The sequence below is a fragment of the Callospermophilus lateralis genome, chromosome 9 (genome assembly GCF_048772815.1).
Source record: "Callospermophilus lateralis isolate mCalLat2 chromosome 9, mCalLat2.hap1, whole genome shotgun sequence".
NCBI lineage: Eukaryota > Metazoa > Chordata > Mammalia > Rodentia > Sciuridae > Callospermophilus > Callospermophilus lateralis.
In genome coordinates, this window is record NC_135313.1 from 42,954,573 (window position 1) to 43,026,661 (window position 72,089).

Here is a 72,089-nt window from a genome sequence, read left to right on the forward strand (position 1 = left end):
ATAAAACAACTATCATGCTTAAAGTCTTGGGAAACAGGATCCTTCTCTCTCCTCAATTTTGAATATTACAATATATTAAAATTCTTCCTTAAAACAAAACAAAAAAATTAATTATAAAAACCCTAAAATTGGGGGCTGGGGTTGTGGCTTAATGGTAGAGAACCTGCCTAGCATGTGAGGCCCTGGTTTGATTCTCAGCACCACATATAAATAAAAATAAAGGTCCATGACAACTAAGAGAAATATTTAAAAAATAAATAAAATTGTTCTTTTTGAGTAAACTGGGTAGCCTCCAATTATAATACCTTCAATGTTAACTTAAGTGGAAATTACTTCTTAATATACCCTTAATATATAAGAAATGGAATTAAGGACTTAGCTGTGTGATATCCCTTTCTATCTCATATACAAGCTATCAGGTTACCTTCTTATATATAAAAATTAGAAATTGTCCAATTTGAGTTAGCTGATGTATACAAGAGAAATTCACAAAATACATGGATGTGTTTTGATGATAGAAACATTGGCTGAATTCAGAAAGTTAAAGGGTATCTAGTCCATCTTAACTGTTCATAGAAAAATCTCCTTATGTTGTCAGGGACCTGAAGATGAAATGTGTGTTTTGAGGGTTGGCATAACTAAAATCATGAGACTGAGAGTCTACAGTATCAGAGTATGCTACCAAAGAAATCCCTTTGTGTTCTGGGAAAGATAACAGCAGGGTATGGTGTGAGACCACAGATGTTTGGTTTAACAATTCATAGCTGAGGATAGTAGGTAGTCTCAAAAATGCCTCTGCTGAGCCAGTTACCAGTAAGATTCCACCTACGTATGTACTACTTAAATATGTTCCTACATACTCAAGCCTAAATGACCTGCCAATATAGGATATCTGTGACAGTTATGAGAGAATGGCCTTGCTTGCTTAGGATTGTGTGTAGGTGTTGAACATGACACTTTAAACATAAATTTATGAGGTGCAAACTTTTAATGCAAAGATGACTCATAAGGTTTCAGAATGTGTAAATATGAACACAATCTAATTTGTACCATCACTGGTGCTCACCCACAGCAAAACTAGCCTGGGTTGATTACCAAATTGTTTGGACTACCTGGAAACTCACAAAATTTACCATTCTTAATAAGGCAATTATAAAGTAAAAATAGAGAAATACAGAAAATTCTGAAACTTAGAAGTATACGTCCTCATGTTTTCTCAATGTATATCAATGTAGAACTGTTTGGTGTAGGAGCTGAAGTCTTTAAGTTGTAACTAAATGAGATTGCCAGTTTCCTTCATTTATTTAAATTTAAAGAAACTGATCAAAGTGTATTAAGTGTAAAAACTAAAATTAGATCGCAATTTCTTACTGAAGTGTCTTATTGACTATGGTAATCTGTATACAGTGTGTGTGTGTGTGTGTGTGTGTGTATGTATATTATATGTATACATAAAATCACATACTTGATTATAAATTTTTTGTTTTAGGTGGACACAATCTTTATTTTATTTTTATGTGGTGCTGAGGATCAAACCCAGTGCCTCATGCATGCTAGGCGAGCACTATACCACTGAGCCACAACCCCAGTCTCAGCCACAACCCCAGCCCCATTGATTGTAATTTCTATGTCAATTAAATATTGCAAAATTTTAAAAGAATGAAAGAATAATGGTAACTGTGCAGTTCACGTGGCTGATGAAATGAAAACTTCTTTCGTGATGTTTTTTCCTGGTGTTCCTTACCTGATGGTCTCATCTAGTTGTCACAAAAATGTAAGAACTTCCCTTGGTTGAAGATGGTAAAAATTAGACCTTCAACATTATATTAGAGTGATTTTTTGAAAATTGCTCACTTAGCTTTCAGAATATCCACCTTGTAAATTGTGTCTAAAGAGTCACACATACTCAGAAGACCCAGGGTTCAAGAGGATATGGTTTTAATACTTAAGAACTGTGTGGCCTTAAGAACTGTGTGGCCTTAACAGATGAGAAGAACATGAAAGAATAATTCAGGAGCTTAACAAACCAATTTTATAATGGAAGCCATTATTATCATAGTTCTTTTTAAAATGATTGTTAAAATTTGCTAAACTTACAAAGATTTCTAGGCTGAACTTAAAACTATACACACAGAAAGTTTTGGGATTCTAACTTTAATAAGTTAACTAGAAGCTTTTAAAAAACAAATTTCTGATTAGCATTTTTGCACAAAAAGCAAAAACACCTTTGAGGTAATTTTTTTCTTCTTCTATTTCCATAAGTTGGTAGAAAGCAAAGCTAAAGAAATTTTAAATATTTAACCATTGCATACTTGGAAAGGAAGAAAAATCCTACCTCTAACATAACTTCTATGGGAAATAAGAATCATCTCAGTCATTAATAGTTAAGCATCAAGGCTTTTTGAGATTAAGAGCATAAGGTGGTTTTCAGTTAAATATCAGCTATCATATTTGGACATATCCTTTAAGTTGATACAAACACAAAATGTTTACTCAATTCTAACTTCAGCTACTTAGTATTTGAATTCATTACCTAAGAGACAGACCTCCTGGTTTTATTATGTTAATACCTAGGCAGATTTTCTTTTGAAAATTTTCTTTTTTTTTTTTTAATTTTTATTGTTGGTTGTTCAAAACATTACATAGTTCTTGATATATCATATTTCACACTTTGATTCAAGTGGGATATGAACTCCCATTTTTACCCCGTATACAGATTGCAGAATCACACTGGTTACACATCCATTGATTTACCTATTGCCATACTAGTGTCTGTTGTATTCTGCTGCCTTTCCTATCCTCTACTATCCCCCCTCCCCTCCAGTCAAGTCATAAGAAAATGGGTGTTGTTAATAATACTTAACCTCTTGAGTAGCCGAGTGGAGCATGTTAACTAAAGTTCCCATCCAGCTATTTAGGTTTTAATCTTTAATACTGTCAATTATAATTATAAAAGGACATAGGAGCTAGGGACCTCATAGTCACCAAATGGTAAAGCTTTTCCCCAAGTAATTTTATTAAGGACAGGAGGAAAAGAGCATGTTTCGTTTTATTTTTTATTTTTTAACAACAACAAAGAGAGCCTCCAAATGAAACATATTACCACTGTGACTTTGTATCAAATCTCACCTCTTAACATTAACCGTTTTAGTCCTGGCTGGTCTCTTCTACATCTCATTCATTAAATATTTTCTCCTATAAAATGTGTACTACCTTAATGACTACATAACACAAAATGCACTTAGATGTCAGCTCCTTATTCCCAATTTTGTAACACTAAAATTTGTAGTTTTTATGAGTGGTGTTAGTTTCCATCCAACTAGGTTATGAGTTCACAAAGGGCAAGGATTGAATCTTATATTTATTTTGAGGTCTTCATCCCTATCCTAATACCTGGCATAGTGCTTGTCACCTTGAAGCGCTTCGCTGAAGATTCATCCTCAAAACTTGTCAATTAAAACTTCTTTACTACAGGTTAGTACAATTTCACATACTTAGCCTGTAACACTGAGGTCAAATCATATTAACATTTACAAACATATATTCTAAATGTCAAATCCTAATGTTTCTCCTATTTATTAGTTTAGTTGGTTCAAAATGGTGAAGACTATTAAAAATGTCTTTATAAGCTTCTCATGAGTGAGAACAATATAAACTAACATCTCTCTCTGACAGACCAGAATCAACCTATAACCATTTCCCAAATAATCTTTTAGAAATGAAGGAAACTGGCCATCTCATTTAGTTACAACTTAAAGACTTAAGCTCCTGTCCTGTGACACTCAAGCCCAGCCCAAATAAACAGATAAGGGAGGTACAGCAGGCTAACAGTACCCACTGTGGCAAGTGCTATGCACAAAGTGCTATGGACATAAATGTGAGGCAAACAAAATCTTTATTGCCACAGGAAACAAGTGCACTCATCCCACCTCACCAACAGCTTTAAGAGTCACAAAAATGCAGACTTCACACAATAAAATATAACACAGACTCAGGGGAAAAATGGTCCCTTGGACTATATTGGCTGTAATACTGAGGTAACCAATTGACCTTGTTCAGTGAAAATACCTCTAACACAATGAAAAAAAAAATCAACTAGTTATAACATCCAATTCATATATACAATTCAAATAAAAATATATATTATTTGCTTTAATGTATAGCAAGTTTAATACATTAGTGTTTACAAAATAAAAACTGTTTTCTACTGAAATTTTTGTGCTTCCTCATCACTAAGCTTGAAAGAGCAGAAAAGTATGATTAAGGAATCTTACTTATGGATTTAAAGATGCAGTTTGTGAGTTCATGAAAGATGGATAAATACTAGTTGGAAGATTATTGCATCTTTAAAAACTGTTGCTTATTAAAATCTATGAACTTGAACTGTAAGACACAATTAAAAAAAAAACCACAAAATTTCTCAAAATAGATTAGAATACAGGAAACGTTTCATGAAACTACTGAGATACTAACCAGTGCTATGGCTAATATTAAAAACTGAACATTCTATTTAAATTGTACTCATACTAGTTCTACACACAGTGAACAATAGAACCACAATAATCAACCTCAAGCTAGCAACAAAGTTGCAAGGTCCATTAAAAGCTTCTTCAGTGGGCAAAATACTAGGGTACATTTCAAACATTTGGGGAAAAAGCCTTTTAATAGTATAAAAGTTGTTTACTGGTGTTTTCTACCATAAAGCTCTTCTACAAATCAAAATGAAAAAAGCAATTATATATGTGACAGTGATCAGAGACTACAGTGCAGACATTTCATCTAACATTTGGCTGACAAATTTTAGTATAACAGATCATGACAATATTTGTTACACAGTTATGATTTAAAGCAGAACTAAAAACAGACATATACTCCATGTCCATATACTCTTCTCAGCAATATCTGGGTTTAGATGAATCTGTAGGAAGTAGGTAAACTGTCAAACATTTTCTCTTCAATCAGCAGAAAAAAAAATGGATATTGGCAGAGTTGGATTTTCTTTCTTTCTTTTTTTTTTTTAATACCCACTATGGATTCAAATATGAAATTCTTATAAGTATGCCAATGCACTATTAATATTTAATAGTATGTATGAACATACGGTCTACTAATTAAATAGGGGAAATTATAAGTATACTTTCAAGTTAAAATGAATTTTACAAAAAAAAGCATTCAAAAATCTGAAAGGTATACAAAAATGAAATTGTAAAATAAATAATAAACCTGTCAACTGAACTTCCATAGAAATATGCCTGCAAATATGGATCAGTGACTCCACACTTGTGATGGATGGGTGGGAAGGCAAACCCAGCGAGAGCCACCTAGTCTGACTCCTATACTTGGAGAAGAATTTCTGAATATAAAATCTAACAATCATTATAGCCTTTGTTAAGTCAACATCTTTATCACATTTAGGGTTAATGTACTACATCTTAATCTATTTAATAACACATTCTGAAATACCAATGTTTAAATCAAGGATTTTACACATTAGTCCACTTGTTTCAAGTTCTGTCCAAGGAATAGCTTCCTATTCATTTGTTATGTAAATTCATTTGTTATGTAAATAGCAATTATGTAATCCATCTGGGTCAACTAGGTAAGAGAAATTTTTCTGAGTGCTCATCTTTTTAACTTTTAGTTTGTGCTCCTAGTAGTACAAGTGCTCATCTTTTTAACTTTTCTCTAATTAATTGTGTAAATGTGCAAAAAGATTACTGAATAAATGCTATACATTTCCTGGTAAACAAAATCAGTTTCATCAAATATTAAATACACAATATTTTCCTTGGCTTAAATTGAGAATTTGCTTTTCATTTTTCTACAGTCATTGCAACCTTGCCAATAACTATATTACTTAAGCTTTCTTTTTTATGACTGCAAAGATTCTAAACTCTGATAATAATATTTATGCTAAATACACTTAAAGTAGACAATAAAATTTCAAGTAAAATAAACTGTATCCACATCTATTAGACCAAACGGGTCTCAACATCTAGATTTTACTTTATAAATTACACAAATACATTGTACATTCTGAAATAATGAATGCTTACAATATTAACTTGTAAGCCTTTCCACATAAAATGACTTACACAGGAATGTGAATGGATCAAATGTTTCTGATATAAATTGCAACTCTCTCTTGATTTTTCTCTTTTGCGGCTGTTGTTGTTTCTTCCCAGTTTCCACAGACTGCTGCAGGAGTTCTTATGCTTTGGCTATGAAATCTGTTTGAGCTGAATGAGGCAACATTGGTTATTAAGGCTTATTTCTATGATGGAGCATTAATCCTTAAATCTGATGCCATTTCCAGAGAACAGTAGGAGAATCACAGCTATCTTGAATCTTCAGGTTCTGTTTTGATGACTTTCTTTTCCAAAGTAAAAGCTGAGTGAGGGTAGTCTTTTAAAATCCCAAGGCTCTCTGCATAAAAATGAAAACACATAGATAGTGTGTTGATATTTCAAACTGATGGGACTACAAAGTCAAACAGTTATAAAACAAGACCACAAACTTCATGGCAAATAGTATTCATGATTCTGCAATTCCATGTAACATTTTGTTCATAGAGGTGTGGTTAAAAGCTTGGATTATGCGAGCTGGGATTGTGGCTCAGCAGCAGAGCACTCGCCTAGCATGTGCGCGCTCTGGGTTCGATCCTCAGCACCACATAAAAATAAATAAAGGTATTGTGTCCAACTACAACTAAAAAATAAATATTAAAAAAAGCTTGGATTATGGATTTAAATTATGACTATGCCAATTACTAGTTTTATACAGTTCTAAAAGCAAGTTATACACCTTTCTAAGCTTTAGTGTCTTAATCTATAAGATGAGGATGGTATTTACAGTGTAAAGTGGCATGAGAGTTAAATCACGAACTGTTCATACAACACTGAGCATATACAGAACGTTAAATTTTTAAAAATGCTTAGTCCAACAAATAAAATAAAACTGATCACTTATTTTGGTTAGAATATTTACTATCGAAGAAATGACAGAAAACATCTTCACTGTTTAAATATGAAACTAGTTTTAAAATTTCCTCTTGCCATGATATATTAAGGTAGGGAAAACAGAGATAAAAGAATAATGACTCTATTTTCATAAGAAATCACAATGTCTAATATACGGGCAGATACATACACATATACAAATAAATGTATGTTAACACGCAAGCATGTACACATACCTTTCAGCTAATAGACTTATCTGAAATTAGGTACCTCAATTTAAGAATCCACCTTCTCTATACAGAAAGGAATTTTAAATTGTGCATGAGAGAAATAAAAACACTAGCTACCATTTACTGAATTCTTGTCAGCCATACAATTCATATATACCATCTTATTTAATTCTCACAACTACCCTATGAGGTAAAAATGATTTCCATTTTACAGATGAAGCAACTGAGGGATAGGGTAAGTCAAGAGTTATTCAGTCAAGTATAATGCTAACATCTGGAGTCAGGTTTACACTATATATAACCCATATTACTTATACTCAATTAAAAAAGAAGGAAAAAGGCTTTTTAAGGCACTCCTTTATTCTATTCCACATAAAATCCAAGCTCAACTATATCTCTATGTAATAGAAATACAAAAAGTACATAATCATGGTAAGATACAATAAATTTAACTGGAGTATTTCTTTCATAGAGTGTCTTCAAAGGAATAAAAATTAGTAGAAAGTGTTTTAGCTTTGTTTTGTTTTAAGAAAGTTAAAGAGCAGATCATTTTTTCATGTTGTGAAAAACGAGACTCACATGTGTTACCAGTTTAGAACAATTTCTTAACTTCTTTGACAGTCTTAAAAGCATCTAAAATCAAGTATGAAATAGTCACAGCACAGAATATTATTTAGGACTTTGACCTTTTTAGCATGTACTACTAGGAGCATAAACTAAAAATAAGAGACAAAGACTCTCTTGATAACTTTTTTTCCTAGAAAATATATAACTTAAGCTATCAGGTATAAAGTCATATTTAATTCTAATGTTTGTAACACTACTTTTCCCACTGGCTCAGAACATAAATTTAGAATCAATTATTTTGTCTGGCCTCAGCTTCCTCATCTATAAAATCAGTGGCTTTGATTAAGTGACTCTCAAAGATACTCTTAACTTTAAAAATTAATGATAACTAGATCCTTTCAAATGGTGATCTCTTATAATTCAACTGTGTCTAACTCTCTTTACTTAAGTAAAAGTATGTAAATACCTAACTGAAAGCTGCTTATCCTCTTATGGAGGTCAGTTTACTTCTGAAATATATTATCCACAAAATATATCTGCATAAAAAAATTACATTCTGATACATTAGCTTTCTTAGTATGAGGACAAATATACATACCACCCAAAAATTTCATATTATGTTACTGACAAAAAAAGAACCAGCCAAACTCATATCAGCTATTTATTATTCAAATTTTTGTATAAAAGATACCATTCAGCTGGGCACAGTGGTGTACACTTGTAATCCCAGTGGTTCAGCAGGCTGAGCCAGAAGGATAGAAAGTTGAAAGCCAGCCTCAGCAATTTAGTAAGGCCCTAAGGCCCTAACTTAGCAAGATCCTGTCTCAAAAAAAAAAAAAAAAGAGACCATTCATGTAACAGCTAATCAAAAATAATCTCAATCTTTACAAGTTTTCCCTATCATTCTTTGAAATACTATAGTCTCAAAAATAAAACTACAGAATCCATAATTTCAAAGGGGAGGAAAAACTGACCACTAATATTTTTGTTGGGGAGGGGAGAGGGACAGTTGTGGAGTAGACAAACAAAATTTAAAGATGCTTTGTTCAAGTTTTACTCTTTGATTGTATAAGACATACTCACCTGAGGAGTGGGACTTTGCCTCATTTGAGTAAAGTCTACTCAGCTCCCCATCCACCACAAAATGATGGGGCTGTCTGTTCTGCAAATTAGGCATTCGGAGATTCAAAGGTCTCTCTCCTAATAAAAATAAAAATACATATATAGATAATATTTTAAAAATATCATAGTTTTTCTTAAAAACAAGCTTTCACAAATTGCCTTGAACACTCCATAGGAAGAGAGGAAAGTCAACAGGCATTGAAGAATGTCAATGATTGTGGAAAAAGTTTTTAAATAATTGAGGAGGAAAATGGCAAGTTATTTCAAGCTAGCCCCAAGGTATATATAATTCTATGAAGACATCTTTCATAATTGCTTTTACTTGTTAACTCTTAAGAATGATTGGAGAAGTTAAATAAGACCACATATTAAAAGTTTCTGATATATTTTAAGAAGGAAGAACTTTTTTCTCCTCCAGTATTTGGAACTGATGACAGAGGTAATATTTCATTCGACTGGTTAAGAATGCTTATTAAGAAGGTACTCTTACTTGGAAGGAAGTCTTATTTTTTGACAACAGTGATCACTCTCTGGAAAGGTATAAAAATAATATGTAAAAATGATGACACTAAAAAATTATTGTTTTACTTCAAATACTTATTACTATTTAAACTGGAAGATATGCTTACATCCTTATATACCTGTACATCTCCCTCCACAAGAGTGTAAGTGAATAGGGACTTGAATTGATCACTGTTGTATCCTCAGTGCCTAGAAGCATGCTGGGCATGTAAGAAATGCTTCAAAAATAAAAATTCATTGAATGAGTGAATAATAATGACTTGGAATTATCTTCATGTGAGGACTTGAAAAAAAATACTATTCAGTCAGAATGGTAAAAATATTCATGAATCAGTTTTCTAAATTTAAGAGTTAGACTTTGTCATAGTACTTCAGTAGCAACTACCATATTCTCTTAAGAAATAAAGGTTATAAAATTTCAGACTAATCTAGTTTTGAAATCTAAAAAAATATAAAAGTTTTGAGCTTTTCAAACAAGGTAAGGGCTGATGATATAGCTCAGTGGTATAGTGCTTGCTTAGTATGCACAAAGCCATGGGTTTGAGCCCCAGCAATGCAAGAAAAGAAAAAAACAACAAATAGAGGCACACACAAACATCTTTAAGGGAATTTGTTTCTTGGGGAAAATGATCTGCACACTATTCGCATCTCCCTTCCTTACTTACACTTTAGAAAATAAACACCAATCAGATGTGCCAGCTATGGTATAAGAATGATAAAATTTTTAAAAATTACAAATTAAAATCTCCAGAAGAAATTCTTTTTTTAAAAAGGGGACAACTTAAAAATTAAAACTCATAGAAAAATCTATAAAATAATCTCTATACAACATCAAGATATAAAAATCAGCAATTTTTTTCAGCTTCTCTTTGAAGTATGCATAGTAGGGCTCTAAAGGCAAAGGCCATTCTGAAGATGTACCTTGTCCATCTGAGTTATCAGAAGGCAAGCCATTAGGGCTGTGCTCTTCTGAGCTCTGCCTGTAAAGCCCTGTAGACAGTCTTCTCTCAGCATGCTGCAGTCTCTCATAGCCAGCTTGGGCACAGAGGAGTTCCATCTGCTTTGCCATCACCTTTTCAGGCTGCTAGTAAGTAGAGCAAAAAATAAAATCAGTAATTCAAACATTCTAGATTTTTTAATGGTTTAAAGATGCCAATTTCAGACTGCAGTAAATATATTTAGTATTCATTAAAATTAGTTCACTCTTTATGTGGTATGCTCGGTTCCATAAATATGAATAAATGTATCATGTGAAAACATAAAATACTGGATTTCATACAAAAGAAAAAAGGGTTCTTCTCAACCATATAAAGAAAGTTCCATCCCAGTTCAAAAGCAACATAACCCTAGCTTTATTTTCTAAGGTGTAGCAAGTTCATTAAAGTACTTTTTAAACAAGGAACCCAAGAGCAACAGCAATATTTGCTATCAACTGCTTCTAACACACAGGGTGAAATGTTGGCATTTTTATTTTAGGATTTGGCACTATAATACTGACTATCAGTATTCTGATATGGTGACAGTATGTTTGAGGGATAAAAGGTGTAAAACGGCTGTCTAGAAGAACAAGACAAACATACCTCCCTCTAAAAATCAAATAATGCAAATTATGCAAAAAAAAAAATCAATGCTAGTGAGGATCTTCACCTTCATCAGAGAATGAAACTGCAGCATTTCCCAACCAATCATAAAGAGACATGTTTTGAAATGTGAAATTAGTGAGCTGACATATAAATTTATCTCTGCCTGTGTTTTATAAGTTCCTTCTCTATGCTTTGTTTAAATTATTTGTATGTGATATTCAAAGCAGTATGTCATATCTATGATATTTTCCAAGGAGATAATGGTCAAAATGTACTTTTATGGGGGGCTGTGGCTCAGCCATAGCACACTTGCCTGGAACACTGCATATAAATATATTATTTCATGAAACATATTATTTCATATTTCTGAATTTAAAAAAAAGCAAATTAGTTATTATTTAGGGGATAAATTTTGGTAGATGAAATATAAGTAAATAAAGGTCTATCAACAACTAAAAAGATATTTAAAAATATGTACAGATATGCTCATTACCATGTTAGTTACATAAGAAAGCAAGCAAGCTGCTATATAAAATGGTTATAAGTCATGATTCAAAATATTAAAAAACAATAGGTGGAATGTGTTAATTCATCAAATAAATAGGATAAACACTCAGACTTTTCTAAATGCAAATAAATCAGACCAAAAGTAATCATAACTTCATCTCATTTAAACTTATCAATTAATAACATTCAGCAAACATTTCTGAGAGGGAAATGTATTTTTCATCCTCTTACCATGAAAATATAAAATTTGGCAGTACTAAATTTGAATAAAAACAAGTCACTAGGGAAAAGCTCAAAAAGTTATCACTTATAGTATTTTCTAAAAGATGTCTGCAGAAGTAATATTTTTAATGTTCATTTCAGTGAACATACATAAATGATAGCAAAAGCACATGATGGTACATAGTAACATTTCTTCTTCTTGAATTTAAATGAGTTATAACAATAATTATTATACTGACTACCAATATTTTATTGAGAACTAATGCTATTTTATTTCAGAGTTATATTATATGGAGCCATGATCAACATGACTGATTTTCTGATACTAAATTTATTCTTTTGAATTTTCTTGAGTAGAGACTCTTGTCTAACTTCCTACAAACCACAAAGAATAAATAAGTAGTCCCACATCAGATTCTGTTAATGAAGCAAATCAAGTTGTTATTGCTATCCTGTGGCTACAGCTATGGATCAAATGACATTTTAAAAACAACCAGAAATAAATTTCGTCCTCAGAAACCTAAAACTGAAAGTAGGTGAAGCAGCCATTTATTTTTTAACCTACAGATATTATGATGATATGATAACTGGTAGTTTATTTACCTGTGAACTAAGGGCTGCGAGTTCTTCACTCTTGGCTCTAGCCTGCTGAAAGAGTGTTTGCATAGAATCCTGGAAATCTGGAAACCCATCCTGTGGGTAAAGAATATATCCTTTATATTTATGTTTGTAAAAAACAAAATAATATCAAAAACTCAGATAATAAAGCAAATGAAACCACCTTAAACTCAATACTTGAATAATCACAGTTAAGGTTTTAATGAATAGTATTTCATTTTTAATTTTTTATGGTACCTTATATTCTACAACTGTAATATCAGTAAAAACACAAATAAAAATGAAGAAGAATATAATCATCACTATTTTTTTCCCATCAGAAAGCAAACCTTAGGGCTGGGGTTATGGCTCAGAGATAGAGCACTCGCCTACCACACATGAGGCACTGGGTTCGATCCTTAGCACCACATAAAAATAAAATAAAGATATTGTGTCCATGTATAACTAAAAAATAAATATTTTTTTTAAAAAAGAAAGCAAACTTTATTATCATTATGATGGTTCCATAAAACTTCAACTAGTTGTTCAATTACACTATCCTCATATTGGACATTTTAGATTCTTTTCTTAGTTTCTAGTATTAAAAACACTGCAAAGCCAGGCATGGTGGCATACCCCTGTAATCCCAGCAGCTCAGGAGGCTGAGGTAGGATCTTGAGTTCAAAGCCAGATGTAGCAACTTAGTGAGGTCCTAAGCAACTCGGCAACATCCTGCCACTAATAAAATATAAAAGAGGGCCGGGGATATGGCTCAGTGGGTCCAACGCCCCTGGGTTCAATCTCCAGAATTGCCCCCCACCCCCCAAAAAAAACACTGCAAAAAATATTTTCATGGACACAGCATTTTCTAGTTGAGATTAGCCACTATAAAAAGTTTTGAGAAGTAGAATTACTACAAGCAGATGCCATTTTTTTATGTCTTCTTACACACTATGCAGAAAGGCCTTAACTGGGTTATAATATAAGCAATATGTGACATTTTGTCTTGGTACCGTTAGGTTTTTTTAAAAAAATTGCAAATTTATTTTTATTTTGATACTCAAAAATTTTTTGTAATTTACATACTATAGTTGTATGAACTTCTGTTTTATTTTGTGATTTCTTCTATTGCTATAGAATTCTGAAAGGAAGGCATTCTACTTTGTACTCAAATCTACTTTTTTTTTTAGGTTTTATTTTATTTTATTCTTTAATTTTTATTGTTGGTTGTTCAAAATATTACATAGTTCTTGACATATCATATTTCACACTTTGATTCAAGTGGGTTATGAACTCCCATTTTTACCCCGTATACAGATTGCAGCATCACATCGGTTACACATCCACTGTTTTACATATTGCCATACTAGTGTCTGTTGTATTCTGCTGCCTTTCCTATCCTCTACTATCCCCCATCCCCTCCCTTCCCATCTTCTCTTTCTACCCCATCTACTGTAATTCATTTCTCCCCCTTGTTTTTTTTCCCCTTTCCCCTCACTTTCTCTTGTATGTAATTTTGTATAACCATGAGGGTCTCCTTCCATTTCCATGCAATTTCCCTTCTCTCTCCTTTTCCCTCCCACCTCTCGTCCCTGTTTAATGTTAATCTTCTTCTCATGCTCTTCCTCCCAACTCTGTTCTTACTCTCCTTATATCAAAGAAAACATTTGGCATTTGTTTTTTAGGGATTGGCTAGCTTCACTTAGCATAATCTGCTCTAATGTCATCCATTTCCCTGCAAATTCTATGATTTTGTCATTTTTTAATGCAGAGTAACACTCCATTGTGTATAAATGCCACATTTTTTTTTTATCCATTCGTCTATTGAAGGGCATCTAGGTTGGTTCCACAGTCTTGCTATTGTGAATTGTGCTGCTATGAACATCGATGTAGCAGTGTCCCTGTAGCATGCTCTTTTTAGGTCTTTAGGGAATAGACCGAGAAGGGGAATAGCTGGGTCAAATGGTGGTTCCATTCCCAGCTTTCCAAGAAATCTCCATTCTGCTTTCCAGATTGGCTGCACCAGTTTGCAGTCCCACCAGCAATGTACAAGTGTACCCTTTTCCCCACATCCTCGCCAGCACTTGTTGTTGTTTGACTTCATAATGGCTGCCAATCTTACTGGAGTGAGATGGTATCTTAGGGTGGTTTTGATTTGCATTTCTCTGACTGCTAGAGATGGTGAGCATTTTTTCATGTACTTGTTGATTGATTGTATGTCCTCCTCTGAGAAGTGTCTGTTCAGGTCCTTGGCCCATTTGTTGATTGGGTTATTTGTTTTCTTATTGTTTAATTTCTTGAGTTCTTTGTATACTCTGGATATTAGGGCTCTATCTGAAGTGTGAGGAGTAAAGATTTGTTCCCAGGATGTAGGTTCCCTATTTACCTCTCTTATTGTTTCTTTCGCTGAGAAAAAACTTTTTAGTTTGAGTAAGTCCCATTTGTTGATTCTAGTTATTAACTCTTGTGCTATGGGTGTCCTATTGAGGAATTTGGAGCCTAACCCCACAGTATGTGGATCGTAGCCAACTTTTTCTTCTATCAGACGCCGTGTCTCTGATTTGATATCAAGCTCCTTGATCCATTTTGAGTTAACTTTTGTGCATGGCGAGAGAAAGGGATTCAGTTTCATTTTGTTGCATATGGATTTCCAGTTTTCCCAGCACCATTTGTTGAAGATGCTATCCTTCCTCCATTTCACGCTTTTAGCCCCTTTATCAAATATAAGATAGTTGTAGTTTTGTGGATTGGTTTCTGTGTCCTCTATTCTGTACCATTGGCCCACCCGCCTGTTTTGGTACCAGTACCATGCTGTTTTTGTTACTATTGCTCTGTAGTATAATTTTTGGGTCTTTGTTCCTCCTTCTCCTTCTTATTTTAGTTCTTGAGGGACCTTTATTTTATTTATTTATATACAATGCTGAAAATCAAACCCAGTGCCTCACACATACCAGGCAAGTGCCCTACCACTGAGCCACAAACCCAGGCCTGGTTTTTTGCTTATTTGTTTCCTTAAATATAACTCTCCAATCTATCTGAAATTAATTTTGTTAATATTTAATGTGGTAAAGATTCAAACTAAGAAAAAAATTGTAAGTCCTATCCAATAATTCCAATCTAAATTTCCTAAGAATTCTTCCATGCTGGCTTGTGATTTCTGTTTTATCATAGCAGGCAATGGGCCTTTAGAACTGGAAAGACCTGTACTTGTTTTCCAGTTCCACCGCTTAGGAGCTATGTGACTTTGCATGGGCAAATGTAACAAAAACTGAATGTCAGTTTTCTCCTATGAAAAAATGAAGACAATAGAACCTATCAGAGTTGTTGTGAGGATTAAATGAGATAAATAGGGCCTATTTGTAGAAACTGTATTACTGGACAATGCTTCAACAAATTATTTGTTTTATACTTGACAAGTATTTGGGCTAATCCACCTACTACTTTCAAGTTTCTTTTAGTTGCCTGTTTACTGCTCCATGTAAACTTCAAAACTACAAAACATCATGATGGTGTATAGTAACTTTAAGGAAAGCTACTGAAGGACTGGATTCCTCACAGAAACTGTCATTAACTCCAAAACATGCATTTCTTCTGTTGTTTGATTATGTAACTGAGGGTGAATCATTAAATGCAATAACAAAAAAAAAAAAAAAATAGTTTCCATTACCTGAGATGTAAGATAGTGATTCAAAAAACTTCTTCCATCAGGTTCTTTTCAGAAAATTATTTCTCCATTGCAGAGCCCATATTTTCAAATATTTCATCTACCAAAATTTATCCCCTAAATAACAACTAATATGCTATTTTTAAATTCAGAAACATGAAATAATATAATCAAGTCAAAAGCAAATACATTTACCATCTTGAAATAGCCTTATATAAGTTTCATGGTGATTTTATATACAATCATTATCTTTAAAGTATTGAGAACAGCCAGCTTTCTAAGTCCCTACACTTATATTTGGAATGTAGAGAACATAATCATTAGGTGAGCTAGAATAAACTTTATTTAAGTGTACATAATCTAGACTAAAGAAAAAGTACACTTTTTCTTATCTATTCTATTTTTCTTCTAGAAATTTATTCCTAAAAATCCAACTTAGTCTTAGCAAACCTTCATTTAAGTTTGAAAGTTCAATGAGATAAGGTGGTAGAAGACTTGGAAGAAAAACAACAATAAGAGCAGCTATCACTTTACAGGTGCATACAAAGTACCAGTTCCTATGTTCTATACTTTATGTACATTATTCTTCCTCACAAACAACCCGAGGTTATCCTCATTTTATTGCTGTGGATAACTGACTTCCAAGTCTATGCTCAGTCTATAAAATCCTACAATGAAACAATAACAATTATCTTCATGAAACAATAACAATTACAGTTTTTTTTAAATTCTAAGTTGCTATGTATGGCAGCAGAATGCATTACAATTCATACTACACATATAGAGCACAAATTTTCTTATCTCTGGTGTACACAAAGTAGAGTCACACCATTCCTGTCTTTATACATGTTCTTAGGGTAATAATATCCACCTCATTCCACCGTCTTTCCTACCCCCACGCTCCTTCCCTTTCCTTCCCCACTCTTTGCTCTACTTAGAGTTCGTCTAATCCACCCATGCTCTTCCTCCACAACCCCATTATGAATCAGCATCCTTATATCAGAGAAGGTTATACACTGGCTAACTTGACTTAGCATTACATTCTCCAGCTCCATTTACCTGCAAATGCCATGATTTTACTCTCTTTTAATGCTGAATAGTATTCCATTGTGTGTGTGTGACACACACACACACACACACACACACACACATACATTTATACACACATACATTTTCATTATCCATTCATCAACTGAAGGGAATCTAGGTTGATTCCACAATTTAGCTATTATGAATTGTGCTCCTATAACATTGAAGTGGCTATGTCCCTGTAATATGCTGTTTTTAAGTCCTTTGGGTATAGACCAAAGAGTGGGATAGCTGGGTCAAATGGTGGTTCCATTCCCAGTTTTCCAAGGAATCTCTATACTGCTTTCCATATTGGCTGTACCAATTTGCAGTCCCACCAGCAATGTATGAGTGTGTCTTTTTCCCCACATCCTCGCCAACACTTATTGTTGTTTGTATTCTTAATAGCTGCCACTCTGACTGGAGTGAGATGATATCATAGAGAAATGCAAATCAAAACTACTCTAATTGCTAGAGATGTTGAACATTTTTTCATATATTTGTTGAGCTGATTATATATCAGCTTCTGAGAAGTGTCTATTTAGTTCCTTGTCCCATTTATTGATTGGGTTATTTGGCTTTTTTGGTGTTAAGATTTTTGAGTTCTTTACAGGTTTGTTTTTTGATGTTACTGCTCTGTTTTATAAGAGGTGGCTTTAAATGTATGACTTATGCTGAGTTCGAAACCCAATTCTACTACCTATTTCTGAGATACAGGGCAGACTATTTCACCTGTTTGTTTTTTCATCTATAAAATAGCAATAGTACCTAACAAATAGTATATGAAAAATACTTGCCACAATGCATGGCACATAAGTATTACCTACTAAATATTTGTTACTGATATTTACTCAGATTATCCAAAAAGCCACCAGATTTAGTTGGAGTAAAGAAAACATCATGCTATAGTGATATATTATATCTCTATCATACAGAGGAAAAAGGATAAATTTTAGCGATATTTCCATAGTGTGGACATCTTAGAATAAGTATGAATAGATATTTCATATGAACTAGACATTTCATACTAAAACCAGCAAGAGAATGTTGAGCATATTTGTCAGGGACTGTTTTAGTGAAAAGCACTCTGGAAATCTAGAAACATGCTTATTGACTTAACAAAAATGCCATGTAACTGGTTCACACACTGCTGACATGGGGTACAATGGTAAAAAGAGACACACCTTCTGCTTTCTTAACAAACAGTCTTGAGAGGGAAACAGACAGAGATCTGGGGCCCAGCTGAGGCACTATGGCAGAGTAGGCTCCTTAGAGGGCATGATGTCACGGTTAAGACTTGAAGGAAGAGAGTTTTCTAGAAAGAGAGCAGCTTAGATAAAAACCTAGAGACAATTTGGTGAGAACTTTTAAGCTACATTAAGAATTTTAGTGGCTGGAGTTGTAGCTCAGTTGTAGAGTGCTTACTTCACACATGTGAGGCTCTGGGTTCGAGTCTCAGAACCACATGTAAATAAGTAAAATAAAGGTCCATTGAAAAAATAAATAAATAAAATAAAGGCACTGTATCCACCTACAACATATATATATGTATGTATGTGTGTGTGTGTGTGTGTATATATATATATATATATATATATATATATAAAATTTTAGGTTTTATCTTAAATGCAAAGAGAAGCGATTAAAAGTCTTAGAGAAGAAACTGTAAAATCTGCACTTAAGAAAGGCCAGGCTGAATGTGATGGTGTCAAAGATGGTGGTAGGGAGACTGGTTAGAGGGCTATGATGGAGTTGGAGAATAGCACCCTAGTCCTGAACAGTAGCAGATGTGGCAAAGAAATAAATCCCTGAGATTAGGCAACTGGAAGTCTGATAGCAACGTCTGCTACAATATGAAACTCTGGGCCAGGGGGTTTGAGGTGAGGTGAAAAAAATCAACTAATTCAATTAGGGACATACTGAATATAAAGACTGGTGAGACATATGACATATACACATACACACACATACATATATTCCAGCTAAATAGACATAATACATTTGGAGCTTAGGGCAAAATCAGGGTTGGAAATCCAGACTGTGGAGTTACTAGATCATTAGCAGTCTCTGAGCAGAGTGTACCCAGCCAGAAACCCCCAAATGTTTCAATATCTCAATACTATTTTTGAAGAGCTTGCATGTTAGTACCAGATGTGTGGTCTCAGGAAATAAAATTAACTTCATTTTCAACTGGTCCCAACTTTTAAGGGGGGATTATACCACCTCCTGCCCAGGAGAGATTTGTAATGATTCAACAGCAGCACAAATGGCAAATTGTGCCATACAAATATATGGTATTACTACTGTCAGGATTATTCAGCTAAGAGAATACTGAGAGGTTGGAAGAGTGGAACTCCAAACTCTGCATGTGAGTTTTTCGAAAATGTGTACTGCTCAATCATTAATAAAGAGAAATAATAGCTTACAATGAATCATAAATTACAATATCCAAGTAACCAATAATATCCACAATCAGAATATAAATCTATTTCATTTTTTCCTCCAGTCTTGACAGTTCATCATAGATGGGAAAACTAGGACTGAGTAGCTATCACTTCATGAGATGTATAATAGGCTTAAGCTATTCAAAATATGTGACTTAGAAATAAAAGTGAGAGGGGCTGGGGTTGTGGCTCAATGTAGAGCACTTGCCTAGCATGTTTTGAGGCCCTGGTTGGATTTTCAGCACTGCATATAAATAAATAAAATAAGGTCCATCAAAAACTAAGTAAATAAATAAATAAAAATGAGAACATTCCCAAGAAACTGGTCTCTTTCACATTATGTTTGGTGCAGGACTTTAATTTTAAGCGTTTTTTCTCAGGCACCAGCTAGACCATGCTATGAGCAATTTATCTCCATGTCATATTCTTGGCTGCTGCCATTAATCATGATGAGAGTTTAGGTCTCAGCACTGAGAAAATAAAAGATATAGGATGGAATGCTGTTTGTGACCTAATTACTCTCACACCATTGGTCTCTACCCTCACTCTCTTCATCTTTTCCACCAAACACCAGCAAGTTGCTTTAAAGTAACTACTTAACTATCTTTAAATGACTTGTTACAGCAGATGTTCTCAACGCCACATGTGCACTTTCCTTTTTTTCTACTCATACTTTCTGTATGAATAGCAGATTGTAAAGCTTCTGTTTTTCTGATCCAGAGAGAAGAGTCTTCATCAAATCAGACCAGCTTTTTTTTTTTTTTTTTTCCCAACAAGCTTAGTAACAGTGTAGGTGGATATTCTGACCCTCTTCCCTCCTGCTTCTCACAGCCCCACCCCCGCCCTACTGGAACCTACTAGCAGATGTTTCCTCTAAGTCTTTCTTCAATCCCCAGTTCTCTTTCTGGGTTCTATTAACAAATTTCATTTCTATCATCTGGCTATCTCTAACTGCTTGCTCCCCTAACCCCACAGAGTCAAAAAAGCTGTCACCTCCCATCTCTGCCTTATTTCTAGCAATTCCAGTAAGTGAAGAAAATTTACTGATGAGATATGAACCAAGTATTAGTTCATTTAGTCAGCTGCCATCACCAGTCCTGAGACTGGTGGCTTTACATACCATTCATCCCTTCTAAGATGCTCCTTGAAAAACTGGAGGTAATGAGTTTATTCATGGAACTTGTTATTGAAAAAGGCACCAACTAAATCTACTTTTAACTAAAATTTTTAAAAATTTAGAATAAAAAAAGAGAGTCATGGTCTCTGGCTCTTCATTTTTTATTCCTTTAACTAGCTGTCAAGCCATCTTAAAAATGTCCTGTCATAGGGAGTGTATAAATCAATTGGACTATTTTTTTCTTGATTTACTATATCTTCCTAACACAGTTTTTATTCATTCTAAACAATGAGCAAATCATATAGCTTATATATAATGCATTTTGTCATTTACATTGTTAAAATTTTCTACTCAAAACTTACAGATGTTTACTACATAAGCTTCCCTGGATTAGAAAATAAAAACTGCCATTCCTCCTCTTCTTCAGAGACCACTAGTCCTCTATGTCTACTTGCCCTTCATACCCTAGACAGGTCCAAACCCAATAGTGTTTTTTTGCATACCTTAGGTACTTTGTGAATACTCATTATTACCTAGCAAGGTAGCTTTACTTTGAAGTTGAGAAGTGAAACAAAGTTTGGAAACCCTAATTCTGCTACTGAATAGCAAGGTGACAACTTGGGCAAGTTACTGGACCTTTCTGGGTCAGTATTGGCTATAAAATGAAAAATCATAAAGCTTTTATGGAGGACAGAAAAGAAGTTTTGTGATAATAAATTCCAATGCCTAGCAGAGCATGGCACATAACAGTGAATAAAAAGTAATTGTTTTTATAACTGCCCCACAACAAGATTTGGAGTCCCTGATAAAAAAGAATAAGAATACACATACTTTGTTTTCAGTTAGGCTTAAAATGGATTCACACAAGCTGCTCATCTATTCTGGGCAGAAGTGCTCCCAAGCCTTAGTAACTAACACATAAGGATGAAGAGGTACTTTCCCTAGAAGTTCCCTATAAGTGGTAGTTTCCATAAACCCTACACAAGATAGCAGGCTATCTTTTTTTTTTTTTCTCTCTCTCTCTCTCTCTTTGTGGCATCTCATTTATTGTAGGAATTAAAGAAACAAAGATCAAAGACTCTATTTTTTAAAAATGTCTAAAATACCCTGTAAGGAAGAGTAGTATTTAAGGACAACAGGTTATCCTGAGTACTTCTATACAATGTATACTAATATTTCATACTAATATTAAAAAGACAAAAATCAAACAGTAGCTGTCCTCAAGAGAGAAAAACATACAACATAAGTGCTTTCCAGGAAGAAAAATCAGAGAAGTATTTTTAAAGCTTCACTCCACCCAACTCTTCAAGTACAGACCAGGGAAATATAACAAGGAAAGATCGTATTGAACTTGAACAATACATTACTTTTACTTGTGTACTTTAATGCACTGATAATAGCAAGCAAGAAAATGTTTCTTTTTCCCTTATATATTATTTTGATATCATTTCTATTTTACCTACTGTAAAAATTATCTTTTTAAGATGAAAAAATGAGCAACTTGGCATGTATGCTTACTGGTTGTTGACAGATTATAGAAGAACTTGTTTCAATTTGGACCTAGTAATTAGGAATCTGTCATATTACTTTCTTAAAAAAATAATAATAAGCTGAGAATCAAAAAACAAGCAGTAAAATGAAATAAGAGTAAAAGTATTTCAAAAGTTCTAAAATCTTTCTAGTTTTATCTATGTGGTACCCTATGTCAATTACATATCTAAACAAACTATTCTACTTATTGTCTCTAAACATACCTAGTATTTTCTTACCTCTGTATATTGTCCATGATAGTTTAAGTTTACCTTTGGTGTTAACACTACCCCAAACCCCCAAGGGTATCCCTTCTTAAATCCTCTGTCCCTTTAAAACCCAGTTCAAATACCTCTTCAGTAAAACCCTACACATATCCCTTCTCATGTCAGAAAGTTTCCTTCTCATTAGTCACATAGGAGATAGACATAAATAAACCACTCACATTCAGTGAGAAGTCATAAAACAGCAGAAACCTTTATAGCCAACACTAGCTACACCTCATTATTAGCTTCCAGAATCAAAAGATCAACTCTAGTACCTAAAACTCTTAGATGACACTGCAACAGAATTTAGACAAGGGTTTAAACCAAGACTGCACATTTTGAAAAAGATTACACTATATATGTTATATATATACACACACACACATACACACACAAAAGACACTTTTAAAGAGATATTGATGACTCATAAATCCTTTTGAAAAACTAGGCAAAAACAAAACAAAATTAAAAACAAAACTACAACTAAAAGTGAATCACTGTCCTAAATTCAAAGCTAAAGCCTTTATATGTTGGAAACAAAATCAAGAGTACAGTGTTTATAGAAGAATGCAAGAAGTTTGATACTGATTAGTTACATGTCTTATTTAGGAAGGAATAGAATTGTTATTCACAGGAAAAGGAAACACTGATTATTTAAATTTGAATCCAGAACTGTTCAAGTGGCTTTGTGAACTCTAATAAAACAACAAACATCATATGTAATGATATCTGAATGATCTCTAGTGGAATGTTTCAAAGGAATAGAAGGTTCACATCTAATGCTATAACCCAACACTCTCGACTTCTAATAAGAAACTCAAAACACTGCAAGAAACCATTTGCTTAAATTTCAGATCAGGGCTGCTGAGAGAATAAGACTAAATACAGTCAAATAAAAACAGCAGGGCTGGGGTTGTAGCACAATGGTAGAGCACTTGTCTAGCATGTGTGAGACATTGGGTTCGATCCTCAGCACCTCATAAAAATAAATAAAGATTCATCAACTAAAAAAAAGCAGCTTAAACCATTCAAAACTACAAATTTCAGTGTTCAAGAATGATCTCTATGGCTAGATAAAAAGGGAAAGCAGGGCTTAAGTGTGAGAGCAGCCTGAATCACAATCACACTGAAGGTCAATACTAAAAAATTGATGTAGATGTATTTCTAGTCTAGCAGATGATTATTCTTCCTGGCCACTAAGTAGGATTAATACTTCCTTCCTTTAAATTCTCTGATGGCACAGACCTTAGCAGCAACAAGTTTACTATGTTCACCTTCCTTCTCTGACAGCAGCAATAAGTCATTAACAGCTAAGTGCACAGAGATCTCTTAACTCTCTTCCAGGGTACAATAGGATAAAACTGTTACACTGGTTAGACTATCTTTCAATGTAATCTTTTAGACAATTTCAACAAATTTTCTGAAAGGTATTTGAGATCAACTCGTCTTAAACATTACTCCACAGCTAACAGTGAATATATGACAAGCATGAAAACAACTTTTTCTCTAACTCCGAATGTGATGGTATTTGCAATGGGCCTTTGGGAGATAGCTAGACTTAGATGGGTTCTTTAAGTTGCTGCTGCCATGATGGGATTAGTGTTTCTAAAAATAGGAAGGGCCTGATGCTCCCTGTCTCCACCCTGGGAGGACACAGCAAGGTGCTGCTGTTATCTTCCAGAAGGAGGGCCTCACCAGGGAAGGGAATTAACCTACAAGCTTGATCTTAAACTTGCTATCTTCCAAAACCAGGAGAGCAATTATCTATTGTTTAAGTCTTGTAGTCTATAGTATTTTGTTACCAAATCGAAGCCAAGACACTTATCATTAAAAAACAAAATCAACCCATGGGCTACTTTTCCTCAGGAATATATTATTTAATTTTTCTAATTTGAGAAGACTTGATACAATTCTAATAAATTTAAAGTTTTATATCATGGCTTGTTATATTTGGCATTAAACCATTTCATCCTTGACTTTTCTTTCCAGGGGTTCTATTGCCTTCTCCTTGGAAATTCTGGTGGGGGCAAGGATAAACATACAGACCATAATGACAGAAGAGTGGACTGGGGGGTTACTCTAAGTGGATGTGTTAGTTCCATGTTTGTGGACAGGAGTTACAGTTAGCTAGAGTCTACGCCATAATGATGTATGCAAATGGCTAACTGTACACTTGCAGCAAGGTCAAGTTTTAGAAGGATGCTCACTGTGCAAGAACAAAAGCAGAAATAATTCATTTCACTCCTGTCTCACCTCCTGCTTTGTCTTTCATCTCTTCAGTTTATATTAAGATTGCATTGCTCTGGCACCAGCTGCACTACCTTGCAGATAGCTATTTCTTAAACAAATATTGTTGTAATAAATGAATGGCTTAATTATTTAAGAAACACATATTCAGGGATTTGGAAGCAACAGTTAATCAGACATGAGGGCAAACAAAACACAGAAAGAAAAAAAAAGGAAAAAAAAAAAAAAGAAAAGAAAACAACTTTTTAAAAGACATGCCCTTTGGGGAACAAAATACTTCCCTTCTTTGTGAACTATTGCTTTAGGATAGTTTTTAGAAATTGAAGGTGCTTGTCCACAGCTATTCATTATTTCATCCAACAGATTTTATTAAGTGCAAGGCATTGTTGCAAACTGAGTATATGTAGTGGACACACAAGAAAAGAGCCCTGTTCTCATCCAATGACACAAATGATACTAAATTAAACACAAACACGTAACCATTCCACCAAACAGTAGTTAAGTGCTATGAAAGCCAGCAAAAAACCCATAATAGCCTGAGTATGATTTTTGCAGTTAAGGAACCCCTTCAGAAAGGGAGGCAGGGAAGTCAGTAGAAACTCAGATGCAACATACAGCTGCTTAGAGAAAATAACGAGGCAAGACAAAGGAGAGTGCTGAAACACAAACAGATTGGCACAATCCAGGAACACAACAGCGATCAGCATAGCTAGAACACAAGAGAGAGTAGAAAAATATAGAAGCAAACATAGTAAGAGAAGCAAGCTAGAGTCAGATCATATAGGATCTTAGACACCTCCAGAATAGTTTAGATTTTATTCTAAATACACGAGAAAGCCACTGGGGAGATTCAAGCAAGAGAGAAATGCATGTTTTTATAGAATAATTCTGGCTTTGATATAAATAAAGGATCATTGCCATAAAAATATTAGGTTATGATAGAAATTTAGGGCAGTCAAGCATAACTCACTTACTTTAACTTGAAATTAAAATATGATGGCTAAGAGTACACAAAATCCCATAAAAAAAGGAAGAAAGATGGAGCCATCTGACTTCAAATTTCCATTCTGCTGTAGACTAGATTTTCAGAACAATAGTTCCGAAACCATTCTATACTTCTGAGAGCCCTAAGAAGAACATACATTCTTGTTGCTTAATTCCCACCTTACTACTTGCAAGTCTAAAATAAGAAGTCTCAACCATGGTCCTTTACAAAAGCCATTAGTTACAGTAAAGTTTCTATGATTTGCAACTACTGAATTATTTTCCTCAGATAGTTAATATAAAAAAACTAAAAAGTCAGCTCTTCTAAATGTATTTGATGACTAATGATATAAGGAAGACTATAAAAGTAATTGTTTAACCCACAAAGAATTTTAAATTTGTAAGACACAAATTTTTTGCATCCTCTGATAACTGAATGGACATCAATGTAGACAATATAGTCTCCTTTTAAAAATTTGCTTGGTTTGTTAGTTCAAAATACTATAGATACTTCAGAGTAACAAAATTATATATTGTTTTTCAGTGCATTTTTTGGAACCACCTTTTTTTTGGGGGGGGAGTCTGAACTAGTAAAACTCTATTTTTAAGCATCTTAAAACAAAAGTAAACATTAATAGTATTTGAAAACATTACATGTAACCATACCTCTACTTTAATTCTCTTTGGGGATAATTCATCTCTTTCACCACATTTTGACCTAAGGGGAAGGGGAGAGAAGAGAAAAACTTCAGAAGGTAAGAAATTTCATTCCTAAGGCATCTTAGTCTAGAACCTTCTCCCAAAACACATAATCTTGAAGCCCCAATATAAGAAATGACATACTTATATCAAACATTCAAATAATGAAAAAAAGATTTTTCATCATTTTCAAATTAATATTAAGAGACTATATAGACACCATTATTAATTTCACATTTCAAGTATAAAATGTATACATGTATACAGAAAAGCACTCAATAAATATTTCATGATGATTATATACCAAAATTTTTTTTAAAATAGAGGATATCCTTTTATGACTCAGTACAAATAATTAAAGAAAAAAAAATGACCATTTAAGATGAATGCTTAAGGTTATATGAGATTAAAGTGCATTTTGTTTATCTACTGACACTACAGATGTACTTACTCTTAACTCAGAAATCTCTCTGCTGGGAATCTATCCCAGAGGTAGAAACACATATATGAAATGTCACTTCTTCAATTCTAGGATACACAATTATTTCATATACCACCCTGAAATATTCTTGCCAACTAAACTATGAATAGTCTTCAAAGTTAATACCTTAATATAAAAGATGTGAAAACGTGAAAAAAATATATTTCACAATCAGCAAAATATGTATGGTGTTATAATGTTATTATTTCTAATAAAAGAAGACCAAAAACAACTCAAGTGTACATTAGTAGGGCACTGGACCAATTAGATGGTGCATTCACATAATTAATGCCTATAGCTGTAAAAAATAAGGAATATATGTGTGTGTATATGTATGTACTAATATAGACAGTTCTCTTATGTTAAGTTAAATAAAGGCAAAATAAAGAACATTGTAGATATATGATTTTATTAAAAAAAAGAGGTAAAAAGATAGCATTACTTGTATTTGTTTACAAATGCATAAACAAACTGGAAGGATGAAAATAAAACAATTAAAATTCCTAGACTGGGGAAGGTTAGAATAGAGTAAGAGTCAGGAATGGAAGTGAATCTTTTTTTTTACTATCTTTTTATAGTTTGGGCTTCTAAATTATATTAAAGTATTAATATATTTAAAATAGATTTAACTGGGGCTGAGGATGTGGTTCAAGCAGTAGCGCACTTGCCTGGCATGCGCGGGATGCTGGGTTCAATCCTCAACACCACATAAAAATAAAAAATAAAGATAATGTGTCCACCTAAAACTAAAAAATAAATATTTAAGAAAACACACCATTAAAAAAAAGTAAAATAAAATAGATTTAACTTAAAAAATATACAAAAAATAGCTAACATTATTGAAGGCAGTTGCTTCTATGGCGTGAAATGGGAAGGTGGGAGAGGACAGGAACTGTTGTTTCATGATAAACCTTGTGTGCTATATGACTTCTTACATCATATGTATGTATTATTTTGATTAAAGAAAATCATCTAAATAAAATACTCGAAGTTTTGTATAATGCAGCACTGAAAATGAAAAATCACTAAAATCAGTTTTTGATTATCCAACTTCAAAAAAAAAATCTTGGAAATAATCCCATATTGCTGTATATTCTTATCCTGTTACTCTATATAATTTTACTTACTATATGTTGGCAAATATGTAGATGCCCAGATAGGGCAGAAAATGAAGCCACTGTGAGTTTGAGAAAACAATGGTAAATAATAGCAAATGCTATAATATAGTAGTAAACTTCAAACTTCAGTATGTACAATAATCATTTGCAATACCTGTAAAAATTTAAAATTCTAAGGATCCATCTCCACAGATTGATTTATTAAGGCTGGGAAGGGTATTCAGGATGTGAATTTAACAAACAACCAGAGTTACTCTAATACAAGTGTTCATTTGCATCCAGAGAGACAAACAAACAATGAACTGGCAGTACCAAGTGAACAAAATAAAAATGATCCTACACCTACAGACAATGCTTAGAAACTAAAGTGAAGATAAGATAAGGAAGAATATGGTGTGTTTACAATAAATTTTAAAATCATCATTCTTTTCAACTTTATGTTTTTTATTTCAAACTCACATTTTATATTCAATTTATTAAAAGTATCTCCCTTAAAATACTAGTCTATAGTCTTTTTTTTACATTCAGGCAATCTCAAGACTGCAAGCACCTTGCAAAAGAAATCACTTTGTTTCCTCAGAGAGTTCAAAAAGTTCACATAGTTGTAGGTATGCAAATAAGTCTAAAAAGTTTTTCTGAATCGCATCAACATCCCCAAACCCAAAATAAGTATGAGAAAAATGTTTAAACTACCTGTAAGAACAACATTAACAAACTATGTCTTTCAAAAGAAAGGAAGACAAGAAGAGAATTAAACAAAACAACAAAAATCACTTTGTTAGAAGAAAAAAGTTCTGGTGTGTATTTACACAGTAGGGTGATAGACACAATTATGAATACATGAATAACAATTGTGTACTATGTATTTCAAAAAATAAAATGATTTTAAATGTTTTCATCATTAAAAAATGATAAATGCTTGATTTAAACATATAATGATCATAAGGTACTTCTTAATATGCACAATTTTTATCTTTTTATGTGCAAGTTAAAAGACTAAATTTAATTATAAAGTAATTTTAAACAATAGTGTTTTGAAAAACCATCATAATTACACTTTCATCTTTTCAAAAATGCTCATATTCAATCAATAGATGGTGTTTCAAACCACTTCTATCAGGCAATGCAAAAATACCGCCAACTAGTTAACACTTACTTGGTGGTTCTGTAAGTATATTTATAGGTGACTTCTCGAGAAATCTGCCTAGCCAGAGCAAAAAGTTCGTCTCTTCTTGTAAGCAGGGCATTATCTTTCACACAGAGTTGGGCAGCTGCTTCATTAACAGTGAGCTAGATATCCAAAATAAAGTTATAAAAATCATAAGCATTTATATTTCATTGATGCATAAAAGGTATCACTAAAGAATATAAATATTTCATATCACTGTATAATGAAACCATATTCACAAAAAATCAGGATGGTTACTCCAATTGCCAAATTTTGGAAGAAAACCAACTTATTTACCATTTTGCAGAGCCCAAACTATTCAAAATAGTCATCATGGTTTTACTTAACTTATTTATATGTTTTCTTTTTCTTCTTCTCTTTTTTTTTTGCAGGGGGGAGAGGGGGGCTAAATGGAGTTTATGGATAATTTGAAAAAGTAAAGAATATTATATAACTCACATCTCATTTTTCTGATGAAAAACCAAAGGATTTAATAATATGATATGGTGCAAATACTTTCCTAACTAAAAGTTAATACCTGGTCTGACAGCATTTTTAAGTGTGAACTGAAATGAAAATTCTTAGGTTCAAAATTAAATGATTTTAGTTAAACTTATAATCAAATCACTTAAGTAAAACAAAATTATCAAATATTAGGGCTATCCTGGAAAAATCAAGATCTTGGAGACTAATCGCTAGTAAGAGTAATCTAATTCTACCTTTCCATGATTCAATAATTTTTAGACACTGCCAAGAGAGCCGCTAGTTGACCAAACACCTTAAACTAAAATAGTAAATGTCATCCTAAACTCAAAACCTTTAATTCTTTAAACTAGAAAATTCTGTCATTTACTCGGATATAGTGAACTACCAAGAAATATATCAGATTGTTTTTAAAAAGCAAGAAATGTACTAAATCAAGACAGGATCAGTGACAAAAAAGAAAATAGGACTTGATGTCAGACAGATGTGAGATGAGTCCTGCTTCATCACTTACCAGCTCTGTGACTTTGGACAAGCAAAAATTGCTCAGAGCCTTCTAAGAGACAAATGGGAGGATAGCACTACTATAAAGGGCTCTAACAAGAAATGAGGAAACACACCTGGCACATGTTGTCAGTGTTAGTCTTGTTTTCCTTTCATTAAAGAAAAGAAAATCAGATATTCATTTTTTCTCCAGGCATGCCACCTTTATTGATAGTAATTCTTCTTATTTAAATTTTTTGAAAATACACAAGTGAAGGAAAAAAACCAAGCATGAAATCTTTCCATCTAGAATGACTACTGATATTTTAATATAGACTAATAATATTTCTCAGTACACAATATAAACTTAAGTATATATGTAAATACAGATTTGTAATATTCTTTTTTCACTTAATGTATGCTATATTTTAATCACATATTAAGGCAGAGACTTGCCAAATACATCTAGTGTGCACTGGATGCTCAATATTTGTTGATGAATAAATAAATTTTAAAGTACTTTATAATATAATTTTTCACTAGTCATATAATATCCCATTATAGGAAAGAATAATACATTATTTGAACAATCTCACTCCAGAAATTAAACTACCTTCGTTTTCAGTATACTACAAACACAGTTACATAGGGTATTCTTAAATATACATTTTTTCACATATATCTAATTATTTTTTGACATAGACTTGTTAGGTCATAGAACTAAATTTTAAGAAACTTATGCCTTCCACCAAATTACTCCTTAGAAAAGTTATTACACATCATACTACAATTTTATGAAGAGCCCATTCTTAGAATCTTGCCCAACACTGGTTATTATCTTTTTAAAGTTTACCAATATCATTTGGTTATAATTTGCATTTATTTGACTATAAAACTAAACTTTTTTGTTATGGTTTTGACTTATTTTAAAATCTGCTTGCTTAAGGAATTTGTTTAATTTTCTTTTTTGTTTGTCTTTTTAATTGATTTTATTTTTTAAATAAATGACAGCGAAATGCATTACAATTCTTATTACAATTGTTTTTTTTAAAAAAAAAACTAAAATTTTAATGTTGTTTTTTAACATATCTGACATGTATAAATGACAAATTAGAACCCATTAATTCTTTAATTTTTATTTTTTTTCATCTTTCATACATTTGATTCAAGTGAGTTATGAATCTTATTACAATTGTAATTCACAATAGCTAAACTGTGGAACCAACCTAGATGCCCTTCAGAAGATGAATGGTTAAAAAAAATGTGACATATATACACAATGGAATATTACTCAGCAATAAAAGAGAATAAAATCATGGCATTTGCAGGTAAATGGATGGAGTTGTAGAAGATAATGCTAACTGAAGTTATCCAATCCCAAAAAACCAAATGCCAAATGTTTTCTCTGATATAAGGTAACTGACTCATAGTGGGGTAGGGATGGGGAACATGGGAGGAATAAAGGAAATCTAGACAGGACAGAAGGGAGCGGGAAGAGAAGGGGCAGGGGTTAGCAGTGATAGTGAAATGTGATGGACATCATTATACAAAGTACATGTATGAAAACATGAATTATTAAAGTTTATAATGTCTGTTTCATTTTCTTACAAATTTCTGACTTCAGGAATTATTTAATATATTAGGAGTATTAATTATTAATTCTCCATCATATATAGTGCCTCCCCCCAAGTCTGGCATTAGCCTTATTAGTTTTTGCCTTGGGTGCCATGCTTAGAAATACTCTTTCCACCCAAACAATATATAGATGTTCTCCTATACTTAATCTAATAGTTAAAACCTTTCATTTAAGTAAGTAATCCACCTAGAATCTGTTATGGTAAATGGCATGATATAGTATCTAATATCTTTATCCTTAAATTTCCAACTATAATCTGTACTGGTCTGTTCTGAGACAATTAATTTGGCTACTGACAGCAAAGTTATAATAAGACCAGGCTTCCTATTTTAAGCTTGTAGCTGAATATAAAAGTGTAACTGAAGGAAGAAATCTATTTTCAGCCTTCTCCCCTCCTCCCAAAGAACCATCAAAGATCAATTCCTTCCCTAAGTTCTTTTGAAAGGTGCAATGTTATTGGAGCTAAAAGTAAAATATACTTTAAAGAATGATATCCTAAGTACACTGCAATTTCAGCATGGTAGTAGCTACAATAATTTTGAAGACCCTTCTCATATTGCTTTTTGTACTTGTAAATCTAGATTACTATGAAAACTTCTGAATTAACAACATTTGAGAAGTATCAGCTATGCAGAGCCACAAAAAACAACTTTTTAACATAATCTGTAAGCAATCTTCTAGTATGCCTTCCATCATCTTACCAGGAGGAAAAAAAAAACGAAACACATTCACTGTCACTGCATTTATTCTCATTTATTATCTTATTCTCACAGACTGAAAAACTAGACTGAAATCTCCCTACTTCAGGAAACTTCTGGTAGAAAATTAAGGCTGGAGAAATAATTTTAGCTCACTTTCAAGTAGTAAGAAGAAACTGACTTATAAAGTATCTCCCTAAAAAAAAAAAAAAAAAAAAAAGTTATCTAGATTTCATGGCCCCTAGTGGTTAATTAACAATCAATAATATATTTGAAAAACACTCCAACACAGTAGTAGTAGTTGCCAGCTGTAGCACCATGTTAGCTTTTCAAAAATGCCAATATTCTCATTTTATTAAAGTATGAAGTAACAAAATATTCTCCCTTATTGTTTTACTTATTTCTCCCACTTCCTCTTTTCATGGCCCAAAATACCAAAATTCCATTTGTATCATCTTGTAAAAGACTTTTTAAAGTTAGCTTTGTATGATTTATGACTGGACCTAAAAACTGAATCACAGATGTCTTTATTTTCAGAAAGGAAGGTAACTAATTCTAAGAAAAAATTTTATTATTCATTAAAATTATAATCTTAATCAAATGATAATTCTAGATTAAGTATTGTTGGCACAAAAATACTGTGTAAATGCTGTGTGATAGGGAGTTCAAAAGGCAATCAGTAGAATACAACAGACACTAGTATGGCAGTATGTATAAACGTGACTGTATAACCAGTGTGATCCTGCAATCTGTACATGTGGGAAAAATAAAAATTCATACCCCATTTGAATCAAATGTGTAATATATGATATGCAAGATCATTGTAATGTTTTGAGCAACTAATTTAAAAAAAGGCAATCAGGACTTCTACTTCTAGTATTCAGAGAGCTAGGTACCATTACTGCTGCATCCCCTTTCAAAGAAACAACCAAAAATGTTGAATAAAATAGGGGTGGGGAAAAACATCTTAAATGCTGGAAAAAGAGTAAGGCCAAAAAAGAATAAGGACAGTATCTCAAAGGAGGAAGTTAAATACAAGTGCTAAACTGGATGAACCGGAGCTTCAAACTTCATATCCTGAGGCTGGGGAATGTGAGAAAAGACAAAAAGGCAAAGTCCACAGCTCTTCAATAAAACTCAAACCTCAAAGCACTGAACACCAATGTATGGGTGAATAAGAAAATCATCTGTAGCCCCAGAGGAGTGCAAGGAAAATTACCCGTCTTGAACTTTGGTGCTAATAGAACAGAAAATATGCTCTTGAGATTTCATAAAAACAAACCCACCTTTATATAGATCTATGGCCTTAACTCACAATAAGTACGATGAGAATTTATTTTCTCAAAGTCCTAGAGTTGTAGTGTCTCCAGTTGCCTGGTAGAAATAAAAGCAAACAACCTCTAAGGAAGTTCACTTCTAAACAGTCCCACAGTTAAAGTACCAAGAAATATAAGTTCATAGACAGAAATCATAAAATAGGCATCAAAAGTGAAAACTAGTAGAAAAACAGGTGAATCAGACCCTCAAAAACTTGATTTATCCCATTACATTCAAGTTTTCAATTCTGTACATATTTTAATGAAATTGACACAGGTGCATTAAAATAGGTTGGAAATAATAATTTACGGCTTATATGTTATTATGTTAACTAGTATTATTATAACTATTATAATTGTATCTTTTTTATTATTATTATACAACTATATATTATGTACTATACGTTTTTATGTGTTCCCCATCTGAGGTGATGGGACAAAATGTGACTAAATGGAACTAAAAAGCAATATAGTAAAATTAATAATCAGAGAGGATAAAAGAAAGAAATTGGGGCAGAAACAAATAGAAAATTTAAAAAACAGACAATGAATAACAGAATAATCACTAACTTCTAAAAAAGTTGAAAGCCAATAAAATGGTATCTGTGAAAAACCATAGACAATATAAAATTTACCTTGTATAAACAGTAATTAAGAAAGAGAGCAAAATAAAGATATTTTCTGGTGGGGTAGAGAAGACCAGAGTGATTTTCACCAATAGAATTTCATTAAGAAAAATTTTAAATCCTACTGATTTCATTTAGAAATCAGTTAAATTAAATCCACCTGAGACAGAAGGAAACTAGTCCTAGATGATAAATTTGAGATATAAAGTATGTGTGTGTGGTGGAGGGAGGAAGAAGTAGAGAAAAACTAATAAAATAATGGAAATTAATCCAAAATATTAGTAATTATAATAAATGTAAATAGACAAAATTTTCTAAGTTAAAAAACAAAAAGATTGTTAGACTGGATTCCTTAAAATTCAATCATTGGTATTTATAGGAGATACAATAGAAAACATGAATTCAGAAAAGCATAGCATAAAACAATGATAAAAAGATGTAACAGGCAATTATTAAGAGACCTAATATATTTATATATTGTATTTGTAATATCAAACAATGGACTTTATAACAAAATGCATTAAATGATTAATAAAATGACTACACAATGCAAAAAGAAAAAAAGACAACTCTACTAACACACTAGATTTTAAAACACAACTCTTATTTACTGATATAGCAAGTAGCTCCCCCCCCAAATAAGTAAGAATATAGGAGATTTGAATAACAAAGTCAATAAGCTTATTAAAACAGACACACAGAGAAGACTCCACCAACAAATGCCAAAGATACAGTTCCATATATATCAAAAACACTGACTACATACTGGATCATAATTAAAATCTCAAAAAATTTTAAAGAGCTGGCATCATGAAAACTATGCTCTCCAGAGCAAAATGTAATTCGATTAGGAAACACTACAAAAATAATGGAGGCAGGGACACTTCTATTTGGAAATGAAATCATAAAGGTCAGAAAAGAAATCATAAAACAAAAAATAATCAGAACTAAAAAATAACAAGATAATCTCATATAAAACTTTGGTGGGAATAAGACTAAATCAACATTTATAATTTTGCTTGCTTATATTAAACATATAAGGGGCTAGGATTGTAGCTCAGTGGTACAGCGCTTGCCTCACATGTATGAGGCACTGAGTTCAGTCCTCAGCACCACATAAATAAATAAAATGAAGGAATGGTGTCCATCTACAACTAAAAATTTTTAAAAAATATAAGAATGATAGAACTGATGAACTAAATACCCAACTTAAGCTAGAACAATAAAATACAGGAAAGTAAAACAAACACATAGCACAACCAGAAATATCAGTAATACGAAGTTAAAAGCCGCTTCTTCATAAAGATCAGGAGTTGGGAGAATGGTTCTATAAAAGGCCAGAGAGTAAATATTTTAGGCTTCCCAGTCTAGTTTATGTCACAACTACTCAATTCTGTCATTATAGTTTAAAGGCAACCATAGACAATACATAAATAGGCATGGCATGTGTTTCAATAAAAGTTTATTTACAGGCTGGGGATATAGCCCAGTTGGTAGAATGCTAGCCCCACCTGCACAAGGCCCTGAATTCAATCCCCAGAACCACAAAAAGAATTTATTTACAAAAACAGATACTAGTTTGCAGATATCTGAAAAAAAATAAAATAAAATTTAGAATCCTCTGTCAAGGTTGATCCAGGGGTAAAAAAAGACAGATTCACAGACACAATTAGTTCTTAAAAACCATAAAGAACTTTCAAGCCAGCAAGTTTGAAAACAGATGAAACGGACATATTGTAAGAAAAACTGTAAATTTATCAAGTGATTTAAGAAACAGAGTACCTTAGTAGTCCTATAACTTACTTTAAAAATCACTGGCCTGGGCTAGGGTTGTGGTTCAGTGGTAGAGCGCTTACCTAGCAGTCTAGCACATATGATGCACTGGGTTCCATCTCCAGCACCACATAAAAAAACTAACAAAATAAAGGTATTATGTTCATCTATGACTAAAAATATTTAAAATAAAAATAAAAATAAATCACTGGCCTGAGCAACTTAGCAAGTTCCTAAGCAATTTAGCAAGACCCTGTCTCAAAACAAAAAGTTTTTGAAGGGCTGGGGATGTAGCTCAGTGGTTAAGTGTCCCTGGATTGAAATCCCTGAACAAAAAATAAATAAATAAATAAAATAATAATAATAATAATTAGAAGGAAATGCCCAACATTTCTTTTGAAGTATTAGATGCTAAAAACTCCCAATTCTAAGCCAAGAATTCAGAATACAGCATCAAAACTTATTAATAATGTTTTTCAGTCTTTGGGTCTATCAGATTCTGTACTCCTTTTCTCTCAAGCTCAAACTTAACTTTCTCTGAAACATCTCAGCCTTGACTTCTCAACATTACAATGGCAATCAACCTAAGCTTGGCTTCATTGCTTATTTTATGGGTCTGGGTCCTTGTCTTGGTAACCGGTGTGCAGCCCAGTTCCTATATAATTTCAAGAGATATATATTCTTTACTACCTTGTTGTTCCCAACCATTCCTCTCTCTGAAGATCTGAGGCATACTGTTTAGCCTAGTTTAGCATTTACTATCTGCTAACATCTCTTTGGATAAATAAAATATTCTGGGTGTTGGAAATTCTTTATAGTACTACATCTGGGTACATTTGTCCTACTTGTCCCACACCAACTACTTGTGTGGTTCTAAACCTCATCATCCTCTGACACTAACTTCATGGTCTGATTCCTATAAACCAGACTATGTCTAGCCAGGTCCTAAACTTCAGTTTTTAAAAAAAACAGCGTTTAGGGACTGGGGGCTGTAGTTCAGCAGCAAAGCACTTGCCTAGCATGCATGCATGAGGCACTGGGTTCAATCCTCAGCACCACATAAAAATAAATAAACAAAGTAAAGGCATTCAGTCCGTCTACAGCTACCAAATTAAAAAAAAAAATTAAGCATTTAACATGATTCACGCTATAATTCTTTCCTAAACAGTATATGATACATTTGGAAATAAATATAAAAAGTTTATAAGAAAAAAATCACAGGCACTTAGGGGAGTTAAAAAAAATTTCAGATGTAGATAACTTCCATCCATACCTACATATAGTTGCTTTGTCTTGAAAAATAAAAAAACAGCATCCATAGAGTTTCTATAAAGAAAATTCTCAGGACAGTGAGATTAAGCCAACAGTGAATTAAGTCATACATTTCCTTGTTTGGAAGTTGAAGGCAAACTAGTAACATTTTTTAATCTTAAGGAATTTAGAAAAACAAACAAAAGTTTTTCTGATTCAAATAAATGAAAATATGAGAAATTTTTATAATACCTCAAAGTTACACTTAATACTTTCTTTAAATTCCCTCAGGATTTTATAATTTTATCCAAAGTCTTAAAAAGTTACTAGTTTAAAAAAGCTTACTGATTCATAAACATCTATCCTTTATTACTGGACTGGATTCACAAACTCGAGTTATAAGTAACCAGTGGTCTAAGTTAAATTTTGAAAACATAAGCCACATTTTTCAAAGACCCCACCTCCACATCTCAGCCTACTGGCATTCATTTTGAGTGTTCCCTTATTTCAGGAAATCCAGGATGGTCTCATTACTTAAATACCACCTGTACTTATTTATCTAAACAAGCAAAGAGCCCCTTACCAAAAGCCAAGTGTAAAAATAACTTTTAAAGTATTTTTTAAAATAGAATTTTTTGCTAGGCCTGGTGTCATATACCTGTAATCCTAGTGGCTTAGAAGGCTGAAGCAGGAGGACCAAAAGTTCAAAGCAACTTAGGTGCTAAATAACTTAGTGAGAACCTGAGATCCTGTCTCAAAAATAAAAAATAAAAAAGGGCTGGAGTTGTGACTCAGTGGTTAAGTGCCCCTGGTTTATTCCCTGGAACCAAAACTCTCTCACACACACACACACACACACACACACAAAGCGGAGGGGACTTTTTATAGTGAGACTGACTGGATTGTTTTGAGTAATCTTTTGAAAATATTTTACCTTGATAAAAATACAAGTCTTTTGACTCATCTTTGTGTTTCATGTGCTACATTTAAAAAAATTTATGAAAATTGCATTAAAGCATAAAACTAAAACTACCAACATGCTTGCCTCTTGTTTTCCATTAATAACAGCCAGATAGCTTTTTAACTGGATTCCTCTACTGGTTCATAGGTTAAAAAAAAAAAAAAAAGCATCAAAGTGTAACTGAACTATAATGCTAAACATGTTTTCTACACAAGTTTCTGTGAGGCACTTGTGTAGAAATAATGATACTTAACAATTGCAAAAGGACACATACAAAACAGTCACAAACTTACTGTGATTTAAGTCATTCTGCTAACCAATTCTTTGATCTTAAGCTCCAGTATTCATATCTAAAATCACTTAAAGATCAAATGGTTAAATTGCTGAAAACAAGATTAATATACAAATCTCAGCCAGTGATAGTCATTAAAAAAGGGGGGAAAACTCATTTGGATTATATCCCTTTATTTGTATGTCCTATTTAAATCAAAGAAATTTAAAAACATACATACTAGACATTTAATATTTGACCTAACAAGAAATGTACAAAATAAACATCAATAAGAGAATTCTAGCTGGCCTCCATGGTATACACCTATAATACCAGCAACTGGGGAGAATGGAGCAGGAGGATTACAAATTCAAGGCCAGCTTGGGCAACTTAGCAAGCAAGACCTTGTCACAAAATTAAACAGGCTGGGGATGTAGTGGTAGAGCACTCTAGGCTAAATCCCTAGTGTCATAAATAAAAAACAATATAACATAACTAAGGAAAACTTATTTACAGTGAGACCCATACAGGAATATAGTATATGTATTAATAATATTAATATATTAAATTAATTAGTATTAAATTAATTAGTATAAATTAATTAGTATTAAATTAATTAAATATACTATATTCCTGTATGGGTCTCACTGTTATTAATAAATACATATACTATATGGGTCTCACTGTAAATAAGTCCATTTTTATCAAATTAACTTAGGCATTTAAGGCATTTATAATCAAAATAACATTTTGAGAAACCTAACAAATGCATCTAAAATTTTATTTATGTAACATTATCTTACAAAAAACAAAAACAAAAAAGTTACAAAACTAAATTAATGAAGAAATACGTCCTTTTCCAAAGAGTATACCATATTATAAAGCTACATTAACTAAAATAACTCTATAAAAATGAAGAAATAGAAACTTAGACCCATGAGACCATATAGGACAAGATCAGTAAATATGATTACATAAAATTAAAATTAAATTAAAATTTCACATGGTAAAACACTCTGAAAGGTCAAAGGACAAACAATAATTTGGAAAAATGTTACAATGTCAGGCAAAAGCTTAATATCCCTAAAATATAAAAAATATTTACCAATTTTTTAAAAGTAAGACAACTATAATACCAAATCAAAGGATATAAACATAAAGTTAAATGCCTCTTAAGCATATAAACAATAAATATAAAATACTCATCCTCACTAAGAAAAGTACATTTAAGCAACAAAAAGTTTTCATCTGTTAGACTGAATATAAGATGAAAAATAATGTAAAATGCACTATTAGCAAGTATGTGGAGAACTAAACATTTATTTGCACAATAGCAGAAGTATAAATTGTCACAGCTTTTTTAGAAGACATTTTAGCAGAATATTGAAATAGTAAATATTCCTTGATTCAGTAATTTTTGTATGTTGGAACAAATTCTATAGTAGAAGCCTATAAAGGTATTTTTTAAAATGTCACTATATTTAAAATCCTACTTTATTTCATAAGTGAAAAACAAACTTCTTAAAAATGCAAAGATTTTAGGCTTTCTTTCACTGTTTAAATTCTGACATTTTTCTAAAACTTACTTTGTTGTTTCAAAGCTAAATCATGTTTGAGTGCAACACAACACACCCCTAAACAATAAATTCAGACTCATTTAATATTATTTTGCTAACACCTGAACTGTTTTTAATATCACTTTTAGGAAGTATATCTTTTTTTTTTTTTTTTTTCCTGCAAGCTTTCAACAAAAAGCTTGTAGTTTTTACCTGGGCTGGCATGTAGTTTAGTGGTAGAGCACCTGCCTAGTATACACAGCCCCTGGGTTTGATCCCCAGCACTGCAAAAATAAATAAAATAAAACCACTACCAAATTTCCCTTTGAGGAATTATAACACACCACACACACATTTCTTACCTCATGAAGTGTGAGATGTTTCCCATCCTTTCTCTTTGAGTCAAATCTGCCATATATTGCACTGTATTTTCGAATTTCCTCCTCTTTGTGTGGATCATCATCACTCATCTCAAAAATGTGACCAATCATTTTGGCCAACTTCTTGTTGTTTTTTAGCAGCTCTTTCACTTCATTCAAGTCACTTTTTGGCAGTGTGGGGGCCATTCGCTCCACACACTCTGCCACAGAGAGGGCAGCAGCAGCATCCAGTGCTTCACTGCTTTCCTTAGGAGAAGCCGGAGAGCCAAGGTCTGCTGGGGACAGACTGTGTTCGCTCTCAGTAGCATGGTGGCCTTGCCATAGTCTGGACTCACCAACACTCTGCAGTGCTAAGCTCCCCATCACATCTGACTTCCCCTGTCCCAAGCTCTGCACACAGGTGGTGGCAGCACATTTGGGAATTTTTAAATGAGGTTCCCGGGCATTGCTATTCCTTTCATAACTACTGCAGGATATTCCTAGCCATGTTGGTGATCCCTCTGGTAATTTGTAGATAGGTATGCTACTGACAGGAAGGGAAGTCAGTGGCTGATTGAAAAGGCCAGGGTTTGTAACCCAGTCTCTCAAAGCCTTCTGTAATCTTCTAACATGTAGGGGTTTGCTAGCCATGCCAACGAGTGCCATGATTTCCAAAAATTCCTCTTCTCCAGCTTCACAGAGTTGCTGGACATCATCACCACCTTGTTGGATAAAGGCATCAAAATAAGAGAGCAGATTGGCTTTCTGCAATATTCTATATAGCTGCAACTCTCCCAGGGTCCTGGGTAAGGCCGCAGCCATTACTGTAGATGGGTTTAACCTACAAAAAGAAGACAGGAAAAACTTACCACACTTGCTTCAAACTTCTTAAACCAAATATGTTATTAGACATTACAGGATTTAAGAATGAAGTACAGGAAGAACAAAAACAAGAGAATATTTGCACAGCAACTAACTGTTCTCCCTTACACATCTTTATCCCATTTTGCACTTACAACAATCATAACCATCAGTAACTAAACTGGCCTATTTTTCTAAAGGAGAATAAATAGTAAGCAGGAGACTGGGGACTCAAACCAAGGCTCATAGGGCTCTATCTCCCATATTTTAGGGTATTCACTTTGCTGCTTCCATGATGCAAAGATAATCAAAATTAGCAGGAGGTAAGAAGTACATCACATGATAAACACTTTACCTTATTTCTAATCCTCATAGTAGCCTCTGTGAGATAGGGATAATTACTCCTATTTTATAAAGAAAAATTACCAAGATTAGTCTGGCTGGTAAAGAAAGATAAATTTCAATATGAATTGGAGGTAAGAAAATAGAAGGTGGTATATTTAGGAACCAAGAAAAGACTTCAAATAAGTGTCAAGACTTGTGATCACTTAAGTATAAATGATAAAGAAGATAAAGTTAACATTTATTGATATTTCCTGTGATTTTAAGAAGAGTTACAAGTAACTATGTAATTACATATCTGAGAAGTCTAGAATTATGACAGGTATTCAACATACAGAAAAATCAGGATAATGGGATTCCTTTTCAAATGCATGGCACTGAAATGCAGAATGGAATGCTTTTATAGAACTACCCTTCATGGAAAATAATAGAACAGGGTCTAAGTATGTATTTACTGATAAAGATGTAGGATGAAACCTAGAGGGTAGGTGAGCCCTCCAAAGCAGCAGCAGAGAGCCCAGGGCAGAAACAACATATAGAAAAAAGATACTTTTGGAGTCCAAGCAAGAGAGAGAAACCTATTTTTAAAGAAACAGAACAAGATCCAGCAAAGTACTTCTTGACCTCTTAGCAGGCTTCAAAAATTGTCTGGAGACCTCCCACATACAAAGAAGAGTTGGCCAAGTATTTCCATTTAAGAAAACATAAACTTGCTGTAGTCAATGCACCTTTAGGATTAAAGGACCCTGGAGCCCTCTGTGGAAAAAATTACAGAAGGCTAAAAGAATACATACATCAGAAGAAAATAGAAGTCTATTCTCAACTCAAATGGTACGAAGCAATAGTTAACTTAAGATATAATGAAAGCAAAGGCATATAAGGAACACTCCTGAAAGCAAGAGTCATTAAACCTGGTACATGTTTTCAAATGCCACTAGCCAGAATGCTACATAAAATGCTAGTTTCACTCACCACAACAAAGAGAACACATCTCCTTATCACTCTAAAGACTAAGAGCAGAGAAGCCCCATCTCCAAGAACCTTTATGTCATCCACAATCTGTTTTGATCAACTAGTGATCTCCTAAACTTGATGGTTATTTTCAAGGGCTAGCATGGACATGGCCTGTTGACATTCAAAAAGACATAAAAAAGAGCAAATTAATGTTGAGTAACTTCTCCATGAGATGCTTCTAAAAAACAGTTTCCCAGGTCCCTCCAGGGATTCAGTAAATGAGGCAAACTGCTCAAGAAGATCTCTATTTAGTATTTCCTCTGAGCAACACAGACACTGTACAGGTTTTGTGATCATCTACATTCTTTAGGTTCACCTTAGGGTTCATGCCCTCTCAGCTGTCTGGATAAAAATATCTTAGCATTTTCTAAATCACCTAAATGGAGATCTGCTTGTCCTTCCAATTTTATCTTCCTGTTGGATGTGAGCTCACAAAAACATAGCCCTTGGGAGTTACAGATGTTTACATTAAACCTAATAGAAAAGCTTCTAAAAAAGTCCAAAGTGGAAGAAATTAACTTTCTCATCATACACCTAATACAATTGCTCCACATGCTTTCAACTGGAGTATACAATACACACACATATAAATAAACATGTACATAGATAACCTTTTTAATAAGAACTAACTATGCAGTGTTTATGGAGTGATCAATTTACTCACCATCACTCACTCCTTATGTTATGGAATAGAGAACATGACAAAAATCTAGAATAGGGTTTTGAAATATTTTTAATTAACATCTAAAAAAATACATGGTAGACAAATATAAGAGAAACAATAAAAGGAGAGCTAAAAGACCCAAACTTATTAAGGCAGTAACTTTAGGAAATAATAATGTTCAACTTTTACGTTTTCCTATTGACACAGAAAAAAAAAAAAGAAAACTCCCTACTTCCTAGAGAAGCACTCACGAACAAGGAAATAGTAGTTATGGATATAATAACTCCATAAGGACTGATAGGACCAAGTATACATTTCCAAAGTCAAGATAAGAGTTGAAAGATAAGTAAGCAAACTATTCAGAGTCCCAGGAGGCTTTCTAAAGACCCATACTTACTGCTGGGAAAAGTTTTTTCCCTAAGCTTTTACCTTAGGAGAATGTTTCAGTTTCCTTCCAAAGCCTGCTGTGATAATTTAAACACCCACCACTTCATACATTAACTTGATTCAATTTAAAAGAAAACTTTTATAAGATGGGATTCTGTTTTCATAAAACCTGTAACAATTCATGCTTCAACATAAAGTTCAAATAAGTTAAAAGCAAATTTCAACCTGCATCTCTCTGCTCTGAAGTAAATATAAAGGGTCACAATATATTCAGATAGCTTATAGTATAGTAAATCTACTCAGCTGAGAAGCATTACCAAGGCTTCTACAAAACATCCTGGAACCCCATGCTGAGTCTGACCTTTCCATGAAAAATCCACAATTAAGAGAAAGAAGTTTTCTTGTTACATTTGAAAGATAATAGGAGGCCTTGCTACTCCTGCACAGCAAACTTCCATTTACAGGAGCTTATACATTCCTCATCCTGGTCAGACCAATAAAAAGACCAGTATTAAAGAAGAAGAGTTAAGGGCTGGGGATGTGGCTCAAGCGGTAGCGCGCTCGCCTGGCATGCGTGCGGCCCAGATTCGATCCTCAGCACCATATACAAACAAAAGATGTTGTATCTGCTGATAACTAAAAAGAAATAAATATTAAAGTTCTCTCTCTCTCTCTCTCTCCCCCCTCTCTCACTCTCTCTTAAAAAAAAAAAAAGAGTTAAATAACAGATTAGTTAGACCATTTGATGATGTTTCTTATTCATTTATCCATTTTAAATGGTTATGATTTGTCCCAAATCTTTAAAACAAATATGTCTCACTTTGGCTCCTTGTAAGGTAAGCATCAGTCAATTGCAAGATTCAAATTATGCTAAGTGACATACGGAGCTATCTTATACAGAAAGACTTTACTGAACAACTTCTTTGCTGTGGAAAACAAAACCTTTATATGATGTTCTCCAAGCTGCCATGTAAGGATATACAAGAGGACAGAGGCCTCTTTCATGGTCCCTAGGAAAAAGAAAAATCATTCCTTCAAAAGAGGTCTCAATCCAGCCAGCTTTCTGACCCCATCAATCTATCAATCTCTAGTAACTACTGAGTTATCACCTGGTCTCTTCCTCTCTCATTAATCTCTCTGCTGCAAGTCACTCCTTAAAATGCTTTTCATTTGACTTTGGTAAATGTTGTATCATTTTGTTTTCCCTACCTTCTCTGAATATATTCTAAGTGCAAGGTTTTTTGTTTTGTTTTGTTTAAGTGGGGGGTCTTTTTATGTTGCCTAGACTGATCTTGAACTTCTGGGCTCAAGTGATCCTCCCGCCTCAATGCTGAGGCTACAGATGTCCATCAGTGAACCCAGCTTCCAAGGTTTTACATTAGGTCTTTTTTCTGTTGTCTGTCCATATTCTCCCCTGATGTTCTGTCCCGTTGATGGCTTCAATTATCACTATAGACAATGAATGCCAAATCTCTATCTACAGCTTGGACCAAATGTTCAAAACCAAGGGCTATGTAGTTACTCAAAGTGTTCTCAAATCCAATGTACATCAAGCTCTGGTTGCTGAGTTACATGTCCACCTTATATATGAAACTAAAATAATATTTCTGTGATGTAATGAAATAAAAACTCATTTAAAAGTGTAATTAAATTTTGTAGAATGTGTATTCTCAATAAACAAATGCTAAAAGCAAAATTATCACATTTGCAATTTTTTTTTTTAAATTTAAAAAGTGATCCTTACATTTTTTTTAATTTAAAAAGTGATCCTTACATCTAAGAAGTTTGAGAACTATCAGAACCAAATTTTCTTGTGAATTATATAATATGGAATTTCACCCGGGGATTGTTAAAACCTCAAGTTTGGTATGTCCAAAAGGAAGGACATTGTCTCATTTTCTGGATTCTCAATTTCACTATTCACACCTTCCTGGTGTAATTTTAGTTGCACCATGACTTTTCTGATTTCCTGGACCGATAAAAATGTGGATTCCATCTTTGTTTTTTCCTCTTCCATCCTCAAATCTACATGTCCTTAGACCATGCCACCCTTTTTCTTTGTTTCAAAGGCACCTAATTCTGATTTTCATTGTTTCTTGCCCAATTTTGAAAATAGTTTTCTCACCTTTAATACATCCCACACTGCAATACTAACTTCATTTCCCATAGGACTATCTTCACTCACCTAGGCAAATTTCCCTGCAGCTTAGAAAAAGAAACCCAAGCTACATACATGGGCATCTCAGATCCAAACCTTTCAAATCTGTTTCTTAACATGACCCTGTACTCAGGCCAAAAAGAGCCCCTGGGCATACCTCAAATGTGCCTTCCATTTCTCTGCCCAATGACAGACATCCTTCCTCTACAAACTTTTTCATAAAGCCTTTCAAACACTGTCCTCTCCCTTCTTGGAACCCCACAATTTTTCCTATCTTTCTCATTTTTTTTTAATCTATTCAAGTATGCCACACACTTGAGTCAGTTCTGGGGATACAAAGTAAAGACTGTCCTTTATAAAGAATACAATTAAGAGGAAGGAGATAGACAAGAAGCAGACAGTTAAACGTTGTGATAAAAGCTATGCAACATGTCATACAAAGGATCCACAGAACAAAGATGACTTAACCTATCTCTGTAGAACAAGTTATTGTAGTTATAAGCACCCAGAGGATAGGAATTAGATCTCATTAATCTTTTATTCACCTTTATTCCTAGCAAAGTGTTCTATGTAGAATAGCATCTCTATAATGATTGTTTAATGAAACCCAATATTTGAGTCAGAATCTGATCAGCAGCCTCCTTTCATATTTCAAAAGGGACACCTTCTGGGTAAATTGGCGTCCCAGTGAAATGTCAATCTAATAATGGTACATTCTGTTACTTTACCTATAATTCTTTTCATTCTCTCATCCTCAATACTTTCTCTTTCTTAGAAGGCCTTTTGGTAGACTCTCATAATATGGCTATTTTCCCAAGAGATCAAAGGATGTGCTCCCAAATATAGGAACTGCATGTGGTTAGAACCAGATTTTTTTTGGTAGGGGGAGATACTGGGGATTGAATTCAGGGGCACTTGACCACTGAACCCACATCCCCAGCCCTATTTTATATTTTATTTAGAGACAGGGTCTCACTAAGTTGCTTAGCATCTTACTTTTGCTGAGGCCGGCTTTTTTTAAAAATATTTATTTTTTAGGTGTAGATGGACACAACACAATGCCTTTATTTTTATGTGGTGCTGAAGATCGAACCCGGGCCCCACCAGTGCTAGGCAAGCACTCTACGGCTGAGGGCTGAGCCACAATGCTAGCTGAGGCTGGCTTTGAACTCAAGATCTTCCTCTCTCAGCCTCCTGAGATCCTGGGATTACAGGTGTGTACTACCACAACCAGTTAAGACCAACATTTTTAAGAATTCAAGTTTATTTATAATACCCTAGGTCTTTTTGTGTTTCTAAAATTAAATTTAATGTAAATTAGTCCCAAATAACAAATATCTTATAAATTATCATTATATTTAAATGGGTTCATAATCATTATTCTTGAAAACTTCCCTTTCCTGCTATAGGAACCATTGCTATATACCCAAACATTTACCACATATGTGTATATGTGTGTATGTACACTTTTTATGAAGTCTGTGACATTCAAAGAGAAAAAGACTCTTTAAGTAGAAAGAAATCAAAAGCAAAATCCCAGTTAAGGCCTGACTTATACAGAGGACTCTTAGAAACATACCCCAAAAATGTGAAAAACCTTGGTTAAAAGCTCATGAATCATTAACAGATTAAGGTGAATTAGTTCCACTGAACTGTTTTTCTCTTAACATCTAGATGAGATCTGTTGCATGCTAAGGGAATGAAAGATTAAGACAGGAAATGGGGACAAAGGAAGAAGTAAATTTGAGGACAGAGACTACATTTAAAACTTCTGAAGTAAGCCAGGTTTAGAAGGAGTGTAGCTTGAAGGTATAGTGGCCTGGGAGAAAGGTGCAAAGAAAACCAAAAATAGAATTTGGCTTAGGAAAGGATGAGATTCCAGGAAATGAATTCACACTTCTATCCTAGTCCTACAACCCAGAACTCAAGCTAAAATGATTGAATTTCATGGGTTATTTAATGTTGCAGGAATGGCCTGGGTACTAATTCCTATGTATGTTTCAAGGTCCAAAAGTTTTACCTAGGCATACTTATTAGTAAGCATGCAATAATATTTTAAATCAAGATACTTTGAATTAAATACATGGTTTCTAATGAATTAATGATACTTTGGGAAACTTTGATTCTTTATCTGGGAAAAAAGCCTTAAAGATCCTCACCCTTATGATTGGATAAAAATATTTAATGGGCAAGTTTAAATGCATTTATTGGACTTTAAAAAAGTAAATCTTATTTATTTTGCTACTAGATGATCACAGCATTAATTTAATACCTATAAGCAAAAACTAGCATTTCATATAATGCCTACAAATTCTTCAATCAACCAACAGTCAAACCATTCAACAGGTATTAAAAGCACTCTGGAGATACACTTCATAGGCAATATATATAAATTTTGCCACCTTTTTACAAGTTTCTCTGTAAAAATTAACATGCAAATTGACATGCAGTCTCATAAACACAAAGTATTGAGAAATGACAAACTATTTGAAAGCTTAATGGTATGTTTTAGCTGTGAGAATTCTCACAAGATGAAGATTAATATTTTTTCCCAGCATCAACTTCTGAAATTTCCCACTTGTTCCATTATTAATTTTAAGGGAGTACATTCTACTATTGTATGAGTTATTGAACATGTCAGTTCAGAAAAGAAATTTGCATTTAGTATAACAACTGTACTATTCTTCTTTCTACTACTCAAAAGAAAGGAAGAATCAGGTAAGACATAAATTAAAAACAAAGGTGCTAGCAACCTTATATTACATGCTCAAGTGGGTTTTATTTATTTTGTAATACATTTAATATTACATATTTGCATAGACAAGATGATTACACATTAGCATGATCCTAAACTGTTTGTAAAATGGTCACTTCTTTGAAAGTAACATATATGATGGTTATGTGGTATCCAGAACACAGCTTCATATTGAAAGGTAAATCTTACAGAGATTCTCTTTCCGAAAATGCATCTGAACAACAACAAACACTACAGGCTTATTATAACTGAATACATAAGACGTAAGTTTTAGGACAGAGTCTAAGTCAACAGACTCAAAAACCCAACATACTTCTGTTTCTATCCAAGAGTATCCAAGAGTCTCTTACTTTAAAATTTGAAGTTCAAACAATGAATTCTTCAAAGGTTTCCCTGACCTTATAATTTCTTCAAAGTACCCAGAGTGCAAACCCCCAAAATCTTAATAAGTCAATATGTTCTTAAAGTGTGATTACAAGAAAATATCTAATGTTTTAACTGATTCTCTAAATGATAACAAGAACAAAAATCTATTAACTCTCCAACAATACGGTGGATGTTTTTGATGTAATTTTAGTTTAGCTAAGATTATGCAACTGTATTAATAATTTTTTAAAATAACAAAGTATTTATTAGATGTATTCGATTATACAGACATATAAGTGCACTTCATCACCTGTATCTGCTATAGTAGTCCTAAGGATTTTTGTCATCTGAATTACAACCACAAATTACAGAATGAAATAAAAATCTACAGTACCTTCATGTTTTATTATTAGTGTTATTAATGATGAATTAATGTATAAAAAGAGACCACCACAGCCAGGAAAAACAAAGTATTTTCAAAAGGGATGGCAAACTAGCTTTAGTGAAAGATAGTAATTTTTTTTTTAAATCTTTCAAAGTTTCCTTGAAATTTTCTTTCAAGACCATGTTCTTTCAAGACAAAGTTCCAATATCTAATACCCCAAACAGAAATAAGGAAGGCTGACCTTGCCAGCCAGTCATTTAGAAATTCTCAACTCTATCCTTATTTGCATATTAGCCCCATTTGTCCTATCCAGACAAAATAACCTCTTAAACTTCATGAAAGAACAATTTTAAATGTCTCAAATGATATAAACATGAAAGAAAAAAGGATATACCTTGAATCTAAGAGACACTTTTACTGGAACTCAGATTGGATTGGAAGCAGCTCTTCAGGTCTTCAGGGAGAGAGCCTCCATCCAAAACAGAAAACAAGTCCTCTGCATTCTCTCTCCAATATTTCTTAAAACCCACTGATAATCACAAAAAGTCATAATTGGGAATGTAATACCAAGATAGTTTTCACAAAGTGAAAATCTAAGAAGGCAATTCACTGTATGTACACTTTTCTAACTAAGACATTTTGTATGTGACTGATCTATTTTAAATTCGGTTCCTCTGTTCCTATGCAATCTAATATTCTCTATTAAAACTGCCAAAATATTTTTAAACAAGATCTGAAAACTTCCCTCTCAGCTTCTGATCTTTGCACTCCTTAAGAGTTGCCAGACACGTCACAGGCAAACCAAATGGCAAGTGACAAGTTACTCCAAATTGGCTTTCTCAGATGAAACTGAAAATTAACGGTCACCCCAAAATTTCCCAAGCCTCTGGAATCTTAGGGAACTAGGGGTAATTATATGCAAATCCAAGATTACTCCAAATCACCTGCTGCAAGACTTGGTCTGCACAATCCAAATATGCAAATTTTAAATCCGGCTATACTTTTCTACAAGATCTTCCAACTTAAGTGTCGTTTCATATCTTGTGAACCCTAAGATTGCAGATCACAAATATTTGATATTACTTCAGTATTTCTCACTGATAAAGTCAAAACACTTCTCCATCCAAGACTTCTACGCCCCGCATCGTTTGCAGATTCCTTACTCGGCTTTAGGGGCACACTGAGTCTTTCCCATGCCTGCACTTCGGTGCCAAGTTTCTGAAAGCCTCATCCAAACAAAACTCTCCTTCCGCTTTTAAAAAAGAAAACTACCTTCGGAAGAAGGGGATCAAAAATTAAGACGCTAAGTGCAGCACTTTATAAAGTAAACAAAAAAGAGTCTGCCCCCAGGCGAAGGCGGCTTGAAACTCTGGGGCCCGCGCGCGCACCCACGACGCACCACCCCACACCGACCCACGATGCCCGAGGGCACCGCGAGACGACCCAAGCCCGGTTAGGAGAGTGGACACATGCCCAAGGTTCCTCGCCTCGGTGGGAAAACGCACCAGTCAGGGCTGCTGCCGCGTTCGCCCACCCCGCGCCCCTGCACAGCGTTCCTCAGGATCGCCCACTCAAGCCCGAGGCCGCCTCTCTTTCCGGCGGCGGACGCACAGGGCCAGCTCCCCCAGGACGCCCGCCCTGCGGCCGAACGACCGCGAACGCGTCCCGCACCCGGCCGACCCGAGTTGCGGACGTCGGCTGGGGTACGTACTTGGCCCGCAGCTGCAGCAGTCTTGGCGCGCTCTCCCCCGTGGACAGCTCAGCCCCAACTCCGAAGAGGCAGCCCCCGGCTCTCCCTCAAGCGGCTGCAGCGGCCGGGACGCCCCCGCTCCCATCGAGGGGGGGGAAGGGAAGGTGGTGGGCGCGCTCTCCCTGCTCCCCGCGGCTCGGGCCCGCCGCTGCTGCCCGCCCGCCCGCCCCGACGGCGCTCGCTCCGCCGCGGTGGCGGTGGCGGCGGCTCCTCCGGGCTCGAACGCGCGGGCGGCGGCGGCGGCGGCGCCTCCCCCGCCCTCCCCTCGCGCGCTGCACCCTCCCCCTCCCCCGCCCGCCTCCGCCGCCGCCTCCACCCCCCGCGCGCTGTCACATTGGGAGATTCCGCTCTTGCTACATTCGCCGCTCCGGCTCCCGCCCACGCGCGGCCGAGTGACGCAGATCCAGGCGTGGGCCGCCGCGGGGCGGGGGCGGGGGCGACGGCCGCAGGGGCCGGGACTCGGCCTCTTCCCACCGCCCCCCTCCGCAGAATCCGGAGGGCGGCCCATTCACAGGGCAGCTGGGAGGAACCAAGTGGGCGCCCGGGAGGGGGCGGCTCCCGCCAGTCCCGCTCCGGGCAGTGGCGGGAGGGGGGAGTTGTGGAGAAGGAGGGGGACGGGGGCGGTGAGAAGGAGGGGACGCCGCCTCGGGCCTGCTCTCCAGCTGCGGAGTAGAGCAGAAGGTTTGCGATTCTTTAAAAAATATATATATATATTTTTTAAGTGTGAGATTCCCAATATAGTATTTCAAAGAGCATACCCCGCCAAATCAACATCCCCCAGGAGCCAGACTGAAAAAAAATAAAATAGCGCGCCCCGCCCACACATCTGGGCGCCGGGCTCGCCCCGCCCCCCTCTGGCTTGCAGGAGAGGTGGGCTGGACAGGTGGGCCAGGTGAGGCAGTCGGGCCTGGGTGTTCTGCGGGAAGTTGGCCGCGACCGCGTGGAGGAGGAGAGGCGGCAGGTGCGCGGAGTTGGAAGAACCCGCAGTTTTGAACGAATCTCTGCCTCGCCCTTCTTGTCCCCTCTCCATCACCGCCTTGGCGTTGGGAGAGAAGGGGGAGGGGAGGAAAGGGAACCACCAAGCCAGAGATGCGGTTTGACAACTGTCTTGTCTGGTAACTTTAATTCCAACCTTCTCACCTCTTGAAAACCTGCTGTTTTACTGGTTAGCGTTTTTTGTTTTGTTTTGCTTTTTTATTACCATAGTGTAGGAAAAAAGAAGGTTCCGTTCTGTCTTGGAGTGTGTCAAAATAGAGTTCCTAAGGCACAATACAGAATTTTTGAGTTTGTTTTGCATAAACTTATTTAGCCAAAGAAAATACTCAAGCACCTCCAAAAATGTACTTGAGCTATTGCTAAAATATTTAGAAAACTTTTTAAGTTTTATTTTCCTTTTTTTTTTCAAAAGAATGGAAAAATGAAAGATTTCAAGTTTTAATGTATTCTTGAAGGATTGAGAGCGCTAGTTAATACAAAAGAACTGCCATACAGGTAGAATCCAGTTTCAACATACATATTAAGAATCCAGTTTTATATAGGAGGCATTTCCCACATCCTGGCTGGCCTCCCAGAGTATGCCTACTTTGCTGATGGGGATACAAGGCATTCTTTGAGATGGGAAATTCTTCAAACCACATCTTATGTTGCAGTGATGGATAGGATGATGATAATATTGAAAGAAAAAGACCTTATTAAAGTACAGAACCTGTTGTTTTTTTTTTTTAAACCTGCAAAAATAAGAATGAGTAATGTCATAATGGAATATATATCATTAAAGTTAAATTTCTTCACGTTAGTGACAGGATCTGTCTGGAGTGTTTGAATTGTTATTTCAAATTAGTAAACCTGCTTGCTTCCTCAATTTCTTCTTTAACTGAAGAAATTACTGCTGAACTATTTCTCTTTGTTTTTATAATCCTGAGAGTTTTTTTTTTTTTTTCTTTTCTTTTTCCCTGCTGTAGATTCTGTTCTGCTAAAGAGAAAGTTAACTTAGGTTTTTATGGTACAATAAAGACTAGGCAATTTCTTAGCTGGTTGGGAAAGGTAGAGGTTAATGAATGTTCAGGCAATGAAATCTGCAGAATTCTTCTAATTCCTCTCTGGAATCCTGGTGATTTGCAAACATTGTTGCTTCTGAACAGTTAGAGAAAAAGACCTTTCTTCAGTAAAGATGTACAATTAGTGATTTATGAGTCATGAAATGAGTAGTCTTACCTGCACTGTTGAGCCTTCCACTGGAATTGTTTCCAGAGTTGGAAGAAACGACATTAAATCCAACCTTGAATATGTCTGGCTGAACTTGATGCTGAAAGGAAATGTGTTGGGGCAGATACTCTTTCCTCTGACTTGCAACTGGTTGTTTCAACACTGAAATCTTTCCTTGTTTGTTTTCTGGGCACATTTAGATAGTGTATTCTTCCCACATTAAGAATGGCATTTTGGGCCCACTTTGCTTTGCTTAAATGCCCTGTGGTGCTGGGGGAGTTGGTGGGAGGAAGGAAAATGAAGAAAATATAAAATTTTAAGGTTTTAGGCATCCCGTTCTGTCTGTATGACAACACTAGTCAACATGATTGCTCCAAAGAATCAAGTCATTCACCTGCATATGAGATAATTTGGATGAAGCACTAATTCTTATTTTGCACCTTGCCACTTTTTATCATCCCTAAACACCACCTTCCCCACTCCAACACACGTAGTCTTCCCCCTTCTCAGGCCCTAGTGATTTGTTAAGGAAGATGGAAAAGGTTCACATTCATTCTGTAAGGTAACAATTACATTATGATGCCTGATTCTATGAAGGCCAATGGTAGAAAGATTTCAGGGTTTTAGAATTTTCTTGGAAGCATTTCTGGACAGGTGAAAGAGAATATGGTAACAAAAATAGTTCTTACTCAGACCATTTGGGTATCTTTTGTTAAACATTCATGCAATGGTTTTGGTTACTCCTGATTTGATTTTAAACTGTAAATACCTGTATAAGTTATTCATTTATCCAGTATAGCTTGTTGAGTTCCAGTTAAGTGCTAGGCTTAAGGTTGGGTTTTGGGGACAAAAAGACACATCATGGTTCTCTGTTCCCAGGGCTTTTCTATAAAACAGTGACAATAAAGAAGACAAAAGGAAATGTAAAAGGCAAAGGAAAATGCTCTGTTTCTTTTTACTGCTTTTATTGTTTTTTTTCATATAATACTTATTTTAACTAAAGAATAAGATAATGTTCTTCTCATAAAACTCCTTTAAGTTGAAATCACAATAAAATAAATTTTCTTAAAAATGGAAACATCACACACATTTCATGCTACATTTCAATAAAAACCTAAAGGACACTGGAATGTAATTTCTAACAGGGTAGGTGATTTTATCTATTATGTTATTTTATTCATTGCTGTTATCTCCAATGTCTAGAACAGTAGCTGACACATAGTAGTCAATAAATATTTGTTGAATAACTGAACAAAATGGACAACATGAATTGCCTAGCAAATGGAGTTTTTGTATTTTTTTATGTTCTTGGTATGAATTATATTTCCTAATAGAAGTCTCTAAAATGTGTGGTACATCTACTTCTTACTAAATATATAACATTTCCAATAAAGTTCTGAGAATAGAGTATGTTCAAAAGCAGTATATAAATTGCAGTTTTGCTTTTAGAATATTACTAAAGTAATTCACTTTATGTTTCAAGCACAGATTTATTTTTTTATAATTTAGAAAGGGTAAATAAGTATACCAAGTTTTCAATTTTAACTCCACTTGAGATGTGACCTAAGGAATATATCAAATTATTTGTCATCTGTTATTAATGTATGTTTATTCCTAGGAACACCATTTGGAAATATTATCCCAGGTTTAATTTATTATCTGTAAAGGCAATGGTAATACATAGTTCCTTCTGATGGCTTAAACAAATATTACTAGTACAGTTTCAAATTTTGAAACTAGATTTTTAAACATTGGAAGGCCTTTTCCCAGGTTATGGTAGGTTTTGTTTTCACCGTATAGATATGGATTTAGGAGAAGCTTATTTTACAGTTTTGTTTCTAATTTTAACCAATACTGTAGAATTTGTCATGGTGTACAACCAAATATGATATTATTTATCCTCTCAGAAAACCAAATTTTCCCTCTTGAATTTAAAAATTGGAGTGAAAGAATAATATTTTTTAAGACCTTCTGAATGAGAGTTGAAATTGATAAGAAAATATAATGTGTTCCATTGAAAATAGACAATCAGTGCATATAATACACCTTTGAAAACAAGACTGGTCAATATTAAATGAACAGTGCTCCTCCTTTTTTTCTTCTAATGGCCCTCCCAAAGCATGGGAAACATGCTGAGATGATTCAAGATAGAAATGGATGGTGGCATTAAATAGCACTAGATCACATACTGAGCAAGTTATTCCCTTTTAAGTTCTGTTTCAATCCTTCTAAAGGAAGAAATATAGTTGGTGCCAGTATGTCTCTAATCCCTCTAACACGTACTGAATTCTTCTTTTTTTAAACAGGGAGAACAAGCTTCTCTGCTCAAGGCTTCAGTATACAGCTAGAACTTAATAGCTTTGTTTTCTTTGTATTTGCTTTTATGGTTTTCTTCTATTGAAGCAAGTGAGATTAATTACATACTTAGAATAATGATATCAAAATATCTTTTAAATAGATTTATTTAAGTAAAATAAACATGAATGTTTAAAAGAAAACTACTAAGGTGGGAATGTAAATTAGTAGAGCCATTATGCAAAGCACTGTAAAAATTTTTCAAAAAATTATAAATGCAACAACATATGATCTAGCAATCCCACTACTGTGTATATATTTGAAGGAAATGAAATCAGTAGAAGAGAGATCTGTACTTCCGAGTTTATTGCAGCATTATTTTCAGCAGCCATGATATAGAATCAACTTAAATGTCCAGTGGATGGATGGATGGTAGATGGATAGATAAAGAAAATATAGTCTATATACAATAGAATACTATTCAGCCTTTAAAAAGATAAAAATCCTGTCATTTGCAAGAATATTGATGAACCTGTAGAACATTAAGTGAAATAAGCCAGGCACAGAATGACAAATACCACATGATTTTGCTCATGTGGAATCTAAAAGATTTGATCTTATAGAAATGGAGAGTAGAATGGTGGTTTATAGGGACTGGGATGTTTGGGGGTTGAGGGGTGAAATGATGTGGGTTAAAGGATATAAACTTTCAGTTAGGAATAAGTCTGATATTCTCTTATTTTGTAGTTTTAAGATCAAGTTTGCACAACTGGTGACTATAATTAACATTATAATGTATTCTTGAAAAACAAGAGTAGATTTAGGGTTCTTGCTACAAAAATGATAACCATGTGTGGATAATACATATGTCAATTAGCTAGATTTGATCATTATATAATGTAAACATTGTACTTGAAACACATATTATTACCCCCATCATCATCTCTAATAGCTGTCAGGAAACTGAAATACAGGCTACTGAAATTCTGTCAAAGTCACAGGGGAGAGCCAGGGTATAAGACCAAGCACTCTGTCCCAAAGCATGTGTGTCAGCTATTATGCCAGTGGGTCTGAAAATGTCAGTGCTGGATGTTTTAGAAACACTGTCTCACATTTTTCTCCTGTCTTTGAAGGTCCAGACGCACCTTTCCTGGCCACCATGTCCCTCAAGATGTTCTTTTCCTTATTCCTATTGTTACTAACTTTTGTGCCACAAGGAAGCTCATAGTTATTTATGCATCTTTAGTTGCTTCATTGGTGTTCAGCTTCCTAAATATAGTGTAAATCCTTTGGGAAGAACTATGTTCTGTCTTATACTCTTGAATTCAGTGAACACATATTTAACAGAATTTTTAAAGAATTATCATTAAAAATATATTAATGAGTCACCAGGTGTGGTGGCACATGCCTATAATCCCAGCACTCTTGGGAGGCTGAGGCAGGAGAATCACGGATTCAAAGCCAGCCTCAGCAACTTAGTGAGACCCTGTCTCAAAATAAAATATTAAAAAGGGTTGGGGATGTGGCTCAGTGGGTAAGGGCCTCTGGATTCAATCCCCAGTACAAAAAAAAAATGTATATATGTATATGATTAGTTCATTTGCAAAAATAAACTCTTTCTAAAAAAACATTTACATGTAGTGAAACTAAAAAGTTAATAAGAAAGAAAAATGTACAAAGTAGTGGTTCTGACATTTGAGTGAAAGTTTCACTGAGTAGCATTAATTTTTTCCTTCATAAAGATTTCTTGCTTTACAATGCTTTGGTGATTTAAAACAAAAGAAAGTATAACTGATTTAAAAGTTTCTTAGAAGAGAGAAAGAATAACATGGCTTATGACCTACAAGCTCTAAGATACAATATAATTCTATCACCACATTCTTTTTTTATTGCCTTAGAACAATTCTGTACTTAACAAATTTTCCACTCTGTGTGGTGATGGCCCTACAATTAACTGAGTCATGTTAAATATTCATATTACCAGAAATATAATTAAAATTTCCCTCATTTTGTAGTATGAAGTGTAAACTTTGAAATTGTAGATAAAATAGATTTTTAAGTGTATAGAAATTTTTATATCTTTTAACTGTATGAAGATTAAAAACATTTCTTAGAGATAAATTAATTGGAATATGTAATAATTATTTCAAGAGCAAAGACTTTAAAAATAGCTGCACTTCTAAAAAAGTCAAGCAAATTGCTATACATTGCATGTTATTACAGATGCTGTACAATTTTAGGATATAAAAGATCATAAAGTTCACCTAGTTCAATCTTTTTATTTTCAAAGTATGTTTACTTTGCAGAAATTCAATGTGCAACTTGGTTAGTTTCCAGTAATTATATGTAAATTGATAATTTTGAACTGATAATGTAGTCCTTATTAGAAGAAGAAAAAGCAACAAATGAAATGGTAGATTCCCAGGAGAACCACAGATACTTATAAAATGATGGAGGAAATAGTCTATTATAAATAGACTTTGGGGAAACTACATAGGATCTTAGAAGTCATCTAACTTAGGAATTTATACTAAACACTGATAATATGAAGAGCAGAAAAGTATAATATTAGGCAGTAAGTACAACCAAATATTTAATTGTCACAATAAATTACACAACAGTGACTAGGAGCACTTTTAAAGGACAATGCACATATTCTATAATAAGAGATCTTAAACTACTGAAATAAAGGAATATCAAACATGATTCTGTTCACATACCATTGTGAAGTTATATTATTACAGTTTGAATTATACAGTTGTGCTTATCCAATTTGCACACCATGACTCCCACTTGCCCGGTATGTAGTAGTAAAAATTTTAAGGACTCAGATTTCTTCATTTTCTATCTATTGCTATATTGCTTCATTTCCTACTGTAACAACAATCTCTCATAATGGCAAAAAGAGAGTTTTTCCCAACTAGAAAGTACATTCATGAAATACAATATTACAGATCACCTTGGTGTTGGTAAGGTTAGGGGCTTTTAACTGCTGATAAAAAGTAACCAACCTTTAGAACAACAGTTTGGCAAAGCAAACAAGCATTTCAAAGTGTTAATAGGATTTGACCAAACATTCACTTCTAGGATATTATACAATTTATAAACATTAAAGAGAATATCTACCATACATTATTTATAAATTTAAAACATGAAAACATTCAAAATAATGAATTGGTTAAACCAGTTATATCACATCTATCTGGTAGAAAATATTCAATTAATATAAATTGATATTAAATAATATTATAGTGAAAACTAGAAATAGATCAAAAGAAGCCTATAATATCTTTACCTAAATAAACATGGAAGGAAATTAAATTCACCAAATGTTAGCAGTAATTTTCTCTGAGTGATAGCGTTATAGATCATTTTTGTTTTCTTCTTTATATTTTTTCAATTTTTCAAAATTTCAACAATAAATATGCATTACCTTCAAAATGGGGAAACATTAAATGTTTACTTTAACAAAGATCCTGCTTCAAAAGCAGTTCACAATGAACTAAAAATGAAAACAAAATTGAGGCTGGGGTTGTAGCTTAGTGATATAGTGCTTGCCTAGCACATGTGAGGCACTGGATTCCATCCTTAGCACCATATATATATAAAATAAAGGTATTGTGTCCATCTACAATTAAAAAATATTTTTTTAAAAAATTATACTGTATTTATCCACAATATTGAATATTGAAGAGGAAAACAAACATCGGGAGCTTACCCAACAAGTGTGTGTTGAGTACTTAGTATATATTCTACCTATGTAACTACTTGTCTTAAAGAGTCTACCGTGTGTCATATACATATATATGTGTATATCGTGCTTGAACTGCTCTAATCTGATGCCATAGTCTTTCCTGATTCATCATTCAAGCATGTATCTGTTTGTATTCCTTCTTGAGTATCCTCCTACTCCAGGAACCTATGCACTCCCAGGGCTGTTACAGTTCATAAAATGATGTTCACTGGGTGTTCATACCCAGTGACAGAATTGGCCTCTAGGCAAGCTCCTGATGCCTCTATTTCTTGCCCTGTTTGGCTGCACCAAAGTGGAACCTGTCTATAAGCCACTGTGTTTCTTTAGGGGAAAACAGAGGAGCCCGTTTCCTCCAAAACTGCAGCTTGTAGGCTTAGCATTCATTTCACAAATACAAACATCTCCCACCCAAGAGTGCTGGCTCCAGCCCAACCTTGGTCATCTCCAGACCCAAAGCCACCTCCCCCTATCCCAGGAATCAAACCCCAGTGATGACTCTCTTTCAGACTTTCACAATAGAAAGGGTTTGAATTTATTGACTACTTATTTATATATTGTAGTTTTTATAGTATCTTTTGGGACTTTAATCAATTTCAAGATTTTCCTCCTATTTCTGTCCTTCCAACCTCTCAGTCTGCCCAACAGTGAGTTCATTTGCGTCAAGGACTGTCAACACTGCTGCAAAGTTTCCCGTGGCTAGCTGCCCAGATGCTTATGATCAGATCCTCTGAGCACCCAGGCAGTTACACAAGGCCCCTCTGTGTGGCTCATTGTCGCCCTCCACTCCTACTCACACATACTATGGATGGGTAGGAGTTTTGATGCTAGGGTCAAAGAAATAGGCAGGTTATTGACTTATAAGATGGCATTTCTCAGGCAAGAATGGACACTCAGAGAAGCAGGTGCAGGCAATGAACACAATTACAGGCAAGAAAAGATGAAAAAACTAGAATAGTCCATGCAGTCTATACAGCACAGTGATCTGACAACTGGGAGTCCTCTGGGCACGGAGGGGGAGGGCTCTGTGGTGCTGCCTGGAGCACTCCTACATGCTTCCTCCTGCAGGGCTCTGGCAGGGCTCTGGGCAACATTGCTAGCTCTTTCCTCCCCCTTCTACAATGTTCCATCCCTCTTCCTTCACTTGCTTTTACCTCTTTTTACAGGCACCTAGTGTGCTCCTGATGTCTTTTGAGTTTGTTTCCTGACAAGGAAGAACATAATCTGATCCAAATATTCCTAGAGGTGTTAGGATTGCAGTGTGATTCTTTTCCAAAGACGTTTCTACCTGGAGATTTCACTAGTTCGACAATTAAGCATTAGTTAAGGGAGACACACTAAGCCTGTATGCATACACAAGAGAATTACAAAAGAAAAAAAAATTATCTGCCTTAATTCCTGGTCTGGAAAGGGAAATAAGCACATAAATGAGCAGTTGCACACATTAATGATACTCATTAAAAAAAAAAAAAAAAAAGTAACGGTTCTTTGTTGGGTGGGGCAGAAGGGTGAATTTCATAAGGTCTTACAAGAGAGACACAATTGAACAGCTCTTGAAGGATGGATTTAATAGAAAGACTCAGGAAGTGCAGGCACTGCTTAGCAAGTACAGAAGCACAAATGCAGTGAAACAGCATGAGCAGTGAATTAAGGAGATAGTTACAAAGTGAAACTTGACTGGTTCAAAATGACTTGAGAATGAGATGTGACGAGGGCAGAAGATGAGAGGGCAGAAGATGAGGTTGCAAAGACCAAATTATTCAAGGACCTCATCTGACACGCTAAGAGTGTGGACTTTATGTTGTTGCTGTAATTCTCATCTTTTTGGTTTTTCCCCATTTTTTTTCCAGTTGTCAATGGACCTTTATTTTATTCATTTATTTATATGTGGTGCTGAGAATCAAACCCAGTGCCTAACATGTGTGAGACAAGCACTCTACCACTGAGCCACAAACCCAGCCCCTGTAGTTCTCATCTTCCGTGGGGCGGGAGTGGGGGGGTTGGGGGGGCGTGGAAAGCAGCATGCTGGGAGCATCAGACAGGAGAGTACTGTTAAGGAAGAGGGAGGTGAATGGAAGGGAATCTTCTGACATGCTAGCAAGGCTTCCCTTCTTTATTCTGGGCCATAGTTATGTGGATTTTCACTTTGTAATAATGCACTGAATTGTACATTTATGTTTTCTATACTTGTTGTGTGCTGTACTTCTCAATTGTTAGAAAAAAACAAAGGAAACATCAAGCTGGGTTATCTGGTGAAAATGAAGATTTTAGGGCTTCACTTTCAGACTAGTGATTGAGAAAGCCTTCAGTGGAACTCAGGAATCTTCATTTTTTAAAACAATTACCTTAAGGGATCTGAAGCCAGCAGACTCCCTAGGCCACACCTTGAGGATACTGTTAGGGTTTTTAGTGCTCCAAAAAGATGTAAACAAGATGTTATAAACAGAGATTTGCCTCTCTAAATATGGCAGAGTAAAGGGAAAGGATGAAGTTGAGAATGGCCTTCATCTTATAGCCTATTAGTACTAGCAGGTCTGCGTCCCATTCTTTTTTGTACTTTTGAAAAAGATGAGGTGAATAATGTACTACTGACTTTTCAGTACTAAATGTATTTGTAGAAATGTGTTTTCTCTTGGAGTTTTCTTAAATATGAACAGTTTTTAACCCTAGCACATTAACTTCTAATGGTCAAATTTAAGCATGGAATAAGTCTCTAGATATTCTGGGGCAGGGAACAACTTTCTAGAATTTTTTAAATGAGTGCATTTTCAGCCTGTGAGTAATAGTAGTTCTGCTACTGATCCACTATCATTATGACATGTTCTTAGTGATGATTGATTTGCATAGATGGAGCTAAATTATTTTTCTGGTGCCTCTGTATAATCACAGGATATTTTTGTGACATAAAGCATCCAACATGGTACTCTTCCAAACCCTAATCCCTATGAAAAAGTAAGACAAATTGTGTGCAGAGTTGTTTTTCCTCTTGTGATGACAGTGTTGGAAGTAGAAAGGGGAAACCTTATTTGGACTTAAATAGAAGATGAAAAAGTCCAAAAATATGACATAAATTTGCACATTTTTTCCTCATAATCAAAGTACTGAAGATATGCCATAAGATTTTTTTTCAGTTGCCACAATTATTACTTCTCTCAAAGTGCTTCTATTTATCACATCAACAAAAATTTTAAAGACTGACATCAAAGTGTTGGCTAAGATTAAGAACACTGGAACTCATACTCCTGGTAAAAGTATAAATTGGTGAAAACACTTTGGAGTGCAATTTGGCAATAGTCAAGTTAAAGGTATATATACTCTTTGACTCAGACTGTAATCCTAGATATATTTTCTAGGAAGTTCTCTTGCCTATGCCCAAGGAGATATATACAAAAATATTCACAGCAACGTTGATTACTCTGGTAAAATATTGGGAGCAACCTCTATTAAAGCAACAGAATTCATGAATAAATTGTGAAATATAAATGAATACAGCCATGAAAATGAATGAAGTAGATCTATGTATCTACATGGGAAAATATCACAAATATTACCTTAATTTAAAAAATCAACTTGCTGATGAATGTGTAGAATATATTTACATCAGCTTAAAACTTGTAAATACTCTAATTGTGTGGGAAGCTATCTTGCTGCAATGGTAGCCTGTAGCATACTAACAGACAAGTTATTCAAGAGATCATAGAACAGAAAGGCTCATGGACCAAAACAAGATAAATCACATGGCTAGTTAAATCAATCAGAGACTATGGGGTAGGTTAACTGATTGAAGATCTGGTATTGGGAGGATAGAAAAATGACTCTATGTGAATCCATGGTCACATCCCCCCATCTTTCCCTCCCTCTTTCCCTCCCTCCCACATCAGCCTACTTTATTGAGGGTATGCTCACAAGGATCAGAATTGAGATTTAAGCAAAGTAACCTAACAGGCAGAAGGTGCTTGTGTCAAAACACATGCTTGCTCTACAGTTCTCTGAGCAAGTGCACCTGACTGATAGCTGGAGCTTAACAATTAGCCTCATGAGCAACCATGGGTTTTATTTACATTCCTGTGCAGAAGATTCATTCCTCATGTGAGGAACCCATGGCTGGCCAAATTAAGACCTTGAAAATAGCGAATATTTCCTTTGCCTTAAGTATCTTCAGTGCGTCATGAAAATTTGATGATTCAGGCCTTGTGTATATTTAGTGTATCATGACTATTAGATGTTCCTTGCGCTTTCCATTTCTTTCTTCTTATGTTCCTTATACAAATGCTCCACTCTATATATGTCTAACATGTCCCACAGGTTACTAACTTGTTCTCATTTAACATATTTTACAAATTTTGCCTGTCTTTGTATGCCACTTCCTTGGATTCTTAGTTTCATTTCTCTCCCTGTGTTAATTTCTCTGATTTTCTGTAGCAGAATTGAATATTCTTAAATAACTCAGCAAAAATACATTATAAATAAGTTATAGTTTGAATATGTAGTATTCCCCAGAGACTCATGTGTTGAAGGCTTGGTCACCCACAGTGTACAGAGGTGGGGCTTTTAGGAAATGATTACATCATGAGGGCTTAACCTTCACCGGTGATTTAATTCACTTTTTGAATTAATAATTTGAATGGACTATTGGAACATGGTAGAAACTATACAGGGTATGGCTTAGTTGAAGGGAGTGAGTCAAGAGTATGTCCCCAAGGACTCACTTCTTTGCTTTCCAGCTGCCTTCAAGTGAACATAATTCTTCTGCCACAGTCTTCTACCTAGACTTCTGTCTTGCCTCAGGCCCATAGCAATGGAGCTGGCAGAACATGGACTAAAACTGTTAAGCCAAAATAAATCTTTTCTCTTATAAGGTGTTTATGTCAGGCATTTTGGTCACAGCAACAAAAAGCTAACACAAAATACATGTGTAATGTCGTCAAATAAATGCTTGAGAAGAGTTCAAGATTTTCTTAACTATGACATAGATGTAAAGGGATGCTTTCAGGATGGGGTACATAGACCTTTAATTATATGAATAAAGAATTTTTTTTTGTTTTTGGGTTTTTTATTATATTATTTCTTAATATGAATGGTGGATATGTATTTATATTATTCTTTATAAGTTTTGTCACCAGAAATTTTTCAAATTAAATTTAAGTTTGAAATTATAAATGTAGTACATGGAATCTTATATGTAATAGATATATGATTATTTATAAACCCTGTTCTTTATTTTAGGGGGGTTACTGGGGATTGAACCCAGGGGCACTCAACCATTGAGCCAAAATAAAATATTTTGTATTTTATTTAGGGACATGGTCTCACTGCCTTGTTTAGTACCTTGCTTTTGCTGAGACTGGCTTTGAACTCAAGACCCTCCTGACTCAGCCTTCTGAGATGTTGGGATTACAGGGATGCGCCACTGTGCCCAGCATATTTATAAACCCTTTTCTGAATGCCAAATTAACTTTAAAACACATCGGTTATGTTCTTTAATATATAATCAATACAAAATTAGTAAAGTATTAATATAGATATTTCAACACACAAATCTCATAAAGCCACTTGATAATATAACTGGTTTCTGACATTGTCTAAGTTTTGTTTCTTGGATCAAAAAGGACTTTGCTATATTGTCAACATAGAAAGCTCAATCAAAAATTCAACATGACTATTTCAAAGTTAATGTGATCCTGTAAGACCTATTCCACACAACCAGCAGAAAGAAGTTAGGTTGTTTGATCGGTCAGCTAGTTTCTAATATATCTCATCTGGTTGAATATGTAAGCATCAGAAGACACTGCTGCCTCCTCATCTAGAACTCTGAAGCTCTGGTCCAACATCATCAAAAGAATGCAAGCAAGCCCATTATGTCTTAAAAATTCTTGAAATTTTTGTAGCTGATGCTCATGCTTGACTTCCTGAAACATTAAATAAATAATATTATCATTTCTTAATCAACTCTGAGTTTATATGGAGAGTAACATAAGATGGTTGAATTATTTTAGGGTAGCTTCCCCAAGAGGTTGAAAGTTTCTAGGAAGCAGGGGCTGTCTTCATGGCTTTCAAGACTTCACTTGACCTTCAACTTTAACGTTTAGCAAAGAATATAGCAGCTACCCTATAGGTATTTGGTGAATTGTTTTTTGAGGAGATAGCAGGGTCAGAAGTACAACCAATAACCATGTGTGTACCATTCTGGACTAAAAACAGCTTCCATTATTTGGATATTATTATCTGATTACTTCTGGTTCTTAATTATAGTTCAGATTCTTGGATATATACACTCGATGAAAGGATTATGACTGTGTCATGTGGTTAGAAACCTTGTGGAGTCACTGTCTTAGGAAAGAACTTTCCTTGCACATAAGAGAAGGGAATTTAAGACTAGGGTAGGAAGCTGCCCAATCCTGGAAGCTAGAAGCACAAGTCAGGAAGCCAGGAACCTTGCTCTTTCGGCTTCCTATAGTTTCTCAGTAGATTTATTTTTCTTTCCCTTTTTCACTGCCTGCAAGATCTGCAGAGGTGTTTTCATTGCCCCAGGGCACACAACCCCAAACACTGTCAATCCGCAGCTGGAAGTATGTATCACCAGGACAGACTGAAATAAGCATTTCCTATTTACCATCTTCCCATAGAGATTCAGATGGCGCAATTTAGGCCAAGGGATACTCTTCACTCAATAGTGTAACAGACTGGAGTAGAATAGCAGGCCTTCCAGAACGGAAGTGCATGCAACATCCACATTTTCTAAGGGAAAACGGATGTCGCATGCACTGCTAATTTAAAGCCCATTATACTGTTGGGCTCTACATTCTCACAAGTTTCAGAGATTTTTTTTTCCTTGGAGGAAGACTAAGCCATATCGGGTGTCCTCCCTCAGGCTTATGTTATCTCTGGGCACCTGGAATCCTTCTCATTGACCTCTGCTTCTAGAGGAGGACTCTGAACAGATGTCCCAGCAGATCAGACTGACAGCTGGACCCAATGTCCTCTCCAAGCCGTTCTGGATGGTAAAGCATTAAGCGTCTAAAACTGGTAAACAATCTGCAGAAAATCGGAGTACAAGGAGGCAATCCAGAATCACTCAGCTCTAAAACATTGCGGTTCTATGATCAGGAACACGAGGCGGCACCATGGACCCAGAGGCAACTGCGCAGCTGCCAGGAAAGCAGCTGGTGTGGCTCTTGAGGGCTGCTGGCTGCCGGGAGGCTCTGGGAGGCGGCGGAGGAAGAGCGCTGCGCGGGCGGGGGCGGCACGGCCCTGCTCCCGCAGTCTGTTGCGCTCTGCTTATTAGCTTGGCACACAAATTGAAACATGTACGTCTAAATCTATTTCTGGCTTTTAAATGTGTGAAGGAAACACATAACTTTATTATTTTATTTTTGTAAAGTTAAAGGCAGAGACAGATGCCCCTAAAGCGTATGCATTCTTTAAGAAGTTCCTATTTGGTGGTGCATCTTGGAAGCAAAAATCAAGGACAAATAGGTCATCTCCTCTGTCTTCCGGAGGAATCTTGGTGCTAGGAAAAAAAAAATGCACTGATAACTACTGGAGATGAGAGTAATAGCATCAGGAAAGATGTCAAAAAGGAAAAAAAAAAAAGAAAAGAAAAGAAAAAGAAAAAGAAAAGAAAGAAAAAAAACTTCGAGAGGATAAACAATGAAGTAAGAGTTGATGTAATATTGTTATTATTTGTTAAATGCTAAAAGTATAGCAGATATAAATAGACATTTAAAATTTAGCTAAGAAACCTGTGAACATGAGTAGAATTACCTCACCAGAGATGTTTGGAATAATATCTTTACAGCATAATATCTTTCTGTGAAGGGTCTGTCAATAAATTAGGAATTAAAAAATCTGGAAAAATACACATTACCAATCCAACAAATATGTTTCTGAGAGGGGTTGTTATGATAAATTTAACTTGAGCTGTGAGTGTGCCAAAGAAAAAAAATCTTATAAAACAAAATATTATGACATTCATTTATTCAAAAAAATATTTCTGAGCACATGCTATGTGCCAGGCACTGTGCTAAGAAGGGGGAATATACTGGTTAAAGTGAAACAAATGAGTACTGTCCCTGCAATGCTTGTCCTTGTCCAACTGGAGCAGGGAAAATATAATCATCAGATTAAGCAGATAATATATGGGGTCTACAAGATTGGTTAGTCCAAACATTCATTTTACATTGAAGGAACTGAGGCCCCACATATTGTATAGATGAAGCTGTCTGTGCTCCTGGCTGATTTTTGATCTCTGAAGGAAATAGTATAGTATTTTTTTTTTGTCTTATACTTTCTTTTAAAATTCTCAAACTGTATGACATAATAAATGTAGACACTAATTTATTTCAAAATTCTTTTTATAGGCTTTCAGTATTTCTGTGCTTTTCTGGAAATGAAACAGGAAATCAAAACTTTTTCAAAAGCTGGGGTTCAGTTTTCAATATCTAATCCAGTTTTTCTCAGGAAGTGTTAAGCCATGTGATTCCTATTACCATCAAAAACAGTCGTATTGTGTGATACTGACCATCTGTTTAAGATATGGCAGACACACTTGGGAAAATCCAGAATAATGGAAACTCAAAATTATTATTTTTTAGGGAGTTTATCAGTACAAGAAGAGCCACTTTGGTCAGATGTGGATGAGGCATTATTAAATGGACCACCTGGGTTTCACGCCTACCTGGGCTCTCCACAGCTCATGTGATAACTGTGTGTCCCTTAGTTGTCTGACCTGCAGTTGTACTTCACTGTTAGCACAGTGCCTGCCACCCACAAGGGTGTTGTGACAATCGCTGAAGTAAATGCTGTAAAGCATTGTGAGCAATTCAAAAGGAGGATTGCTGCCTAACTACCCCAAATCATTATACACCTACGGGTACAGCTTTTCTTTCTTTTTTTTTTTTTTGACACTATTAATATGGCAATATAAAAGGGCATTCCTCAGGGTTCATTTAATTTTATATGTGTTTTATTCCATTTATTATTCATTTTTACTTTAAATGAATATTTCCAGGATGTTAACCTGGCACTAAAGGGAACTCATCATCAGTTTGATATGTCATTTCCATGGGTTGCATGTGCCCACCCCTAGATGCATATGTTAAATTCCAAACCCCCAATGTGGTGAAGTCTTTGGGAGATGATTAACTCATGAGGGCAAAGCCTTTATGAATGGAATTAGTCCCTTATAAAGGAGGCCCCAGGAGCTCTCTTACCCATTTCCACTGTGTAAGGACACAGAGAGAAGACTGCAATGTGTCAACTAGGAAGTGGGTCCCCAAACACTGAATCTTTTTGTGCCTTGATCTTGGACTTCTCAATCGAAGTCCAAGATCAAGGCACAAAGATTCAAAGTTCTCATAGTTCTGGAACTATGAGAAATAAATATTTGCATATTTATGCATACCTGATAGCATTAAAACAACCAGTTATGGCAATTGTGTCCTAAACCATCCTAGATAAGTTTCTGTTGGCTCTGTTACTTTTTCTTTTCTTCCTTCTTTTTTTTTTTAATTAATTTTTATTGTAGGTTGTTCAAAACATTACATAGTTCTTGATATATCATATTTCACACTTTGATTCAAGTGGGATATGAGCTCCCATTTTTACCCAATATACAGATTGCAGAATCACATCAGTTGCACAACCATTGATTTACATATTGCCATTCTGGTGTCTGTTGTATTCTGCTGCCTTTCCTATCCTCTACTATCCCCCCTCCCCCCTCCCCTCCCCTCTTCTCTCTCTACCCCCTCTACTGTAGTTCATTTCTCCCCCTTATATTTTTCCTCCTTTCCCCTCACTTCCTCTTGTATGTAATTTTGTATACCCCTGAGGGTCTCCTTCCATTTCCATGCAATTTCCCTTCTCTCTCCCTTTCCCTCCCACCTCTCATCCCTGTTTAATGTTAATCTTCTTCTCAAGCTCTTCGTCCCTACTCTGTTCTTAGTTACTCTCCTTATATCAAAGAAGACATTTGGCATTTGTTTTTAAGGGATTGGCTAGCTTCACTTAGCATAATCTGCTCTAATGCCATCCATTTCCCTCCAAATTCTATGATTTTGTCATTTCTTAATGCAGAGTAATACTCCATTGTGTATAAATGCCACATTTTTTTTATCCATTCGTCTATTGAAGGGCATCTAGGTTGGTTCCACAGTCTTGCTATTGTGAATTGTGCTGCTATGAACATGGATGTAGCAGTGTCCCTATAGTGTGCTCTTTTTAGGTCTTTAGGGAATAGACCGAGTAGGGGAATAGCTGGATCAAATGGTGGTTCCATTCCGAGTTTTCCAAGAAATCTCCATACTGCTTTCCAAATTGGCCGCACCAATTTGCAGTCCCACCAGCAATGTACAAGAGTACCCTTTTCCCCACATCCTCGCCAGCACTTGTTGCTGTTTGACTTCCTAATGGCTGCCAATCTTACTGGAGTGAGATGGTATCTTAGGGTGGTTTTGATTTGCATTTCTCTGACTGCTAGAGATGGTGAGCATTTTTTCATATACTTGTTGATTGATTGTATGTCCTCCTCTGAGAAATTTCTGTTCAGGTCCTTGGCCCATTTGTTGATTGGGTTATTCGTTATCTCATTGTCTAGTTATTTTAGTTCTTTGTATATTCTGGATATTAGGGCTCTGTCTGAAGTGTGAAGAGTAAAGATTTGTTCCCAGGACGTAGGCTCCCTATTTACCTCTCTTATTGTTTCTTTTGCTGAGAAAAAACTTTTTAGTTTGAGTAAGTCCCATTTGTTGATTCTAGTTATTAACTGTTGTGCTATGGGTGTCCTATTGAGGAATTTGGAGCCCGACCCCACAGTATGTAGATCATAGCCAACTTTCTGTTCTATCAGACGCCATGTCTCTGATTTGATATCAAGTTCCTTGATCCACTTTGAGTTAACTTTTGTGCATGGTGAGAGAAAGGGATTCAGTTTCATTTTGTTGCAAATGGATTTCCAGTTTTCCCAACACCATTTGTTGAAGATGCTATCCTTCTTCCATTGCATGCTTTTAGCCCCTTTATCGAATATAAGATAGTTGTAGTTTTGTGGATTGGTTTCTGTGTCCTCTATTCTGTACCATTGGTCCACCCACCTGTTTTGGTACCAGTACCATGCTGTTTTTGTTACTATTGCTCTGTAGTATAGTTTGAAGTCTGGTATAGCTATACCGCCTGATTCACACTTCCTGCTTAGCATTGTTTTTGCTATTCTGGGTCTTTTATTTTTCCATATGAATTTCATGATTGCTTTCTCTATTTCTACAAGAAATGCCATTGGGATTTTGATTGGCATTGCATTAAACCTATAGAGAACTTTTGGTAATATCGCCATTTTGATGATGTTACTTCTACCTATCCATGAATAGGGTATATTTTTCCATCTTCTAAGATCTTCTTCTATTTCTCTATTTAGGGTTCTGTAGTTTTCATTGTATAAGTCTTTCACCTCTTTTGTTAGGTTGATTCCCAAGTATTTTATTTTTTTGGAGGATATTGTGAATGGGGTGGTTGTCCTCATTTCCATTTCAGAGGATTTGTCGCTGATATACAGGAATGCCTTTGATTTATGCGTGTTGATTTTATAGCCTGCCACTTTGCTGAATTCATTTATTAGCTCTAATAGTTTCTTTGTAGACCCTTTTGGGTCTGCTAGGTATAGAATCATGTCATCTGCAAATAGTGATAATTTGAGTTCTTCTTTTCCTATTTTTATGCCTTTAATTTCTTTCGTCTGTCTAATTGCTCTGGCCAGTGATTCGAGAACTATGTTGAACAGAAGTGGTGAGAGAGGGCATCCCTGTCTTGTTCCAGATTTTAGAGGGAATGCCTTCAGTTTTTCTCCATTCAGAATGATGCTAGCCTGAGGCTTAGCATAGATTGCTTTTACAATATTGAGGTATGTTCCTGTTATCCCTAGTTTTTCTAGAGTTTTGAACATAAAGGGATGCTGTACTTTGTCGAATGCTTTTTCCGCATCTATCGAGATGATCATATGGTTCTTATTTTTAAGTCTATTGATGTGGTGAATAACATTTATTGATTTCCGTATATTGAACCAACCTTGCATCCCAGGGATAAATCCTACCTGATCATGGTGCACAATTTTTTTGATATGTTTTTGTATCCGGTTCGCCAGAAGTTTATTGAGGATTTTTGCATCTAGGTTCATTAGAGATATTGGTCTGTAGTTTTCTTTCTTTGAAGTGTCTTTGTCTGGTTTAGGAATCAGGGTGATGTTGGCCTCATAGAATGAATTTGGAAGTTCTCCCTCTTTTTCTATTTCCTGAAATAGCTTGAAAAGTATTGGTATTAGTTCCTCTTTAAAGGTTTTCTTCCTTCTTTTTTACTTTTTAAAATAATGACTTATTGAGATATAATTCACAAAGAAGTTCACCCTTTCAAAGCGTGCAACTTAATGATTTTAGCTTCCTCACAAAGTTGTACAACTATCAGCATTAATTTCAAAATATTTATGAGTGAATTATATCCTATTTTATAGATATATCACATTGTGTTTGTTCATTCATCAATTGGTGAGCATTTGGATTGTTTCCACATTTTAATTACCGTGAATTATAATGCTGTGAACATTGGTGAACAAGTGTTGTGTGTAACCATGTTTTCAGTTCTTCTGGGTGTTTAACTAGA

The 72,089-nt window shown here is 34.8% G+C and overlaps 1 protein-coding gene across 3 annotated transcripts; it reads right to left on the minus strand.

Moving 5' to 3' along the window:
- Nucleotides 1-3,042: 3,042 nt before the first annotated feature.
- On the minus strand, nt 3,043-51,416 carry Nab1 (NGFI-A binding protein 1). Of its 3 annotated transcripts, XM_076865946.2 has the most exons (9): nt 51,152-51,416; nt 49,835-49,969; nt 40,512-41,349; nt 29,084-29,217; nt 26,296-26,347; nt 12,316-12,405; nt 10,322-10,484; nt 8,840-8,956; nt 3,043-6,426 (listed from the first exon to the last, which is right to left on the minus strand). In XM_076865946.2, the coding sequence occupies exons 3-9, from the start codon at nt 41,328-41,330 to the stop codon at nt 6,338-6,340; spliced, it is 1,464 nt and encodes a 487-aa protein (XP_076722061.1). In that variant the 5' UTR covers nt 41,331-41,349; nt 49,835-49,969; nt 51,152-51,416; the 3' UTR covers nt 3,043-6,337. The 3 variants fall into 3 exon arrangements, with proteins under 3 accessions (XP_076722061.1, XP_076722062.1, XP_076722060.1); XM_076865947.2 differs by lacking the exon at nt 49,835-49,969 and having other exon boundaries at nt 10,322-10,481; XM_076865945.2 differs by lacking the exon at nt 49,835-49,969.
- Nucleotides 51,417-72,089: the final 20,673 nt, after the last annotated feature.

Bases quoted from the DNA above. Each gene is read 5' to 3' on its own strand.
- Nab1 (XM_076865945.2), bottom strand. From the start codon at position 41,330: ATGGCTGCGGCCTTACCCAGGACCCTGGGAGAGTTGCAGCTATATAGA. The intron at 10,485-12,315 runs GTAAATAAACTA...TCTACTTACTAG, and splicing joins TCGCAGCCCTTAGTTCACAG to CAGCCTGAAAAGGTGATGGC. The intron at 6,427-8,839 runs GTGAGTATGTCT...ATTTTTATGCAG, and splicing joins GGCAAAGTCCCACTCCTCAG to AGAGCCTTGGGATTTTAAAA.